Consider the following 60948-nt stretch of genomic DNA (forward strand, 5'->3'; position numbering starts at 1 on the left):
TTTTCTCAATGTAGTATTTTATATTGCTTTAATATATCTTTTTCCCTACTTTTTATTTATTATATTTGTGTTTTAATTTTACACATCAGCCATGGGTTCTCCTGTCCTCCCCACTCCCGCCCCCGCCCCCACCTTCTTCCCAGCCCCTCCCCTCCATTCCCATCTCCTCCAGGGCCAAGACTCCCCTGAGGATTCATTTAAACCTGGTGGATTCAGTACAGGCAGGTCCAGTCCCCTCCTTCCAGGCTGAGCTAAGTGTCCCTTTGTAAGCCCAAGTTTCCAAATAGCCAGCTCATGCACTAAAGACAGGTCCCAGTCCCACAGCCTGGGTGCTTCTCAAACAGTTCAAGCTATTCAATTTTCTCACTTATCTAGAGGGCCTACTCTAGCTGGGGGCTCCACAGCCTTTGGTTCATAATTCTTGTGCTTCCATTCTTTTGGCTATTTGTCATGGTGCTTTTCCAATCTTGGTCTCAACAATTCACACTCTTACAGTCCCTCCTCTTTCTCGACAATTGAACTCCTGGATCTCCACCTGGGGCCTGGCCGAGCATCTCTGCATCCACTTCCTTCAGTTATTGGATGAGAGTTCAAGCATGACTGTTAGGGTGTTTGGCCATCTGATCACCAGACTAAGTCAGATCAGGCTTTCTCTCGACCATTGTCAGCAGTCTACAGAGGATGAATCATTGTGGATTTCTGGGGACCTCTCCATCACTCTGCCTATTCCTGTTCTCATGTGGTCTTCATTTATCATGGTCTGTTATTCCTTGTTCTCCCTTTCTGTTCCTGATCCAGCTGGGATCTCCTGCTCCACTAAGCTTTCGTTCCCTCAAACCTTGCCCTTCATTACTCCCACTGTCATCCAGGTTGTTCATGTACATCTCATCCATTTCTCTGTCATTGGAGATCCCTGTGTCTTTCCTAGGGTCCCGTTTTCTAGGTAGCCTCCCTGGAGTTGTCCAATAAATGATGAAAGTGGATGCAGAGATCCTTAGCCAGGCCCCAGGTAGAGCTCCAGGAGTCCAATTGTCGAGAAAGAAGAGGGACTATAAGAATGTGAATTGTTGAGATTGAGATTGGAAAAGCACAGGGACTAATAGCCAAAAGAATGGAAGCACATGAATTATGAACCAAAGGCTGTGGAGCCCCCAGCTTGAGCAGGTCCTTTGGATAAGTGAGAAAATTGAATAGCTTGAACTGTTTGAGAAGCACCCAGGCAGTGGGACCCGGACCTGTCCTTAGTGCATGAGCTGGCTGTTTGGGAACTTGGGCTTACACAGCAGACACTTTGCTCAGCCTGGAAGGAGGGCACTGGACCTGGCTGTACTGAATCCACCTAGTTTAAATGTATCCCCAGGGGAGTCTTGGCCCTGGAGGAGATGGGAATGGAGGGGAGGGGCTGAGGGGAAGTTGGGGACAGGGGCGGGAGGACAAGGGAATCCATGGCTGATGTGTAAAATTAAAACACAAATATAATAAGTTAAAAAAGGAAAAAAAATCCGTGCTGGTTGTTATACTTATAATTTGTTTTTTGTTTGTTTATTTATTTCAAGACAGAGTTTCTCTGTGTAGTTTTGGTGCCTGTCCTGGATCTCAAAATGTGAACCAGGCTGGGCTCAACTCACAGAGATCCACCTTGCTCTGCCTCTGGAGGGCTGGGATTAAAGGCGTGCACCACCACTACCCAGCATACTTATAATTTCTTAAAAGTTGATTTATCAGTAAAATTCCAATGCTGAAAAGGGCTTCTACTACTCTAAATATGGCAAAGAGCCCAGTGTGTATGGCAGTACACAAGGATCACTGTCCTTTAGGACAAAGTGGCCTGGCTTTATGAGTCAGGAGAAAGAACGGGAAAACAAAGCCATGCCAGTGTAAGATCCTCAACTGCCAGAGCTGTAAATAGTGCACCTCTTTCTCTAAAGGAAAACTAAGCAACTGGTATTAACTGATATTTCACTTTGAGAGAAACTACCCAAGAAGGATGAGTCATCTACACCAGCAAGAGTGACACCAAAGATGGATCCATTCAGAAAGCATGGCTCTGAAATAGAACAGGAATAATTACCATCTGAGTGTATACCAGAAATTAAATCCACACATGAGCCAAGGTGATCCCAAGGGGCACTGCATATATTTCTATTTCAGGAGTACTGAATATCCAGCTCTTACCTTTTGCTGGTAGAGTGATTTCCTTGGTAGGCTTTGACAGGCTAAAAGCCACCTCTATTTTCAAAAGCAATTTGATGGAGCTCAGTCAAGGTAATGTATAATTATGCTGCTAGCGTGTATTATTTAGGATATTTCTCAACTTGAAAATCAAGTCAATCAAGCAAAAATCATGAAATTCTGGGAATGTCATCTAAATATAAGCTAATTACTTATTACAACTACTGAATCTATTCACTTTCTTAACTATTAAATGAAATAATACGTATTTCAAATAATATTAATGACAATAATAGTGCTATTAATGTATTTGAAATTATCTTAAAACTAGTACTAATAAATGTGAGAAAATATGGAGATATTTGTCCGTTGAAATTTATTTACTGGTATACTAATTCAAAGTAGAAACTAATGTACTCAATGATGTATACATGAAGTAGTTTCTAAAAAAAAAAGGAAAATATGGATGAAATTCTCAGAATTTCAGAGAAAACCATAGAGAAAAATTTCACATGAAGAATAGTAGAAAAGCATAGCCTGATTAAGAACTTATATTTGTTATCTTCAAGCTAATTTTATAACATATATCAGGTTTGTTTTTCATATGCATGTCAACTGAACCTAACTACTCCTTTGACCAGGAAAGTGCTATAACTCTGAGCTGAATATCTGCCTGAATTAGTATTTTTCATACAATGAATCAGAGCTGTTAGTTAAAACGTTTACTGAGAAGATTGCTGAGATTAAGGTTTTCATACCTGGCATACTTGAGAGGAAAAGGATAAAGAAAGATTCATAATAACCCGTCTTTTCATCAGAAAATATTAGCTTCAAAATATTAACTCTAATTAAAATATTAAAATGAAGACAAATCATTTTGAGTGAGTGGTGACAACTTTCAAGGCAAAAAGCTTTGTTAAGAAAATGATGGAATATAAATAAAAATATTATAAACTGGGACAAAATGTTAAAAATTAAGGTAACATAATTATCTCTCAGTGGTAAAATGATGTTTGTCCATAATATACAGTAGTAAATTATGTGCATATCATAATACATACATCAATAAGATACATCAGCAACATATTCAGTTTTGATATGTCAACTGTCAGAATTAGAGTAAGGTGAATGGGGATTTAATGTATCATATGGCATGTATGCTTATGAATCAGTTATGACATTAATGCAGTTCAAATTACAATGGAATTAACTATTTCAGTTTTGCCATCTCTGCAGATGAAGATCAATTTAAAACAGAAAAATCAAATGTCTCTACACTGATAGAATTTATTCTTCTGGGGTTTTCTGATGTTCCTAGTCTGCAGTGGATGTTGTTTCTAATATTTTTGTTCATGTATCTGATTATTCTGATGTGCAACAGCATTATAATACTATTAGCCAAAACTGACTCTGCTCTCCAGACCCCTATGTATTTTTTCCTTAGTAACTTTTCCTTTTTGGAAGTATGTTACGTAACAGCTACTATCCCAAGAATGCTTATGGATCTTTACACCCTAAAAGGAAATATTTCTGTGCTTGCCTGTGCAACACAAATGTATTTTGTCCTTATGTTAGGAGGCACAGAGTGCCTCTTGCTGGCAGTGATGGCCTGTGACCGCTATGTGGCCATATGCAAACCTCTTCAATATTCTTTACTCATGAAGGATAAAGTGTGTTTGCAGCTGATAGTTGCCTCCTGGATCATTGGGATTCCAGTAGAAATTGGGCAGACCTACCAGATATTCTCTTTGCACTTTTGTGGTTCTAACAAAATCGATCACTTCTTCTGTGACATTCCCCCACTACTCAAGCTTGCTTGTGGTGACACTTTTGTAAATACAGTAGCAGTCTATATTGTTGCAGTGGTATTTGTCATGGTTCCATTTCTTCTGATCATTGGCTCCTATGTCAAGATTATCTGCAACATTATGAAACTTTCCTCAGCCAAAGGGAGGGCCAAGGCCTTTTCCACCTGCTCTTCTCACTTGATAGTTGTAGTCTTGTTCTTTGGAACTGGCAGCATCACTTACTTACAACCCAAATCAAATCAGTCAGAAGGAATGGGGAAGCTGCTTTCTCTTTTCTACACCATTTTGATCCCAGCTTTGAATCCTCTCATCTACACTCTGAGGAACAAGGACATCATGATGGCCATGAGAAAACTGCAAAATAAGATACTAACAAGGTGGGAAAGCTTAAAATAGAAAAATACAGATGCATACAAATGAAAACTCAAGCTTGGTATTGCAAACTTTAATGCTGAAGATCAGTTTTGTGATTAACAAATTACAATGTTTTAAGAGACACTTGTTTCCTGGAAATTATGGTGTTGAGTGTAATCAGTATAAATGAACTAACTCACTGTGAAAATGTCATGTTCTTGTTTGTTTTTCAGAGACAGGGTTTCTCTGTGTAATAGCCCCAGCTGTCCTCGAACTTACTCTGTAGACCAGGCTGGCCTCAAACTCGGAAAACATCATTATTAGGATCCATCAGTGCTCTCAGTGTTAACGGTTGTGTTTTCAGGCAATTTGTGCAGCTCAGTGTAAGACAGCTAAGGGACCACCAAATTGTGGGGTCATTTGCTAAGAGGAGCTTTGTCTAACAGTCTTAGTCCTCCTTGGATTTTCTGTCTCCTGTTCTTAAATTTGGATGTGTCATGGCTGTTCACATCCTTCAATTTTTTTGGCATTATTGCCTTCCTTCATTTGTGGCTAAGTGTCGCTGACCTCGGATTCATCTTGATACCATGCTCCCTGTGTCTGTTTTCTAAACTTTTACAGCTGTGTTGTGTGACAATTTGGGTTGATTTGGTACCCATAATGACTGATATTGATCATATTTTAAATGTAGTTTTTAGAAAAATTTGTTTGTGAAAATAGATGACCTATTTTTTGCCTTTAATCTGTCTTTTTCCATTTTTCTATACTTCCATAGTCCATATAATTTCCAACCTGTATATCTGTTCATGCTCTTACTGTTCTATATTTTATAATTCCCTTAGAACTTTTAACTGTCTGTTTTACTTTCAGGTCTTACCTTAGCAATCTGTTTAGAAGTGGAAATTGCTAAAGATTTCAGATTAAAATATCCAACTCAGGCATGTCACAGAAACAGAGACATAGACAGACAAACAGAAATAGAGAAAATGACAGAGACAGAGAAAAGTTTTGGTACATTATTCAGTGACCAGACAAGTCAGAAAACTGCACTGACTCATCACAGGATAGAACTTGGTGTTTGTTTATGTTTACTGCTGAAATATAAGCATTCTTCCAAGAGATATATTTTTCTTTCTTTTTCTATATCCTGTTATTTTTAATATTTAAATGAATGGTGTGGATACTGAGAAAGGAAGATATCATGAGGGTCTTAAAATTATTGTTGAAAATTTACTATATTAGCCGCATATTCATACCTATTTCATATTTTCTAGCATAACTGCTCTTTCATTTGATCAAAAGTTGTTGCGTTGCTTTCCTACTACAATGTGAACTAATTTTTCTCCTCATTCATGGTAATATTTTATATCAGAATTGAAAATAATAATAAATTCAACTGTATTCAGTCAAAAAGGCACTTCCCCCTAAGATAATATTTAAAGTGAAATTTTCAAACTGGAAGATGTTAAATATGTCACAAAAGAAGTTTTCCAAATGAAAACTACATAATAATCAAATTAATTTTCCCAAGAATATCATATGATTGATTCAAATACAGCCAAGATGAAACCCCTTGGAAGAGGGTCAGAAAGAGTGTAAGAGCCAGAGGACATGAGGACACCAAGTAGACAAGGTCCTCTAAAGGAACGTGATGGAAGCTCTAAGGAACTGGCAGAGACTGAGGCAAGCATGTATAGTCACCGCACAGGTTTGTGCCAGGTCCTCTTTGTATGCATTATAGCTTCCAGTTTAATGTTTTTGTAGGATTCTTGAGGGTTTGAATGAGTAGGTCTCTGATTCTTTTGCCATTTGTTGGGCTCATTCTTCTGTTTGTTTTGATCAAATCTGACATGTTAGTTTTTGTCTTATCTTATTATATTATATTTTACTATTATTCCTTCAAGGCCTTTTGTTTTGGACTGAGAGAAATAAATGGAATTGATCTGGATAGGATGGGAAATGGAGAGGATATTGAAACAGTAGGGAGTATGGAACGATTATCAGGACAGAGAATGTCAGAACAAAGAGAAAAACACTGAGGTAAAGCATGATTGAGACTACAATCAATTTGATCTCTGGCATCCACATTCACACACAGATACAAACACATTTACTACGCACAACAACCCCCACAAACATACACACATGCACAGAAACACACACACACACACACACACACACACACACACACACACATGAAGACACACATGCAAGAATATAGGAATAGGAAGACAAAAGTTTATAAGGCATTCAAGGTTGACACATGAATGTATATTTCAGGGGAAAGTCATTCTTTTACAAATAAGACAAAAATGTTTAAATGTACAGTGATAGTCCAATGGTAGGAAATAATGTATGTTTCACCACAAATTTTTAAATGAAAATCAATCCATAAATTATTTTATACTATAAAAAACACAAAATTATTATTCCACTAATAATTAGGAAGATGGAAATGAAACAAAATGAGACATGTACATAGCCATTAGGAGGATAAAAAATAAAAAGTAAGATACTGACAGTTTTATACTTATGTAAGAAGTTGAACAATAGAAGCACTAGCCAGTACTTGTGAAAGAATTATAGCCACACTTTAACCAATAGCCTGTCCCCATCTAAGTATTTACCTACTAATGATTTATAGGCATTCCTGTCTGTGTAGCATCAAGGAGGTTCATTTTATTTATAAAACGTATTCTTGTTCATTAAGAAGTTATAAGGCAGGTAGTGGTAGCACATGCTTTTAATCCCAGCACTAAGGAGACAAAGACAGGTAGACCTCTGAGTTCAAGGCCAGTATCTGGTCTACAAAGCAAGTTCCAGGATGACCAGGGCTCACAGAGAAACCCTGTCTCAAAACTCAAACAAGAAATAATTTATAAAATTCATGTGATGATTTTACAACTAACAACAACAACAAAGAATTACTAAATGAGAAAATATTAATACACAAAATGAAGAAAGTTTTGTTATTAAAACAAGTTACAATTAGATTATATAAATAGTCATATGATTTAGGTATATTTATAAGATTAAAAGTATGTGAAAATACCTAAGTTCTTATAGATTCACTATAGACATATAGATGATATAGATATCAATATTATATTTATGATGAAAGGGTAAATAATAAATATAATTACTTTTATGCACTTGTTATTATTGATGAGGCCAGTACATGCATATGAGTTGATTTGCTTCCCTGAAAGTAATAGTTAATGACTATACAAAATTATCTCCAGCTACTTTTCTTATTTTTGTTAGTATGTATACCAGAAAACACATATTATCTCCAATATTTATAAAAATAAATTATTTTTGTCCCCAGTTAAAAATACTGTACCAGAGAAAGCCAGAATTTCTGTGACAAGCATAGGGAAATATTGTTTATGGAAGGAATATGCCAAAAGGCAACTTTCACTCTCATCCAGAGACAGACAGATGGGTCAAGTCTTAGAGGAATCAAGACAGAGGTAAAACTTGGTCAAACATGATTGAAATGTAGTGCAAGAAAAACTGTTTTAAAAACATTATTAAAAAATACAGATAAATACAACATTTCCAAACCTATGGGATACTATAAAGGCAGTTCTAAGAGGCAAGTACATAGCATTAAATGCCAAAAAAAATGAATAAATGAAAGTTAAAAAGGAGATGTCTCATAATAACAACTTAATGGCACATCTGAAAGATATAGAACCAAAAGAATTATAACCACTTGAAGAAGTAAGTTCCTATAAATTGTCAACACAATAATATAGAAAACCACACACATACACACACACACACACGTGTGTGTGTGTGTGTGTGTGTGTGTGTGTGTGTGTGTATGTGAACTGTTCCTTTCATATATAGTAGTTAGTAATTGGTTCTTTTAAAAAATATCACTAAGATTGATAAATTCTTCGCCAGATAAATTAAAATATGCAGAGGATCCAAATTAATATAAAATAGATTAAAAAGGGACACATCACAAACAATACTGAGAAAAAACAGAGAAACATAAAAAACTTTAAAAATCAAAAGTCTGAGCAACAGGAAGCCTAAAAATTGTATACATTTCTTGTTACATATGGCCAAACAATATTAAATTAATATCAGATGAGCAATCTAATCAGACTCATAACCCCTAGTGAAACAGGAGCACTGACTACTCCCACCCACCCCAACAAAAAATTACAAGGTAGGTTAAGCATAATTATCTGGTGTGCATATCTGGTTTTTTTTTTTTTGTCAAAAACCAAGTGTCCGTTTTTGTGTAGACTTATGTCTAGGTCTCCATAAGGAAGATTAAATAATATTTCCTAGTAAAATAGAAGCATTAACTACCCCACCTATGCCCACAAACACACAAAAAATGACAAGATGGGTTAAGCATCAAATGATATGTTTTTTTCCAGTGTGCATACCTGGGTTATGTGTCAAAAATTCGGTGTCCATTTTTTTTTTTTTTGTTTGTGTGTGTGTGTGTGTGTGTGTGTGTGTGTGTGAGTGTGTAGACTTATGTCTAGGTCTTCATAAGGAAGAATAAAGGTCAATACTTCTCAAAATAGGCTGCAATCATAAACAAAAGGATCATTGCCTAATTCTTTTATCAAGCTCACAATTATCCTGACACTAAGTCACACAAAGATCTAATAGAGAGCATTTCAGTCTAATTTCCCTTATGAAAATAGAAGGAAAAATTATCAGTAACATACTTACTAACTGAATCCAACAACCTAAGTCCAAGTGGATCAAAGACCTCAACATAAATCCAGGTACTCTGAATCTGACAGAAGAGAAAGTAGGAAGTACTCTTTAATGCATTGACACCAGAGATCACTTTCTAAATATAACACCAGTAGCACAGACACTGAGAGAAACAATCAATCAATGGGAACTGTTGAAACTTAGAAGCTTTTGTAGAGAAAAGGACACAGTCAACAAAACAAAGCAACAGCCTACAGAATGGGAGAAGGTCTTCACCAACCCCACATCTGACAGAGGGCTGATATCCAGCATATATAAAGAACTCAAGAAATTAGACAATAAAATGCCCAACAGTCCAATTAAGAAATGGGCTATAGAACTAAACAGAGAATTCTCCACAGAAGAAGTTCAAATGGCTGAAAGACATTTAAGGAATTGCTCAACATCCCTAATTATCCAGGAAATGCAAATCAAAACAACTTTGAGATACCACCTTACACCTGTCAGAATAGCTCAGATCAAAAACACAGAAGACAACTTATGCTGGAGAGGATGTAGAGCAAGGGGAACTCTCCTCCACTGCTGGTGGGAATGCAAGCTTGTACAGCCACTTTGGAAATCAATATGGCACTTCCTGAGAAAGATGGGAATCAATCTCCCCCAAGATTCAGCTGTAGCACTCTTGGGCATATACCCAAGGAATGCTTGCTTAATCATACCACAAGGGCATTTGCTCAGCTATGTTCATATCAGCATTGTTTGTAATAGCCAGAACCTGGAAACAACCTAGATGCCCTTCAACTGAAGAATGGGTAAAGAAAATATGGTACATATACACACTGGAGTACTACTCAGCAGAGAAAAACAATGACATCATGAGGTTTGCAGGTAAATGGATGGATCTAGAAAAAATCCTCCTGAGTGAGGTAACTCAAACTCAGAAGGACAAACATGGTATGTACTCACTCATAGGAGGATACTAGATGTAAAACAAAGATGACTAGACTGCTACACAACTCCAGGGAGGCTACCTAGAAAACAGGACCCTAGGAAAGACACAGGGATCACCCAATGACAGAGAAATGGATTAGATCTACATGAACGACCTGGACAAGAGTGGGAGAAATGAAGGGCAAGGTTTGAGGGAAGGGAGGCTTGGGGGAGCAGGGGATCCCAGCTGGATCAGAAACAGAAAGGGAGAACAAGGAATGGTAGACCATGATGGATGAGGACCACATGAGAACAGGAGTGGGCAGAGTCCTGGAGAGGTCCCCTGAGGTCCACAGTGATGCATCTTCTGTAGGCTTCTGGCAGTGGTCGAGAGAAAGCCTGATCTGACCTAGTCTGGTGATCAGATGGCCAAACACCCTGACAGTCGGGGCTGGAACTCTCATCCAGTGACTGATGGAAGTGGATGCAGAGATCCTCAGCCAGGCCTCAGGTGGAGCTCCGTGTGTCCAGTTGTTGAGAAGGAGGAGGGACTGTGTGGATTGGAAAAAGCATGGGGAAGAAAGGCCAGACAAATGGAAGCACATGAACTGTGAACCAAAGGCTGTGGAGCCCCCAGCTGTATCAGGCCCTCTGGATAAGTGAGACAGTTGAGTGGCTTGGACTGTTTGGGAGGCATCCAGGCTGTGGGACCTGGACCTGTCCTTAGTGCATGAGCTGGCTGTTTGGAACCTTGGGCTTACACAGGGACACTTTGCTCAGCCTGGAAGGAGGGCACTGGACCTGGCTGTACTGAATCCACCTGGTTTAAATGTATCCCCAGGGGAGTCTTGGCCCTGGAGGAGATGGGAATGGAGGGGAGGGAATGGCGGGAAGGTGTGGGTGGGGGTGGAAGGGGGAAGACAGTGGAACCCATGGCTGATGTGTAAAATTAAAACACAAATATAATAAAAAAATGGAAAATAAAAACAAAACAAAACAACAACAACAAAAGAAGTTAAGACATTGAAGCAAGAATCTGAGGAAGATATCAAAAGTTGGAAAATTTCTCATGCTCAAGGGTCAGTGGAATTAATATAGTGAAGATAGCTATTCTACCAGAAGCAATCTACAGACTCAATTCAATCTCCATCCAAATTCCAACATAATTTTTCACAGAACTTGAAAGGAGAATTTTCAGCTTCATATGGAAGCACAAAAACTCAGAATAGTTCAAACAATTCTAATGGTAAAAGAATTGCTGGAGTTATCACCATCCCTAATCTAGAGTTGTACTTAAAAGCTATAATAATAAAAACAGCATGGCTTGGAATAAAAATAGACACAATTAATGGTAGAATCAAACTAAAGATCTAGACATAGGTACACACACCTCTCAATACCTATCAATAACTGTTATTTTTGTTGTTGTTTTACAAAGAACTCAGAAATATACACTGGAGAAAAGACACCATCTTCAAGAAATGGTGTTGTTCAAAATGGATGGCCATATGAAGAACAATCCAAATAGATCCAAACTAATCACCCTGTATAACTCCAAATGGATCAAAGATCTCAGCATAAGATCAAATACATGGAATTTCATAGGAGAGGAAGTAGAGAAAGTCACTGGCACAGTAAAAGACTTCTGAACACAGCACTGATTGCCCTGGCACTAAGAAAACAATTACCAAATGGGATCTTATGAAACTGAAAATCTATATGGAAAATTACACTGTCATTTAGACGAAGCAGAAGTCTACAGAATAGGAAAAGATCTTTATGAATTATATATCTGGTAGAGGACTTATACCTAAAAATATAAAGAACTAAAAAGTTCTGGACATCATGATAACAAAAACTCAATTATAAATAAAACCCCAAAATTAAACAGAATGTTTTCAAAAGCGGAAACGCAAATGTTTGAGTAACACTTAAGGAGATGTTCAGCATCTTTAATCATTATAGCTGAACTTTTCTCCAGTCCTGCCTGGCCCACAATCAGGATAAATCTCTCTCACCTGCCATTCCCACAGCTACTCACACCCAACCAAGCAAAAACAGAGACTTATATTGCTTACAAACTGTATGGCTGTGGCAGGCTTTTAGCTAGCTGTTCTCTCTCTCTCTCTCTCTCTCTCTCTCTCTCTCTCTCTCTCTCTCTCTCTCGACAGGTTTTCTCTATGTAGCTTTGCACCTTTCCTGGAACTCGATTTGGAGACCAGGCTGGCCTCGAACTCACAGAGATCCACCTGCCTCTGCCTCCTGAGTGCTGGGGTTAAAGGCATGCTCCAACACTGGCCAGCTTGTTCTTATATCTTATTTAATAGCCACAAATGGTGCCCAACAGGTTAGCAAGAGTTTCCACCTAAAATCTAAGAAAAAAAAAAGATTCTAAAATGGAGCTAAAACAGCTTCCTAATTGTCTCTCTTAAGTTAGTGGCAGCCTGAAGGTTTCAGCTACTATGGTGGGTTCCAGGCATGTGTGCTTGACTGGCAGTATGAAGGAAATGAGGTATCTACAAGTGGCACATTACACTGCATGGTGAATTTAGCCTTTGCTAGTACAAAAAAAAAGTTTCTGGGATACACACTTTTTTGATAGAATTGCTTCTGATAGTTGATGGTACACATGGCTCTAGACCCAGAGCTGGCAGTAAACTGTACCACCACCATGTTGGGAAGCTGATGGGGGTGGAGCCCTCAGCCACAACTGCCTTTCAGTCTAATCATGCTACAGTTTAAAGCAATAGGTTCACAATAAGACATATTCAGATGGAATAGTTTACAATGTGTTTAAAATATATGTGGCTTGAAAGAGAGAAAAAGGAATATATGCAGTTATATAAACAAATAGATAGTTTTTAAAAATAAAGTCTTTAAAGAGACAGTAAAGGTAGTATAAAAATAAGCCACATAAAGATGGATATCACACAGAGAATCTGCAATGTATTGTCTTTGGGATCCTTAATTGCAAAAAACATTTGATTATAAAAGCTATTGTGTTAAGCCTACATGTATATTTTAATAATACCTTGACTTCAAAATTTTGATCTAAGGATATGTTGCTTTGGAAAGGAGGCTCTGTTTTTGTTTCCACAGAAAGCCAGAGGCTATGGATTTGTTCCAGATTAAGATACATCAAGTTTGACCAGCCAAGACCCTCTGAAAGGTCTCCCATGACACCAAGGCCCAGATGATCCAACATCCAGAATGGTTTCAAGGCAACTGGCTCAGACAATATACCTTCACGGACTATTCCATAATCCTAAATTTTTCTTTGTGTCCCCAAAAGATACAGTGACCCCCCTCTAGCAGGAAGTAGTAAGAGAAGCTATGCCCAAATTCCCAAATATACCAAGTTGGCTTTGGAGATGGAATTGGCTCACTCCTTCTCAAAACCCAAGAATATTGCTAAAAGAAAATGTTGAGAGATTCTTATGTCCCATATCAGAAGAGCCCTCTGGTGTGGGACAGAGTAAAACCAATATTTTTATTTAAATCAGGTTGATTATAAATGTGATCTATTTTTAAAGAAGAAAAGGGGATAGTTTAGATATGATAGGATGAAAGGATAGAATAATGAACCTACTTTTAAAGAGTAACAACTTGTTTAGAAATGTCTTACATTGCTATGGATTTTAGTTTATTGATACTTGTTTAAACTTAATTTTGTTATACTGTATATATATTTATATTTCTACTCTTTTTTGATGTATTATGTTTATATTGTAATGGATAATTAAGAAATAAAGAATAATAATTAGTCTTCTATGATAGTCAAAATTATAGTCATGTTAGTTAAGTTTTTTAGGTATACATAGATATATTTCAGATAGATAGGTAATCTTCAAATACTTCAAAGACCTACAGAATATGGCATTTAAAACGTTTTAAAAATTTAGACTTTCTGGACAGTGAGACATATCTGCTCCTGGCAGCACCAATCTACTTCAGACAAGGATGATGAGCATCAAAGACAATCTATATGGAATTTATCTTCTTCTTGGCAAATATAGCCATTTGGGCAAGAAACTGTTCTTGCCTGGACTGCTTGATTGACTGGACATGCAGGACCCATAGGAAGGTGACCACTTGATGAAATGGTCCTTCAGGTTCTTGCTTTGCAGAGGAAACTGCCAGACATTCTACAGGACACAGAGAGAAGTGACCGAGAGACTCTAGACCTGTGGGCTGAAGACAGATGCCCCAACTTTACAAAGGAACAGTAGGTGACTGTCCAGGCTGCCAGCTGTCTCTGTCTACCCTGCAAGACTCCCAAAAGTTGCTTGCATCCTTCTCCCCATTCTCAGGTAATATTATATCCTTCTGGGGTCTTTGATGTAGTTGAAGACTAAATAGTTATAATTTCCTTAGTTATGATAAGAGATAAGTTAGATATGAAATCTTAGACTCACAAATATAAGATATATAGGATATCTTCTTTAACTCTGCCAAATACAAATAGACTAGATATTATAAATAGACTAAATATTGTAACTGTAATTCTTGCTTTATAATTGTTTTGTTATATGTAATTTTACTATGTGAAAGTTAAAACTTTCCTTTTTGAAAAAAAAAAAAAGAAAAGGGGAAGTACTGTGGAATGCTCTATTTGTTAAATGTGTTGCTCTGATTGGTTAATAAATAAAATGCTGATTGGCTAGTAGTCATGCAGGAAGTATAGGCAGGACAAGGGGAGGGGAGAATTCTGGGAAGTAGAAGGCTGAGGCAGAGAGCCGCTGTCAGCCGCTACCATGAGTACCAACATGTAAGATACTGGTAAGCCACAAACCATGTGGCAAGGTATATATTTATAGAAATGTGTTAATTTAAGATGTGAGAACTAAATAGCTAGAAACCTGAGCCATTAGGCCAAACAGTTTAAGTAATGTAAGCGTCTGTGTGTTTATTTTTTAAGTGGGCTGTGGGACTGTGGGAGGCTTGGCAGAACATGGAGGGAAGCTCTCTAGCTACAAATCATCAAAAAAAGGAACCCAAAAGTGCTTTGAAATTTCATATAATACCAGTCAGAATGGCCAAGATCAATATATCAAATGAGAGTTCATGATTGAGGATGTATGATAATGAGAACCCTCAACAATTGCTGTTGAGAGTGCCAACAATTACAGCCACTATGAAATTTCATGTGACAGCTATGTAGGAACATGGGACCAGAGATCTACTTCAAGATCTGCCTATGACACTCTTGGATAACTATCTAAAGGGCTCTACATCATGTTATGGAGACACTTTCTCATTGTTGCTCTCTTCATAATATCCAGAAACTTAAAACAGCTTAGAGATCTATCCACAGATGAATTGATCAAGAAAATGTGGTAAATTTGAACAATGTAATATTATTCAGCTGTTATAAAATAAAAATCATGAAATTTGCAGGTTGCCTATAGGAATAAAAAATAGTCCTACCATGTGTCACTATTATGTATTTCCGTCTTTGCATCCTTGTTAAATGATCCATTTCTTCATTATATGAATTATTCTTTGCTTGCTTATTATGCTTATTATGATTCTCACATATTATAGGAAGTTTTTCAACTAGTATTGAGCAGTTTAAGCAATAGATGTCTCAGAATCACCTATGAAAAAGGTACAAAAAGAATCTCACCTTTTAATTTTCTGGGAACCCTGATGGATTTAAGCACAGTATCCATAAATCCTATTCAGTTTCAAATTCCTAATCAAATCATGCATGTGCTCTTCAACAGCTTTTGGGAGACAGTAATGGGATCCCAAATGGTCCATTTCTACAGGTCACTACTGGTGATTCTCTTTCCTTCTTTCAGGTTCAAGTGCCCAGTTGCCATCATTGTTGGATATTCCCTGACAAGACAGAAATGCCCATGGTTTGGTAAAGGGTGAATAGTGAACAACATCTGCTTTATTTCATGTTAACAACCACTTACATAGTGCAATCCTATCCACCATGACTGGTGAGCACATTACCTCATATTGGGTAGCACTCATACCATCGGGGTCTCTACTGCAACACATTAAAGGAGATGTGGGGAGTGCAGATTTATATGCCAGACAGCTACTGGCCAGCTGTTGGCTACTCATGCTGCTTTGAAATTGAGTGTTCTAACTTCAGAAGCATGTTTTGCCATGCTTCCTATTCACAAGCTCAGTGTGTTAAGGAGGCTGGCCCCCTGGTCATGCCTGTATTTTTCTCCTACACAGAGGGAATGTAGGACACCAAGAAAACAAAGCCTGCTACAGCAGCAAAACTCAGAAACTCACAGAGACCAAAGCATCATATACAGTGGCTCTATGGTTCTGTACCAGGTCGTCTCTGCTTTAGTGAGGTTTTCTTTTTTCTTTTTTTTTTTTTTTTTTTGGTTTTCCACACAGAATTTCTCTGTGTAGTTTTGGTGCTTGTCCTGGAGCTGTCTCTCTAGACAAAGCTGGCTTCAAACTCAGAGATCTGCCTGTCTCTGCCACCCCAATCCCAGGATTAAAGGCATGTGCCACCACCATCCAGCCTGCTTTAGTGTGTTTTTTGTTTGTTGGTTTGTTTGTTTCATTTTGTTTTTTATAATTATAATTTAATTTATATCATATTTAACATATAAGCCATGGATTCCCCTGTACTCCCTCCTCCCACCCCGACTCTTCCCCCAGCCCACCCCCTATTCCCATCTCCTCCAGGGCAAGGACTCCTGTGGGGATTCAGCTCAGCCTGGTAGATTCAGTCTAGGCAGGTCCAGTCCCCTCCTCCCTTCACCCAGGCCGAGCAAAGAGTTCCTGCATAGGCCCCAGGTTCCAAAGAGCCAGCTCATGCACTAAGGACAAGTCCCAGTCCCACAGCCTGGGGGCCTCCCAAACAGTTCAAGCTAATCAACTGTCTCACTTATCCAGAGGGCCTGATCCAGTTGGGGGCTCCTCAGCTATTGGTTCATAGTTCATGTGTTTTTATTAGTTTGGCTATTTGTCCCTGGGCTTTTTCCAATCATGGTTTCAACAATTCTCACTCATACATTCCCTCTTCTTTCTTGACTACTGGACTCCTGGAGCTCTGGGGCCTGTCCATGTATCCCTGCATTTACTTCCATCAGTCATTAGATGAGAGTTCTAGCATGACAGTTAGGGTGTTTGGATATCCAATCACCAGAGTAGGTCAGTTTTATTGTGGAGGTATCTTTGTGGACTTCTGGGGACCTCTCCAGCACTTTCCTTCTTCCTATTCCCATGGGTTTTTCATTTATCATGGTCTCTTTTTCCTTGTTCTCCCTCTCTGTTCTTGATCCAGCTGGGATCTCCTACTCCCCTAAGCTCCCTTTCACTTGACCCTTTCCCTTCATTACCAGCCCCCTCACATCCAGTTTGCTCATGTAGATCTCATCCATTTCTCTGTCATTTGGTGATCCCTGTGTCTTCTTAGGGTCCTCTTTTCTAGGTAGCCTCCCTGGAGTTATGAGTAGCAGTCTAGTCATCCTTTGTTCTTCATCTAGTATCCACCTATGAATGATTACATAGCCAACACTGTACAATGGAAAAAAGAAAGCATCTTCAACAAACTGTGCTGGCATAACAGGATGTCAACATGTACAAGCTACAAATAGATCCATATCTGTCACTGTGCACAAAACTTAAGACCAAGTGGATCAAAGACCTCAACATAAATCCAGTTACTCTGAATCTGATAGAAGAGAAAGTAGGAATTAGTTTTGAATGTATTGTCACAGGAGATCACTTCCTAAATATAACAGCAGTAGCAGAGACACTAAGAGAAACAATCAATCAATGGGACCTGTTAAAACTGAGAAGCTTTTGTAGAGCAAAGGACATGGTTAGCAAGACAAAGCAACAGACTACAGAATGGGAAAAGATCTTCACCAACCCCACATCTGACAGAAGGCTGATAGCCAGAATATATAAAGAACTCAAGAAATTAGACATCAAAATGCCCAATAGTCCAATTGAGAAATGGGCTATAGAACTAAACAGAGAATTCTCAACAGAGGAATCTCAAATGGCTGAAAGACATTTAAGGAATTGCTTAACATCAAGGAAATGCAAATCAAAATGACTCTGAGATACTACCTTAAACCTGTCAGAATGGCTAAGATCAAAAACACTGAAGATAGCTTATGCTGGAGAGTATGTGGAGCAAGGGGAGCTCTCCTCCACTGCTGATAGGAATGCAAGCTTGTACAGCCACTTTTGAAATCAATATGGTGCTTTCTTAGAAAATTGGGAATCAATTTCCCCTCAAGACCCAGCTGTAACACTCTTGGGCATATTACCAAGGAATGCTCAATCATACCACAAGGACACATGCTCATCTATGTTCATATAAGCCTTGTTTGTAATAGCCAGAACTACTTGAAAATAACCTAGATGCCCTTCAAGTGAAGAATGGATAAAGAAAATGTGGTACATATACACAATGGAGTACTACTCAGCAGAGAACAACAATGACATCATGAGTTTTTCAGGCAAATGGATGGATCTAGAAAAAAATCATCCTGAGTGAGATAACCCAGTCTCAGAAAGATAAACATGGTATGCTTTAGTGTTTTAATGGGATTTACTTCAGTGTTTTAATGGAATTCCTGAGTATGAATGAGTAGGTACCTTCTCTTATTTTTTTAATCTTCGTTTTGGTATTTCTTGTCCAATTTTAATGTGATAGTTTTTGTTTTAACTAATTATATTTTATTTGCTGTATTATAAATGAATGGATGAAAACTTCAAAATTGTGGGAAATGTTAACAATTGATCTATAACTGATTACCTGCTGGGAGAAGGAAAATCTATTTCTCCAATGCAGTGGCACTGGGCATATCAACCACTCATGTTCCTGAGTAATTGACCAACATAGAAAAGATTCCACAGGTTTTTGTTTTGTGTACATGCTTTTATTTGGTTATACTTTGGTCTATTTTAAGGGGAGAGGAAGAATATGGTTAACATATATTTAAATATAAAATTGGTTTACAATTACAAAAATATAGCATAAAACTAAAAATTAAAAAATTTCAAATTGAAATAATTGAAATAGTTATTTTATTTTACTTTATTTATTTTATTTCATTTATTTTTTACTTTCAGGCCAATGTTTATTGAAGCATCATTTGTAGCTTGTGATTGCATCTAGTAAAGATAAACTTTCCTTACACTCCTTAGGTCTTACTTTTCTATTTCTTTTCTAGAATTACTTTAGCTAAAAGTAACTTTCTTAAGCACTATATCATCTTCACTTTTGCTGTTATTATCACTGATAATGTTCACTTATTGTTTTCATTTTAGATATTTCTTCATGGTTATATTTCAAAGGAAAGTCTCAAGAAACTCAACAGACCATATACTCTATCACCATGTTATGCCGTACTGTATCCAATATCTTGAAAACATTCCACTTCTTCCTAAAGAGCATTCAACCTTTAACTCACTAAGTACAATACAGCACTAAACAGAGAGTGTATATGTAACCATCTTGTTAAATAAGAAACACAGCTCCAATTGCAGAGTTAAAAGCCACGAGGTCTGAGCAAGAGCTGAAAACCTTACGCTTCACTGCTTCTGCTATCTTTCCTCTCTGCAAAAGACCTACTTCTGTGTGTGTTTTCTTTTTATAGACTTTCTGTTCTGCTTTCTCATTGGTTGTAAACCCAGCCACATGACCCCCTCATCACTGCCTGTCTGTACAGAACTCCAAGTCTTCTATGGTTTGTACTGAGATTAAAGGCGTGTGTCTCCATGCTGGCTGTATCCTTGAACACACAGAGATCTGCCTGGCTCTGCCTCCCAAGTGCTGGGATTAAAGGCGTGCACCACCACTGCCCAGCTTCTGCTCTGGCTTGCTCTGACCCCAAGGCAACTTTATTAACATACAAATAAAATCACATTTCAATACAAATAAAATATCACTATATTTCCCCTTTTCTATTTTAATAAAAAGAAAAAAAGGAAAAAATTATATTTAATTAATAAGAAAAACTATATACAAAAGTACAATAACAATACACCATATATACAAGCAATGAATACCTAAACAATGTCTAGTCCATTTGCATTTGACAAATTCAGAGAAAATAATTCCATTACCTATCCTATTTTGGTAAATCCAAAATGTACCTGATTCACTTTCTATCCTAACTTAATTACTAACAGAACTGTCTTATAACGTCTTTTAAATTTATGCACTTACAGCTCTTAGTGAGTTTTTTTGAAATCCTTAACAAAGAAAATTATAACTATAACTAACTGATCTTCAACTACCTCAGAGATCCAAGAAGGAAATAATACTACTTAATAAAAAATAAAAACACAAACTGCATGCAAGCAGCTTCCAAAAAAAAAAAAAATGTGAGTTGACAGAAACAGCCAGCTGCCTAGACAGTCACCTGAGGTGTCTCCACAGTGTTGGTGCATCATCTTCAGCCAATAGGCTTAGTGTATCTGACAGACTCATTTGTGAACTAGGATGCATCCAAGGTCAACAGTTTGATCTCACATTTGGTGAGAGAAGTCCATGTACCAGAAACACCTGAATTCCATTAGTGTGATGTCATGATTCAGGATTTATTTTAAATTCTGGAAATTGATGATTTTTTATTTTTTATTTCAGCTGTCCATTTTTCTTGGCTGTGTATATGTGGTTTCATCTCGGCATCCTGTTCTTCTCCACATCCCTCTATTAAATGCCAGTCTACTATTGAGAGGGGTGAACTTAGTTATTCTTCAAGAATAACTGTTTCATCTGCTGTTTCATTGCACATCAGAAGCCATTGGCCCACTCCCTGTTCAGCTGCCTTTGAAGACAACGGCATGGTACCTTTTCCAGACTGCAAAGGCCACTCACTTCAGAGATGGTGCCATTTTGTCCCTGCTTCAGAAGATGCCTTTTGTTAAAGCCATAACCACACTTGTTTTGGCAAGAATCGGTAGTCCTTTGTTTCATTTCCTGTTTGTTCTGTTTGTCAGCAATTGATTCAAGGATAATTTGTTGTCCAGTGGCTAACTATTGCCACAATGAAAGTTAACTCCATATGCAGTTTCTTCAATGCCCATATTAATTATCTCTGAAGTAGATTGGTACTGCCAGAAGGCGACATGTCTCATAGTCATAGCAAAAAAGAAAAATTCCTAAGTTATTAAAACATTTTAAATGCCATATTCTGTAGATCTCTGAAAGGTATGAAGATGACCTGTCCATCTAAAATGTATCTGTTTGATCTTGAAAACACACCTAATATGACTACAAGTTCAATTGTAATTGTTGGGGTTTTTTTTGCATTTTTTATTATTATATTTGTGTTTTAATTTTACACATCAGCCATGGGTTCCCCTGTCCTCCCCCTCCGTCCCCACCCCCAACTTCATTTTGATTTGCATTTCCCAGATAATTAGGGATGTTGAGCAATTCCTTAACTGTTTTTAGCCATTTGAACTTCCTCTGTGGAGAATTCTCTGTTTAGTTCTATAGCCCATTTCTTAACTGGACTGTGGGGCATTTTGATGTCTAATTTCTTGAGTTCCTTATATATTCTGGATATCAGCCCTCTGTCAGATATGGGGTTGGTGAAGACCTTTTCCCATTCTGTAGGCTGTCTCTTTGTCTTGTAGACCATGTCCTTTGCTCTACAAAAGCTTCTCAGTTTTAACAGGTCCCATTGATTGATTGTTTCTCTTAGTGTCTGTGCTACTGCTATTATATTTAGAAAGTGCTCTCCAGTGCCAATGCGTTCAAGAGTACTTCCTACTTTCTCTTCTATCAGGTTCATAGTAACTGGATTTATATTGAGGTCTTTGATCTACTTGGACTTAAGTTTTGTGCACAGTGACAGCTATAGATCTATTTGCAGCCTTCTACATATTAACATCCAGTTATGCCAGCACAATTTGTTGAAGATATTTTTTTCCATTGTACATATTTGGATTCTTTGTCAAAAATTATATGTTCATAGGTGTGGAGGTTAATGTCAGGGTCTTCAATTCGATTCCATTGGTCCACATGTCAGTTTTTATGCAAGTACCAAGTTGTTTTTATTACTGTAGCTCTATAGTAGAGCTTGAGGTCGGGGATTGTGATGCCTCCAGAGGTTGTTTTATTGTACAAGATTCTTTTGGCTATCCTGGATTTTTTATTTTTCCATATGAAGTTGAGTATTATTCTGTGAATAATTGTGTTGGTAATATGATGGAAATTGCGTTGAATCTGTAGATTGCTTTTGGTAAGATCACCATTTTTATTATGTTAATCCTGCCTATCCATGAGCATGGGAGATCTTTCCATTTTCTGACATCTTCTTCAATTTCTTTTTTCAGAGACTTAAAGTTCTTGTCATATAGGTCCTTCACACGCTTAGTTAGCATACCCCAAGGTATTTTATATCATTTGTGGCTATTGTAAAGTGAGATGTATATCTGATTCCCTTCTCAGCCTGTTTGTCTACTGTATATAGAAGGGCTATTGATTTTTTTGAGTTGATCTTGTACCCTGCACTGTTGCTGAAGGTTTTTTTTTTTTTGCTGTATCAGTTCTTTGGTTGAATTTTTGGGGTCACTCATGTATACTAACATGTCATCTGCAAATAGGGAGAGCTTGACTCTTCCTTTCCAATTTGTATCCCCTTAATCTCTTTATGTTGTCTTATAGCTCTGGCTAGAGCTGCAAGTACTATATTGAATAAGTAGGGGGAGATGGGACAGCCTTGCCTTGTTCCTGATTTTAGTGGTATTGCTTTGAGTTTCTCTCCATTTTATTTGATGTTGGCTGTTGGCTTGCTGTAGATTGTCTTTATTATGTTTAGGTATGTTCCCTGTATTCCTGATTGCTCCAAGACCTTTATCATGAAGGGGTGTTGGATTTTGTTAAATGCCTTTTCTGCATCTAGTGAGATGATCATGTGGTTTTTTTCTTTGAGTTTGTTTATATGGTGTATTACATTGATGGACTTTCGTATGTTGAACCAGCCATGCATCCCTGGGATGAAGCCTACTTGATCATGGTGGATAATTGTTTTGATGTGTTCTTGGAGTCTGTTTGCCAGAATTTTATTGAGTATGTTTGCATCAATGTTCATGAGGGAGATCGGTCTGCAGTACTCTTTCTTTGTTGCATCATTGTTTGGTTTAGTAATCAAGGTAATTGTAGCCTCTTAGAAGGAGTTTGGTAATAGTCCTTCTGCTTCTATTGTGTGGAACAATTTAAAGAGTATTGGTGTTAAGTCGTCTTTGAAGATCTGGTAGATTTCTGCAGTGAAACCATCTGGTCCTGGGCTTTTTTTGGTTGGGAGATTTTAATGACTGATTCTATTTCCTTAGGGGTTATTGGACTATTTAAATGGTTTATCTGGTCTTGATTTAACATAGGTATGTGGTACCTATCCAGAAAATTTCTTTTAGATTTTCCAGTTTTGTGGAGTAGAGGTTTTTGAAATATGACCTGATGATTCTCTGGATTTCCTCATTGTCTGTTGTTATGTTCCCCTTTTCATTACTTATTTTGTTAAATTGGATGCTCTCTCTCTGTCTTTTGGTTAGTTTGGATAAGGGCTTGTCTATCTTGTTGATCTTCTCAAAGAACCAAATTTTTGTTTCATTAATCCTTTGTATTGTTCTCTTTATTTCTATTTTATTGATTTTAGCTCTCAATTTGATAATTTCCTGGCATCTCTTCCTCCTGGGAGACTTTGCTTCTTCTTGTTCAAGAGTTTTCATGTGTGCTGTCAAGTCACTAGCATGAGATTTTTCCAACTTCTTTATGTGGGCATTTAGTGCTATGAATTTCCCTCTTAGGACTGCTTTCATAGAGTCCCATAAGTTTGGGTATTTGGTGTGTTCAATTTCATTGATCTCTAGGAAGTCTTTAATTTCTTTCTTTCTTTCTTCCTTAACCCATTGGTGATTCAGTTGAGCATTATTCAGTTTCCATGAGATTGTAGAATTTCTGTAGTTTTTCTTTTGTTGTTGTTTTTGTTGTTGAAATCTAACTTTAAACCATGGTGGTCTGATAGAACACAGGAGGTTATTCCAATTGTTTTGTATTGTTGAGATTTGCTTTGTGGCCAAGTATGAGGTCAATTTTAGAGAAGGTTCCATGGGGTGCTGAGAAGAAGGTATATTCTTTTATGTTTGGGTGGAATGTTCTGTAGATATTGATTAAGTCCATTTGAGCCATAACATCAGTTAAGACCATTATGTCTCTATTAAGTTTTAATTTCGCTGATCTGTCCAGAGGTGAAATTGGGGTGTTGAAGTCTCCCACTATTAATGTGTGGGGTTTTATATGTGGTTTAAGCTTTAGTAATGTTTCTTTTACATATGTGGGTGCCCTTGTGTTTGGGAAAGAAATGTTCAGAATTGAGACTTCATCTTGGTGGATCTTTCCTGAGATGAGTATGTAATGTCCTTCATCATCTCTTTTGATTGATTTTAGTTTGAAGTCTATTTTGCTGGATATTAGGATGGCTACACCAGCTTGATTCTTAAGACCATTTGATTGGAAAGTCTTTTCCCAGCCTTTTTTTCTTAGGAGGTGTCTCTTTGATTTTGAGGTGTGTTTCTTGTATGCAGCAGAAAGTTGGGTCCTATTTTCATATCCATTCTGTTAGTCTGTGTCTTTTTATAGGTGAATTAAATCCATTGATATTAAGGGATGTTAATGACCAGTGATTGCATGTTCCTATTATTATTTTTATTTTTTGGTGGTATTGTGTGTGTACTTCTATTCTTTGGGTTTTACTGGTGTGGTGTTATCTATTGCCTGTGTTTTCATGGGTGTATCTGCCTCCCTTAGGTTGGAATTTTCCTTCTAGTGCTTTCTGTAGGGCTGGTTTTGTGGATAAGAATTGTTTAAATCTTGTTTTGTCTTGGAAGGTCTTGTTCACTCCATCTATGATGATTGAAAGTTTTGCTGGGTATATTAGTCTAGGCTGGCATCCATGGTCTCTTAGTGTCTGCATTCTATCTGTCCAGGTCCTTCTGGCTTTCAAAGTCTCCATTGAGAAATCGGGTGTTATTCTGATGGGTTTGCCTTTATAAGTGACTTAGCCTTTTTCTTTTGATGCCCTTAATATTCTTTCTTTATTCTGTACATTTAGTTGTTTAATTTTTATGTGGTGAGGGGACTTTTTTGGGGGGTCTATTCTGTTTGGTGTTCCACAGGCTTCTTGTATCTTCTTAGGTATTTCCGTCTTTAAGTTGGGAAAGTTTTCTTCTATGATCTTTTTAAATATATTTTCTCTGCCTTTGAGTTGGTATTCTTCTCCTTCCTCTATCTCTATTATTCTTGGGTTTGGTCTTTTCATGGTGTCCCAAATTTCTTGGACATTTTGGGTCATGACTTTGTTGGTTTTAGTGTTTTCTTTGACTGATGAATCTATTTCTTCTAACATATCTTCAACACCAGAGATCCTCTCTTCCATCTCTTGCATTCTCTTAGTTATACTTACATCTGAAGTTCCTGTTTGTTTACTCAGATTTTCTATTTCCAGCATTTCTTCTGCTAGTGTCTTCTTCATTTTTTCTATTTCCCTCTTCAGGTCTTGGACTGTTTCCCTAATCTGTTTTGTTGCTTTTTTATGATTTTTTTTTCAGGGACTTATTGTTTTCTTCTGCCTTATTTGTCCTTTCCTCTAGTTTTTTATAGTGTTCTTCCCATTTTTTGTTTGTCTGTTCCTCCACTTCATTTTTGATTTCTTCTATATTAGGCTCTAGCGTCTTCATGATGTTACTTATAAGGTTGTTTTCTTCTGCTTCTTCCATTCTGTGATGTTCAGGTCTAGCTGTTGGAGAAGGGCTAGGTTCTGGTGATGCTGTATTGCTCTTTATTTTGTTGTATGTACTTCTGCCTTGATGTCTGCCCATCTCCTTGTGGGTTCGTTCTTGGCCTTATCAGTGTACTTGGTCCAGAGAAAGTTGACAGATTTAGGGAGCCTCTCTCTGGTCCAGATGGAAGTTCTGGGCCAAATGGGAGCTCTGGTCCATATGAGAGTGCTGGCTGGATAGTTGCTGGGGGGCTGGACTCTCAGTCTCTGGAAGTCCCTGGAATCTCCTTATCTTGTCCAGATGGGAGCTCCTCTTGTCCAGATGGGAGTTCTGGGGCAGGATGCAAGCTCTGGTCCAAATATGTGTTCCAGGGTGGATGGTAGCTGTGGGTTCTCTGGTCCAAATGGGAGTTCTAGGGCAGGATGGAATGCTGGAGGCTGGTTTCTAAGTCACTGGAAGTGGCTGGGGTCTCCAGCAGATGAGTGTGGGGTCAAGGCGTTGATGTTGCAGTGTCCACTGGAGGGTCTCTGTGGTCCAGATGGGGGTTCTGGGGCTGATGGCAGCTGGGGGCTGGTCTCTGAGTCTCAGGAATTGGCTGAGGTCTAGGGCAAATGGGTGTCGGGGCAGGGTGTGGAGATTTTAGGGTCTGCCTGTAGTCTTGGAAAAGGGGAGCCTTCTTGCAGGGCCCGCCAATTGGCCAGAGCCTGGGGCCAAGTTGGGCAGGTCCTCCTGGCATGGCTGATGCCCAGAGGTGGGACCCAGAGGCGGTTGCCTCTCTGACTATAACCCCAGGCACTCACTTCTGGTCCAGGTGGGAGTTCCAGAATAGGATGGAAGCTGGGGGTTGGTCTCTTAGTCTCAGGAAGTGGCTGGGTTCTCAGGCTAATGGGTGTGGGGGAAGGGTGTGGAGACTGCAGGGTTTGCCTGCAGTTTTGGAAAAGTAAATATATGGTTTTAAGGAGCTAAAGGATTGGGAAATTAGATCAGTGGTAACATTCTTTCTTCATACATAACTGTCAGTAGGATTTATACAAAATACTTAAAAAAGAGAATAAAAACTCAAATTATTGTAATGAACACGTTATTATGTTTTCTGCTGTCAGAACTTGCATTTCTTAATAACTGCACACAAAACAGAAATACTAAGGGTATATAGTAATGATAGCCCAAGGGATGTTTGCCTCATTTATTCTTTTTTTTATTATTTTAAGTCCTTGAGTAGCAAGAAAAATTTTGTTTTGTTCAATTAAAAAGTAACATAGGAAAGGAATTTATCCCTAGAGTAGTGAAGATTTGCCACTGAGATTGCAGTGTGTCTTTTACCAATTGATTATATATTAGAAGATGACCATTGAGGTTGCAGTGTGTCTTCCATCAATAGAATGTTTATGAGAAGATGACCACTGAGGTTGCAGTGTGTCTTCCATCAATTGAATGTTTATTAAGAGATGACCACTGAGGTTGCAGTGCATCTTACATCAATAGAATATGTATTAGAAGATGACCAATCTCTGATAAAAACAGAATTCTTAAGCATAGTTAAACTAATTTCTTCATCAGTTTCTGAACTTTATCAATCAATAAAGGTAAGAATGCTATATTTTAAGTCTAAACTGATACTCTTGAGCTTCTTTTGGCAAATATTAAATTTACTGGTAACTATACTATTTTTTAATATTATCATTAGAGTGGAATCACACAAAATAATGAAAGGGAGTTCATAGATTGCTGGGTTTTATAACTCAAATGATATTTCAGATTGATTTTATTTACTGTTCCAATATTTGACATTTATTAGATAAAATGAAAACCAAATGCAAACTTTTAAAATAAATGGCAGTTCATTAAAATTATTGTCATTAATATTGTTATCTTTTATTTTATTTTGATTTTTCAAGACAGGGTTTCTCTGTGTATCTTTGCATCTTTCCAGGAACTCACTCTATAGACCAGGCTGGCCTAGATCTCACAGAGATCCACCTGGCTCTTCCTCCCGATGTCATTAATATTGCTATCTTCTGTGAAAATATGTATCAGCTCATTTTCTTTTTTGACTAGGAATGTATTTAAATGTATCTATTAAATCTGGAGTTCCAACTGTATAGCAGATAATCAAAATATTGATGAACATGATTGAAATATCTTGCTAATCTCTTGTTATCCAAATTGTTTCTGACTATTAAGAATTAATATTAATAATAAATTAATCTTGAAAATAACGTATTTCCTTTGGGCTTTAAAGAAATGAATTTTTTATTCCCCATCTTCAATTTTACTCATATGCTCATTTAGATAAATAAAACCATTGGGCATATTCTGATGGATGTTAAATGTTCTTGTTAATAACACAGCAATATCTACAGTAACAGAAATCAGTATCTCATAAAGGATGACAGTTAAATAGAGGTAAGGTGCATGAATTCAATATGCCTAGCTTTACCTGAAATGCCTACTGGTTTTCCTTTTTTTACTGTAATTATTCTGTTCTAAAGGTTTCCAAAAACATAAAAACAGACATGTTAAAACATGTGAAGGAATTTGTGCAAAGACTTTACCAAGCAAACAGGTCAAGGTAGAGTTTTAGGCATCCATAAATCCCTGCATTAGAGCAGAACCACAAACAAACAAAAAGGAGAATGTAAGAACTCTTTAATCATACAATTGCATAGTCTCTTCTTTTCCATGTAGTTTTAAATGTCAAAACTCATAAGTGTGAGTAAAATTATTTGTTCTTTTAACAATGTAAAAGTGAGACTCCCTCACCTAAAACCAAGCAAAACTTCAGAGAAGTTTAATAAATAAATAGAAAACAATTCTAGAGATGTAGAGGAAGTGAATCTGTTAATGATGCTTTTTCTCTTTCTAATATCTTATAAACCTAGTTTAGTTCAATGTAGAGATGCATTCTATGACCTAAACAGTAAGAAATGATGAACACATGCAATGTAAAGAAAAATGAGACGGTGTTTTCTGTGTGTGTCTTCTTGACGGAGGCAGTTTTGAGGGAAATATTTGGCTGAACAAACTCAGAAAACAACACTTTCTAGTTTTAATGAAATGAATAAAGTTTTTTTTTTAAATCACTGTCTCTAAAATTTGAATTAATAGTTGGATAAATGTTTATATGAATTTTAACATGTAGTGTAGAAAAATGAAAACTTTTGTGTTGTAAATTTGTGAGTGTAAATTGATACTTTCATAAGGTAAACTCTTATCTACTAGTTTTTGTTCTTTAAATTTTTAGTGAATTCATTTTCTCATTTTAATAATTGCTTTTAGTTTATTAATACTCAATATGAAAAAAATTGAAAATGGAAGATACATTATAACTTTCCTTATCTATCATCAGAAAATTCTCAGGTTCTTTTTTGATACTTAATACAAGCTTGCAATACTAAACACACATAAGTCTCTGAATATGACTGGTAGTCTGACTCCTATTTGCTGTGCATCTCATGTTTCTCTTCAAATTAATAATGATTAATCTAGAAATTACTCAACAAATATTGAAAAATAAATATTATGAGCTTTTTCTGCAAGAGTAGATGAAATTAATGTTCTTTCCATGTATTCATCTACTGAACACATGACCAAACACATAATATAGAAAATGTATATATGATACCAGCTGAAATTACAATACAGGTCTAGAGACAAAATGAGAATAATTATTATAAATAAGACCTTAATAAGAAATGCATGGATGAACCCTCCCAAGCAAATACAAAGCAGTAGCCAGAACAGAACAAATGAGACCAAAAGGTAAGGACGATCAAGGGAAGATATCATTGATTTGAGAACAGCTCAAAAATATCTGCAGTTGATCCCATTCCTACAACAGATCTACATTCTGAGTAGAGAAAAGCACACCTTCCTTAGATCTTCTTTTGACCATCAATGCCAGTGATAATTTTCTGCCTCTTGAGTTAGTCCATACAGGAATAAAACCCTAAAAATTATTTTCTGCATCCTAAATGACACACAATCCTTGAAATCTGAATAAAAGTTATGAATATTATTTTTTATGGACTTTGCAATGAAACATAAGCATGGGTTTACATAATAATAGCACCTCATTATACATGGTAGGTAGTTAATGATTATTTGACAATAAAAGACTCTATGTAGGAACAAAGAAGTTAAGAAAGTTTGAGAAAATCGCTTTCTGATAATAAATATATCCTTGCCTAAATTATTTCACAAACATTTAAAGAACATTTCCTCATGTAAATGAGCATGGGTTCACACCAGACAAAATCCTAGCACTTAGAAGCAGAAGAGAATATAACCTAACCAAAAAGCTATTTGCAATTGATATCTGCTGGGAAATGGAAAGTTTGTGTTCTCTAATGGATGAGTTGCAAGACACAACATAGACTCCATATTTTGTTTTATTTCTGGTGGTCAATTTTGTTGTTGTTGTTTGAATATTGTTTTATTCTTTTTTGTTTGGTTTGATTTTCATTTTTTGGAGAGAAAGAACATAAAGTGAATAGTAAGGAGGTGGGAAGGATCTGGAAGGATGTGGGCAAAAGAAAAAACATGATAAAACATATTGCATGAACAAATAATTTAAAATAACAAAATAAATCTTTATTAAACTGAAAAAGCATTTAGTGTGATAATTACACAAAAAATAAAATATTAGGTAAGAAGTAAAAAACATAAGCTGAAAGAAGAGAATCATTGCATAAATGAGAATTAATTTGGAGTTCTGCCTCTGAGTAGATGAGCATTAAAAGTAGCATGCCTTATTATTATTAACTAGAACACACATTAACATCTAGTCACAAAACAAAAGCAAAATGAAAATAAAATTGCTCATGGATCTTTTTAGTACCCAATAATATAGTTTTCCATATTGTAATAGTTTCCTGTACGGGATGCAGGCATTGAATATATGCTATTTTCTGTTTACAGACCAAATTATAGACAATGTTAAGGAAGTAACTGCACTTCCAGTTGAATTGTCTGCACAGATGGAATACACAGAGAACAAGCCAGAGGACAATGCTACTACAGTGACACAGTTTCTCTTTCTTGGGTTCTCTGACCTTCCCAATCTACAAGGATTTCTATTTGGAATGTTCTCCATGATGTATGTGATTATCTTAATAGGAAATAGCTTCATAATTGTCATAGCTAGAATTGACCCTGCACTGCAAAAGCCCATGTATTTTTTCCTGGCCAATTTTTCATTTCTGGAAATCTGTTATGTTTCAGTTACTCTTCCTAGAATTCTGTACAATCTTTGGACTCAAGATAGAAGGATTTCCCTTTTGGCCTGTGCTATTCAAATGTTTTTCTTCCTAATTCTGGCAGCTACTGAGTGTTTCCTACCGGCTGTGATGTCTTATGATCGCTATGTGGCCATCTGCAACCCCCTGCACTATCCTCTGGTCATGAATCCAACAAAGTGCACACAGCTGGCAGTTGGCTCTTGGTTTGGTGGCATCCCAGTCCAGATAGGACAAACTTGTAGAATATTCTCTCTACATTTCTGCCATTCTAAGAGAATAGACCACTTTTTCTGTGATGTTCCACCGATTCTCAAGCTAGCCTGTGGGGATACTTCAATGCATGAGCTGTCTGTCTTCTTAGTGGCTATGCTGTTTGTTGCCTCCCCTTTCATGTTGATACTTGCATCTTATAGCAAAATCATTGCCACCATTCTGAAGTTGCCAACAGCCACAGGACGGGCAAAAGCCTTCTCCACATGCTCTTCCCATCTGTTGGTAGTAGTTTTATTTTTTGGATCAGCTACCATTAACTACTTGAGGCCAAAATCCATTCATTCTGCAGGAACTGATGAGCTACTCTCTCTATTCTACACGATTGTGACCCCCATGTTCAACCCGCTGATATACAGTCTTAGGAACAAGGACGTGATTGCTGCACTGAGAAGAGTTTTACTTAAAGTGTAGAGCCATAGGCTTGCAAGTGAAAGAACACCTTCTTCCACATTTAGCAGAAATATTTCAACTGTGTAGATTCCTTTTTACATGGTAACTGTGTCTATGCTATCATGTGCATTTATTTTTTAAATTTAATATATTATAATTAAAATATATATACATCATTTCCCCTTTCCATTTCCTCCTTCTAAATTCTCCCATGTCCCTTCCTCCAGTGACTTCCAGGTTATCTACACCATCTCCCTCTCAAAATGATGGCCTTTTTCTTTGATTATTATTGGTATGTGATTATATAGATGATGATAGCTAGATACGTATATACATAAATAATGAATGATAAGTAGATAGGTGAAATATAGAGAGATGTATAATTTATAAATGATAGATTATAGATACATACATACATAAATGATAGATGATAGGTAGATACACAGATACATAAATGATAGATGATAGGTAGATACACAGATACATAAATGATAGATAGATGGATAGATAGATAGATAGATAGATAGATAGATAGATAGATATAGATAGATAGATAGTTAGATGAGAGATTGTCTGAGTCATTTTGTGTTAACTGTGTGTATATGACTTCAGGGCAGATACCTTCATAAGCTTTTATTTATAGCCAATGAAAATTAGTAAAGAAAATCAAAACAGGACCTAAGGCAGACAACAATGGATTGTGAAGAGTCCAGCATCAAGTTATATACTCTGAACTCAATCCCTGAATCTAAGACTCAGGGAAGATGACAAAAGAATGGAGGGGGATTGTAAGAGTCAGAAGATCAGGATTCCTGCTGTGATACTAGAAATGGCTGCCTAAGCAAGACTTGACAATTTCAATATCAATAGACGTACTTAAAAGTAACTTTGAACTATCTCAAAATATTTTCTGACATAAAATATATTTTATAAATTAGTCTATCTGCATGCATAAATTTTTATCATACTTAAATTGCTGTATACATCAGATTTCTGTAAGTATATGAATTTAAAGGACTTGCAGTTTTTTTTAACCAAGATTATGGTAATATAATGTTTAAAATTGCTCAGTGGTAGTGTGCTAGCTTTACATATGAAGTCCTGTTTTTTATTGTTATTGTTTTTATTTTTTAATATAGCATTGAAACCATCAACCAAAACAAAAGCATGTACATACTGCCTAAATAGATTTGTTAACCATAGTGCCTTTTAATATATGTTTTTCATAAATATGAAAACATGTTTATTCATTTACAGCATTTCTATTATGATGGAAGGAAGAAGAGGTATTTTAGTACTTTACTATTTAATATGGAATTTTATGTATAGAAAATGAATTTTTTAATATTCTTAGTATCATAATAAAATCCTGAGGATCCCCAATTATATCTCAACTTGCTATTCCCAATTTCCCTCTACGTATTAAGCTTGGAAATTTGAATACTAACCACATCTAGCCTTTAAGACATATATGGAAGCTGACTTCTTATTTGCATTCAATATGCATCATTGTCTTTAAAGGTGAAATCCTGAATATGAAAATGACTGTAGATAAAATTGATTTGAAAACATTTCTATGACATGATGACTTCAATTGGTTTGCATAAATAGTAGTTTAGCTGGGTCATATGACAGATCTAATTTTAGTTTTGGAAAATCTTTCACACTGAGGTTTGCACACCTACCAACAATGTCTCAGGTCTCCCCCTTGTCCTTACCTATACTAGAATTTCATTCTCATTTGTGTTCATTTTAAAAATATAATTGAAATGGGATTGCATCCATTTCTGCCTTCCACTTTCTCCTCCCATCTTTACCATAATACTATCCCTTGACTCTCCCCCATGCACCCCACTCACATTGATAGGCTCAGTGTCTTTTTTCTTTTCTTCATATTTTTTAATTTATTTTTGTGTTTTAATTTTACACATCAGCCATGGGTTCCCCTGTCCTCCTCCTCCCACCCCCCTCCCCACATTCTCCCTATCCCCTCCCCTCCATTCGCACCTCCTACAGGGCCAAGACTCCCTTGGGGATTCATTTAAACCTGGTGGATTCAGTGCAGGCAGGTCCAGTCCCCTTTTCCAAGCTGAGCAAAGTGTCACTTTGTAAGCCCAAGTTTCCAAACAGCCAGCTCATGCACTAAGGACAGGTCACAGTCCCACAGCTTGGATGCCTCCAAAGCAGTTCAAGGCATTCAATTGTCTCACTTATCCAGAAGGCCTGATCCAGCTGGGGGCTCCACAGCCTTTGATTCATAATTCATGTGCTTCCATTCATTTGGCTATTTGTCCCTGTGCTTTTTCCAATCTTGGTCTGAACAATTTATGCTCTTACAGTCCCTCATATTTCTCAACAATTTGACACCTGGAGCTCCACCTGGGGCCTGGCTGAGGATCTCTGCATCCACTTCCATCAGTTATTGGATGAGAGTTCCAGCATGACTGTTAGGGTGTTTGGCCATCTGATCACCAGACTAGGTCAGTTTGGGCTTTCTGTCAACCATTGCCAGCAGTCTACAGAGGATGTATCATTGTGGATTTCTGGGGACCTCTCCAGCACTCTGCCTATTGCTGTTCTCATGTGGTCTTCATTTTTCATGGTCTGTTATTCCTTGTTATCCCTTTCTGTTCTTGACTCAGCTGGGATCTCCTGCTCCCCTAAGCTTTCTTTCCCTCAAATCTTGCCCTTCATTACTCTCACTGTTGTCCAGGTTGTTCATGTAGATCCCATCCATTTCTCTGTCATTGGGCGGTCCCTATGTCTTTCCTAGGGTCCCATTTTCTAGGTAGCCTCCCTGGAGGTGTGTCGCAGTCTAGTCATCTTTGTTTTACATCTAGTATCCTCCTATTAGTGAGTACAAACCATGTTTGCCCTTCTGAGTCTAGGTTACCTCACTCAGGATGATTTTATTCTAGATCCATCCATTTACCTGCAAACTTCATGATGTCATTGTTTTTGTCTGCTGTGTAGTACTCCATTGTGTATATGTACCATATTTTCTTTATCCATTCTTCAGTTGAAGGGCATCTAGGTTGTTTTCAGGTTCTGGCTATTACAAATAATACTGATATGAACATAGCTGAGCATGGGCCCTTGTGGTATGATTGAGTATTCCTTGGGTCTATGCCCAAGAGTGGTATAACTTGGATTTGGGGATTCCCAATTTTTTCAGGAAGTGCCACATTGATTTCCAAATGAGCTGTACAAGTTGGCATTCCCACCAGCAGTGGAGGAGAGTTCCCTTGCTCCACATCATCTGCAGCATAAGCTGTCTTCTGTGTATTTGATCTTAGCTATTCTGACAGATGTAAGGTGGTATCTCAGAGTCATTTTGATTTGCATTTCCCGGATAAATAGGGATGTTGAGCAAATCCTTAAATGTCTTTCAGCCATTTGAACTTCCCCTGTTGAGAATTCTCTGTTTAGTTCTATAACCCATTTCTTAATTGGACTGTTGAGCATTTTGATGTCTAATTTCTTGAGTTCTTTATATATTCTGGATATCAGCCCTCTGTCAGATGTGGGGTTGGTGAAGACCTTTTCCATTCTGTAGGCTGTTGCTTTGTCTTGTTGACCATGTCCTTTGCTCTACAAAAGCTCCTCAGTTTCATCAGGTCCCATTGATTGATTGTTTCTCTTAGTGTCTGTGCTACTGCTGTTATATTTAGGAAGTGATCTCCGGTGCCAATGCATTCAAGAGTACTTCCTACTTTCTCTTCTATCAGGTTCAGAGTAACTGGATTTATGTAGAGGTCTTTGATCCACTTGGACTTAAGTTTTGTGCATGGTGACAGATATGGATCTATTTACAGCCTTCTACACATTGACATCCAGTTATTCCAGCACCATTTGTTGAAGATGCTTTTTTTTCCCATTGTACATTTTTGGCTTCTTTGTCAAAAATTATATGTTCATAGGTGTGGGGGTTAATGTCAGTGTCTGGAATTCGATTCCATTGGTCCACATGTCAGTTTTTATGTCAGTACTAAGCTGTTTTTATTATGGTAGCTCTATAGTAGAGCTTGAGGTTGGGGACTGTGATCCCTCCAGAGGTTGTTTTATTGTACAGGATTCTTTTGGCTATCCTGGGTTTTTTGTTTTTCCATATGAAGTTGAGTATTATTCTTTGCAGATCTGTGAAGAATTGTGTTGGTAATTTGATGGGGATTGCATTGAATCTGTAGATTGCTTTTGGTAAGATCGCCGTTTTTATTATGTTAATCCTACCTATCCAGGAGCATGGGAGATCTTTCCATTTTCTGACATCTTTTTCAATTTCATTTTTCAGGGACTTAAAGTTCTGGTCATGTAGGTCCTCTACAAGCTTAGTTAGAGTAACCCCAAGGTATTTTATATTATGTGTGGCTATTGTAAAGGGTAGTGTATCTCTGATTTCCTTCTCAGCCTTTTTGTCTATTGTATATAGGAGGGCTACTGATATTTTTGAGTTGATCTTGTATCCTTCTATGTTGCTGAAGGTGTTTATTAGCTGTATCAGTTCCATGGTTGAATTTTTGGAGTCACTCATGTATACTATCATGTCATCTGCAAATAGGGAGAGCTTGACTTCTTCCTTTTCAATTTATATCCCATTAATCTCCTTATGTTGTCTTATAGCTCTTGCTAGAACTTCAAGTACTATATTGAATAAGTATGGGGAGAGGGGACAGCCTTGCCTTGTTCCTGATTTTAGTGGTATTGCTTTGAATTTCTGTCCATTTAATGTGATGTTGACTGTTGGCTTGCTGTAGATTGCCTTTATTAAGTTTAGGTATGTTCTCTGTATTCCTGATTGCTCCAAGACCTTTATCATGAATGCGTTTTGGATTTTGTCAAATGCCTTTTCTGCATCTAGTGAGATGATCATGTAGTTTTTTTCTTTGAATTTGTTTATATGGTGCATTGACAGACTTTCATATGTTGAACCACCCTTGCATCCCTGGGCTGAAGCCTACTTGATCATGGTGGATAATTGTTTGGATGTGTTCTTAGAGGTTCATTGTCTTTTATTATTATTGTTTTTCACATACAAATATACACACATAAATGCACATATTCACTCACAATTATATATAAATACAACATGCTTTATCTATTTTTGTTATTTGTATATAAGTGTTATCGAGGCTGTCCACACTGCATTGGACAACTATGAATGGGGTTAATCACTAGGAAAGGCTAATTTTCCTTCTCCCAGGAGTCATTATTTTCCTGTAGTTTGTTGTCTAAGTCTAGAACCCCAGGTAATTTTCCCTCTTCCATATTAACATATCCCTTGTTGTTGACCTTATGATGGTCATGTTTATGCATCATTTTCTAGAAGAGACTGTCTTACAGCAACCTCCTTGGTATTCTAGTTCTAACAATCCCTTTGCCTCCTTTTCCATGATGTTCTTTGAGCTTTGGATGCATGGTTTTGATATGGATGTGTCTCATCTTGGGTTTGAGATCTCCATTATTTTTTATCTCTGCATTGTGTTCATTTGTGCTTTTATGTGGATTCCATTTGCTACAAAGAGAGGCTGCTTTGATGAAGACTGGTAGCTACATTTCCCAGTGGGTGGAAAGTTAAGCTTTTGAATGTACTAAGCAATTATGCTGCTGAAGAGTTGCAGAAGTAGATTCTTTTCTAAGGATCCAGAAAGCCGACTAGGTTTTCTGTAGTAGAGAGAGTTTCCAAAACAATCTTTCTCCACCATTTTGCCTATAAAGAAATTTAATTTATAAATTAAAATGTAATATAAATAGCATATTCCATTGAAAATAAAAGCAGATTTTGTTGTTGTTGTTGTTTTAGAGAGTGGTTTCTCTGTGTTGTTTTGGTGCCTGTTTTGGATTTCACTCTGTTAAACAGGCTGGCCTTGAACTCACAGAGATCCACTTGGCTCTGCCTCCCAAGTGTTGGGATTAAAGGAGTGCGCCACCACCGCCCTGCAGAATTTAATCTATTCATGTTTGAGGAATTTATACCTGTAAAATCTGTTACTATAATAATATTCCAAATCATCACAAAAACATTTACTCTGCATTATTTTGCACTGTGTACTCTAAAGTGTGGTTATCAAAGATTGATTGAATGAGAGGCTAAATAAGTGAATGCGTCAATGAATATTTCTGTATCCTACTTCAGAATTTTGTGAAATTCTGTGGAATACCTAACAATGAAGCAGGAAAGCAGCATTTAACTTTCTATATATCATGGCCAATTTATTGAACTCAAGTACTGAAGGATTATCTTGCAGATATACCTTCCATTGATATTCTTTCTTTCACAGAACAAACAGATGATATGTTCATTTAATTTAATATTTACACCAATAATTTTTGTAAATACCACAGAATTAGAATTCTAAATGACCTATCTATACTATGCAACTTGGCCTAGAATGCAGTATATTTCTGTCCCTGGGTCTATTCCTTATATATTGTAATGGTGCCCTTTCATCCAATATAAAATGCACTTTGAGTAAATTTCTCACAAATATCACCTTCCTCTTTTTTTCCCCTCTGTCTTGTCCCTTTGGTCACCTTTATTTTTATATCACACATACATGTACTTTAATTTAGGAATTTCAATAAAACATCTCAAGCCAAAATTAGAGAAAACATTTGGTATTCACCTTTCTGAGACCGAATGAATATATTTAATTTGATTTTCTACAACTGCATCCAGTTTTTGACAAATTTCATGTATTTGCTTTTCCTTATAGTTGGAAATACAGTCCATTGTGTATATAAGATTCATTTTTAATTTTTTTTATTTTTTATTTATTTTTTTTACAATAAAACCTCAAATTTTATTATCAGTGCCTGATATTTTGACATCTGATTTTTTATGTTCTTGAATGTATTTATTTCCATAAGTAATTTACCATTATTTATTTACATAAACAGTGCCGTCATATACATCTATCTGATCTGTGCAGTGGAAACGCTATACTGAGGTATATTACTGTACATCTTTCCCCAACTCATGTTGAGTACTCTGTATCAGACATTGATATGATGAAGATATTTAAATCACCATAGGAAGCGGCAAATAAGATTCATTTTTAAATACACATTTCTGTTAATTGGCGCCTGGGTTAGTTGTGTAACTACCATCGTGTGAACACTGCATTCAGAATTGGTGTATTTGTAACCCCATTTTTCAATGCTGTCAGTGTGATTGGTAGGGCTAAGTTATTTGGCTGATTGACTTTCACTTCAGAAGAACCACCAAAGTGATTTCAGTAGAGGCTCGGCTGGTTTTCATTTCAATCAGCAGGGTACAAGAGTTCTGTTAGTACCTATAGTCACCAGCACGTGTTATTTGCTCCTTCATGACTATATGCAAGACTATAATGAGTATTTTAATAAAGTAATTATAGCAATTGGTGATTGGAATATGATCAAATGAAGAACAAATAATTAGTTATGCATCCTCATTGGAATATCAAAACATACACATCAAGTGTTTACAGACATCACCAAATCATCTTTATTGTACTGGTAAATATTACAACAATATGTGAAATGGGATTCCAGATGTGAATAGAAAAAAAAGTATATGGAAGCATAATTTCCAGGCAACAAAATGATTACATGGTAAGAAAAGAAGAAGAAACATGTATATGCTAGACTTACATGACGAGTTGGGGGAAGAAAAGGGGAGCATCTGCAAGCCTTGGTTATAAACCAAGAGATAATCTCAATATACCACCTTTGCAACTAGTGAACCCTTAAAAATCAGTGACCTCATCTCCTATATTATAACACAAATGTTAAAATGGTCTTTTAATAATAATAAAAAAAAAAAACTGGTACCAGATATTGGGGGAAAAGCTGAAAGTTGAGAGAAGCAGAGCAAGCCACAGCCCCCATGCTTATCTTACCAACTCTTCAGCCTGAAAAGGCTTTCTAACAAAAAGGCCTCTAGCCAAAAGGAGTTCCTCAGTGGAAAAGGACTTTAGTTCTTGTTTCCTCATGCCTTATATACCTTTCTTCACCAAACCATCACTTCCTGCGATTAAAGGTATGTGTGTTCTCCAATCAAAGGCATGAGATCTCAAGTGCTGGGATTAAAGGCGTGTGATTCCCAAGTACTGAAATTAAAGATATGTGCCACCACTGCCTGGCTTTGTTTCTCTCCTAAACTGAATCAATCTCATGTGGTCCAGGATGGCTTTGAGCTAAAAAAGATCCAGACAGATCTCTGACTCCCAAGTGCCAGGATTAAAGGTCTGTGCCACCAATGCCCGGACTTTATGTTTAATCTAGTGGCTTGTTCTGTACTCTGATCTTCAGGAAAATTTTATTAGGGTACCCAATATATCACCACATAACATCAAGGTGACAAAATGATTGTGTGAATGCATTCTATAGGATAACCTCAAGAAGATAGTGTTACTCTGCTGACAAGCAAAATGATGTCTTATAGGTAGACATAAGTCACCTATATAGTTGTGACATACATTTGAATTTTGAATTAGCAACTAACTTACAGTGACAATGGGTGGCAGTATCAAACACCACAGATTATCAGGAAATACCAAACTATGAGTTCATAGTACTATCACTTGTGTTAGTATAACTATTGTTAATTATTATAGTTAGCAAGTATGCATTTGAACTAAGAAGAAAAATAATTCTTACATATTTTAAAAGAAATGCAAGCTAATATATGCTTTATAGAAATAGTATGGCAGCTCCTCAAGAATTTAAAACAGAATACCAAATGATGTAATAAGGCAATGCTGAGTATATGCCCAAAGGAAATGTGGCTATAGTATTGAAAAATCATAAGTAAAGAAGTTCCAGTTATATAGTTTCTGGGCAAGAAAATCATAACAAACATGAATGTGTGCATTCTCTTCAATTTTGAAGTTGTTAATAAAATACACGAATACCTATTATTATTTTAGTATTTCTGACAAAAATAACAAATACATAGTGTGCATATTAGAAAATACATTCATCATTGTAGACATAGACCAATACTTAAATTCAGTGATGCTCAATATATATTCACAAAATAATTCAACTGCAATTACAATGTTTGTTACTTACTAGTAGTAAATGAAGGAATCAAGGAAAATTTGGAGCTTGAGAGTCATAAGACATGACCTTGACCATATAAGTGGCTCCTGTTGCTTTGTCAGATACCGGTAGGAAATATCAAGTGATAAACTGACACATTCATTATATTTATTCCTGTATTTATTTATTTGTGCTATGAAAGTTATCATGACCTTGTGCTATATTATGTCACATTACTACATCCTCAAACCAATTTGAGTTTCTATTTTATATTAGTGATGATTTTCAAAGATAAAGAAAGTGAACTGAAGTATACAAACTTTAAATAACACTATATTGCATTGTCCTTCCTTGGATAATCGCTCTTCTCTTTTGGGAACTTACTAAGTACCTAACCTCCCGAGTCATTTGCTCTGTAGCAACATATAAAAAGACTAGAAACTTGCATCCATGTAAGAGAGAAAACAAGTGATGTTTGTCCTTTACGCATCTAGTTGCCTCATTCAGGATGATTGTTTCTTGCTCGACCATTTGACTTCAAATTTGATGATTTCACTTTTCTTAACCGTTGGATAATATTCTATTGTATAAACGTACCAAATTTACATTATCTTTTCAATGGTTAGTGATTTTTAGGTTGCTTCCAATTTATGGCTGTTACGAATAGAAGTAGAGTTGGTCACCACAAAAAAATTAATCCATGTTTTATTATGTATTTGCTTTTGTTTTATTTTGTTATTTTTAAGGGGGAAGATGAAATTGAAGAAGTAGGAAAGTGGCAAGGATTTGAGAGGAGTTGGAAGAGAAGAAATATTATAAAAGTGTATTATATGAAAAATTTGTTTTTTTTTTTTTGGTTTTCTGTTTTTTATTACATTTGTGTTTTAATTTTACACATCAGCCATGGGTTCCCCTGTCCTCCCCCCTCCCGCTCCCACCCACATCGTCCCCCCATTCACTCCCCTCCATTCCCATCTCCTTCAGGGCCAAGACTCCCCTGGGGATTCATTTAAACTTGGTGGATTCAGTACAGGCAGGTCCAGTCCCCTCCTTCCAGGAAGAGCAAAGTGTCCTTGTGTAAGCCCAAGGTTCCAAACAGGCAGCTCATGCACTAAGGACAGGTCACAGTCCCACAGCCTGGATACCTTCCAAACAGTTCAAGCTATTCAATTGTCTCACTTATCCAGAGGGCCTGATCCAGCTGGGGGCTCCACAGCCTTTGGTTCATAATTCATGTGCTTCCATTCGTTTGGCTTTTTGTCCCTGTGCTTTTTCCAATCTTGGTTTCAACAATTCACACTCTTACAGTCCCTCCTCTTTCTCAACAATTGGACACCTGCAGCTCCATCTGGGGCCTGGCTGAGGATCTCTGCATCCACTTCCATCAGTTATTGGATGAGAGTTCCAGCTCCACTGTTAGGGTGTTTGGCCATCTGATCACCAGACTAGGTAAGTTTGGGCTTTCTCTTGACCATTGCCAGCAGTCTACAGAGGATGTATCATTGTGGATTTCTGGGGACCTCTCCAGCACTCTGCCTATTGCTGTTCTCATGTGGTCTTCATTTATCATGGTCTGTTATTCCTTGTTCACCCTTTCTGTTCCTGATCCAGCTGGGATCTCCTGCTCCCCTAAGCTTTCTTTCCCTCAAATCTTGCCCTCATTACTCTCACTGTAGTCCAGGTTGTTCATGTAGATCTCTTCCATTTCTCTGTCATTGGGTGATCCCTGTGTCTTTCCTAGCGTCCCATTTTCTAGGTAACCTCCCTGGAGTTGTGTAGCAGTCTAGTCATCTTTGTTTTACATCTAGTATCCTCCTATGAGTGAGTACATACCATGTTTGTCCTTCTGAGTCTGGGTTACCTCACTCAAGATGATTTTATTCTGGATCCATCCATTTGCCTGCAAACCTCATGATTTCATTTTTTTCTCTGCTGAGTAGTACTCCATTGTGTATATGTACCATATTTTCTTTATCCATTCTTCAGTTGAAGGGCATCTAGGTTGTTTCCAGGTTCTGGCTATTACAAACAATGTGATATGAACATAGCTGAGCAAATACCCTTGTGGTATGATTGAGCATTCCTTGGGTATATGCCCAAGAGTGCTACAGCTGGATCTTGGGGGAGATTGATTCCCAATTTTCTAAGGAAGTGCCATATTGATTTCCAAAGTGGCTCTACAAGCTTGCACTCCCACCAGCACTGGAGGATAGTTCCCCTTGCTCCACATCCTCTCCAGCATAAGTTGTCTTCTGTGTTTTTGATCTTAGCTATTCTGACAGGTGTAAGGTGGTATCTCAGAGTGGTTTTGATTTGCATTTCCTGGATAATTAGGGATGTTGAGCAATTCCTTAAATGTCTTTCCGCCATTTGAACTTCCTCTGTTGAGAATTCTCTGTTTAGTTCTATAGCCCATTTCTTAATTGGACTGTTGGTCATTTTGATGTCTAATTTCTTGAGTTCTTTATATATTCTGGATATCAACTCTCTGTCAGATGTGGGGTTGGTGAAGACCTTTTCCCATTCTGTAGGCTGTTGTTTTGTCTTGTTGACCATGTCTTTGCTTACAAAAGCTTCTCAGTTTCAACAGGTCCCATTGATTGATTGTTTCTCTCAGTGTCTGTGCTACTAGTGTTACAAATTTTAAAAGAGAAACATTAAATGAAGCGAATACATTTCAAATTTACTTTACCTACAAAATAATTTCAAGGGAAAATGCTAAGAACATTCAGTGTTATATAACACTATATAAAGTTGATGCTGTGGAATATTATTTTAATGTATGTTACTTTTGTTTATGTTTCATTTGTTTAACTCTGAGAAGCTGTGTAAAACACTTGGTGTCTAATAAAGAGCTGAATGTTCAATAGTAAGGCAGGAGAAATAATTAGTGGGGCTGGCAGGCAGAAAGAGATAGAGAAGGATAAATCTAGGAAAAAGGAAGAAATAGACCAAGAAGAAGGAGGACTCCAGGGAACAGATATCCAGCTACATATCCAGCCATGGAGTAAGAGTAAGATTTATAGAATTAAAGCAATGGGAAAAGCCCAGAAGCAAAATGCAGACAGGACAATTTAAGCTTGATAGCTGGCTAGCAACAATAACAACAAGCCAAGATAAGGCTGGGCATTCATAATTAATAATAAGTCTCTCTGCACGTAATTTAATTGGGAGCTGGGTAGTGGGTCCCTAAAAGAGCGAAACAAACAACAACAAGTACCTTATCTTTTCTTTTCATAGAAAATTCACATCTTGTTTTATTTTATTTTTAGATTAGAATGATATCATATTCTCTACCCCTTTCCTTCCTCCAGTCCCTCTCATATACCCTTTCTCTTTTCTTTCAAATCTGTGGCCTCTTTTATCATTAATTTTACATACACATATGTATAGACATGTATATTACAAAACACAGCCTGAACAATCATATAATTTTAATTGTTTGTATGTTCTCAGAGCTGATCACATGGTATTGGATAACCAATTGGTTTGTTCTTATCTGGGAAATACAGAAGACTATTTACCCTGCTTTTAGCATTCTATAGTTGCCCTTAGTTGTTCTTTACAGGTACAGCTTCCTGGACTTTCCTTAGCTTGTTTATTGTTGTCCTGTTCAGCAAAATTTTAGTTAGTCAAATTGTTGAGATTTATATGTATGGTGGGTGAATGATATAAAATCTTGCAAATGACTTTTAATAATTGGAAGTGACTTTTCCTTAAAGTTTACTTTAAATAAAAAAAATGCACTGAGGACAGGTCCGGGTCCCACTGTCTGGGTGTCTCCCAAACAGTTCAAGCTGATCACTGGTCTCACTTATCCAGAGGGCCTGATTAAGTTGGGTGCTCCTAGGGCTTATACAGGGACATGTTGCTTAGCCTGGGAGGAGGGGACTGGACCTACCTGTACTGAATCTACCACGGTTGAGCTGAATCCCCAGTGTATTCTTTGCCCTGGAGGAGATGGGAATGGGGTTTGTGCTGTGGGGAAACCGGAGGTGGGGGCGGGAGGGGGAGGTCAGGGGAACCCATGGCTGATATGTAAAATTAAATTAAATTATAAAATTAAAAAAGAAATTAACATTTAAAATGAATTTCTATAGTCATTGTCTTAATTGCTGTTTATCTTTGTACAAAATACACAAATAAAATCAATGCTAACTAAGGTAATAAACAGAAAAACACATGTCTAAGACACTTAATACCAGTAGGTAGTGACATAAATGTAAGGGGAAAAAGTAACTTAGAGTTATACCAGTATGTTCATAACATCAAGGATTTAATCACATTAATGCAAATTGTATCATTCAAAATTGTCAAACTAATACATAGTCTTCCATTTTGGAAAAGGATGTCAACAGTAGGCTGGATGACAATTCATGGTTCTCTAATCATAATTTAAATATTTCTGTAAATTAATTATAGATTCTCACAGTCATCTAATATTTTCTTCTATTTATTTTGTGAATGTGAGTTCATGTGTGCTTATATGGGGTCTTTGCAGGTTTTATCAAATTGCCCTTATGAATCAGGAATCAAAAAGGGAAATCATGGATGGGGAACTCAATCAATGATTGGGTGGACCTGTTTGTGACATCTGAATATAAATGGTGTCAAAGTGAGAATACCAGCCCATCATTGGTAGTCTAGCTAGACAATAAATTTAAGAATCCTCCCAGTTGCTATAGATTTGTGATTTGTTTTTGATGAGTTATTGCTACTTGAAGTCTACATACCTTTCCTTGTTCTAATAGTTCATAAAGGAACATGGACAGCTGTATTTATTTATTTATTTATTTATTTATTTATTTATTTATTTAGTCAGTTGAGATAAAATCATCCTTGGTTAAAATAGTTCATAAAAGAACATGGACAGTTATATTTATTTATTTGTTTATTTATTTAGTCAGTTGAGATAAAATGTGCCCATCCTTGGCAATATATTTTTTAATGAAAGACATGTTTAAGATGTCAAAATGTTGTTGGATTTGTTGTGTCAAAAAAGTATATTTTAATTACTCTAAGACAGTACACACATTCAGATAAAGTAAAATGTCTTACAGTATAATAAATGCAGTTACACTTAGGATTTGTCAGAAACCACTGACTTCAGCACTACAAACACATAGGCAGGTTGATCACAGCAAGAATTTTCTTTTAGTGGTCCTTGACCTCAATAAATATCAGTGCTGAAAAACTGATTCAGTGGCCAAGTGTTTCTTTCCCATTAGGAAGCCTTAGTTTCAATCTTCATTACTGCAAATGTGTAGTTACCAATTTCAGATATTTTCAATTCTAATATTTCTTAATAATAGCAAAACAAATATTGACAGTATAATATACATATATATGTATATATGTTTATATATATGTTGTTAATTTAATCTGAGGTTCTTCTTATGCCAAATTCATGACTCTTAAGGAAAAAAGAGTTCTCTTCAATTAGAAATTAACACGGGAAGGGAGTTGTCCCAAGGGTAGAGAACATTCCTGGTTAAGTAGAACACTGTGTTATGACAAGAGAATATATTTTAGAAGGTGTTTGACCTCTGTTTCTAATAAGGAAAAATCCTTGAGCTTAGAAAATTTCTTTATCACTTTACTACTGTATGTCAATAAATCAAGGTAAGAACTATAATTTACAAAATTCCAAACAGCACAAACTATATTTGATTGACAAAAATTTGTGTTCCTGTATTTTTATATTTTCAAAATCAGCATTTGTATAAAATTACACAAAGTAATTAAAAATTGAATTTTTTATATTTGGTTAAGTTTTAAACATTACTTCAGCTTGGCTTTACCCTACTGTTCTGTTATTTGATGATAAACCATCTAGAGAAAACATCATATACAATCTTTTTTAATATGAAAGACTAATACATTAAGGATCACAGTCATCAACATCAACATAGTATGTGCTAAGGTATATTTCATTATTATTTTCTGTTAAGCATATGTTTAAATGTTTCAATGATATGACATCTTGGGAACATATAAAAATCCTTCTATGTACAATAGAGAATTAAAATGTTGACTGATGATCATTGACATGGGCTTGACACTTATAATGATCAATAAGGCTTCCTGTGGCAGAGTGTCAAGATCTATCAGAAGTAAACCTGAAAATGTTATAGAATTATTGCATATTGTCATTTGGTTCTACAGAATTTTTCATAGGAAACTCTTCCAAATTAAGGCAATTATACACCCCCAATATATATGTATATATACATACATATAATACACATATCCATTTGATTCAGTATTTAATTTTTTAGATTATAATATTATCACATAAATGAACTTAAAGACAAAAATTACATGCTCGTCTCAATAGATACAGAAGTCTGTATCTACTTTTATTTTTTATTAATTTTAATTTCTAAAAATCATAATGAAACACAATATAATGTATAATAAAGGTTTTCATTAATACCACAAGGTTTACATAAACAATTATTTTTTCAAAGATGATAACAGCTAATATTTGTAAAGTATTTAAATAAAAAAAATTAGTTACTTGAAATTTCTACTGAATTTCTTTCTTAGCATAAACATGAGTCTGAGGGTTTTCAGCTGTCACACCTGCACGCACATAGACATGAGAGACAGAGATAGAGAGACAGAGATAAGAATGTTAAATGATTTGAGGAAGTTTGTTTTACCATTTTGTGTACATAACTTGCCTATAGTAGTTGAGAAAATAGCTTGGAGGTAGACTCCTCACCTAGCTATGGTTTAGACTGTTGACACCAACAACAAATGCCACAGCCACTGTAGGCAAGTAATGTACACAAGTTGCTGAAACAAACTTCCTTAAATCACTTAACATTTCTCTCTCTGTCTCTCTGTTTCTCTGTCTTTCTCTCTCGTGACTGTGTGTGTGCAGGTGTGCCAGCTGAAAATCTTCAGACTCTCATTTATTATGCTGAGAAAGAAATTCAGTAGAAATTACAAGCAAGCATTTGTTCTTATTTAATTATGTTATAAACTGCATGTTAAGTACTATTTGTGAAAAAAGAAACTGTAATTAATACATCTTTTAGTGTGCATACAGTTTCAAATAATTTGATAGACATAAAAATATGAATTCTGATTGCATATATTTTACACCAAACTTCCAAAATTTTAAATGTGAAATAGAATCTCGTCAAATCTGTTGCTTAGTTTATCATGAATTTTGTAATAAATTGCATGTATACAGGACTATTGGGATAAAAGGGTTTAGAAAATCACAGTAAAACATTGAAGATATGTTTTAGTGGACAATTTTAAGTGCATAAAGAATGTTTAATTATAATAAAATTGAGTTGCGATGATCACAAGAAACAATTTTGGAAGAAAATTAAGCAGCCAAATGAAAATAAAATCATTAATTCATAATTTGTCACTTTGAATATTTAGATAATAATTCAAGAATATGTGTCATATATATTATGTACCCAGTAGAGAGGTGGAACACAGTAGCATTTATCTCAAAGGTATATGTAGTGAGTGACACAGTCTGAGTTCATCAAGGTATATATATATATATATATATACAGAACTGAAAACCATGCAAATACGATAACATTTCAGAATGATACAGTAAAACCGAGGATAAGGCAGTGTTCTTCTGGTTGAATCATTCCCACAGATGAAACACACAGACATCAAGGAAGAGGACAATACTTCTGCAGAGATACAGTTTCTCCTCCTCGGATTCTCTGAACTTCCCAACCTTCAGGGCTTTCTGTTTGGGATGTTCTCCATAATGTACTTAATTATCCTAATTGGAAATGGCTTCATAATTGTAATAACCAGGATTGATCCTGCACTACACAAACCCATGTATTTTTTCCTGTCAAATTTTTCTTTTCTGGAAATCTGCTATGTATCAGTCACTCTACCTAGGATTCTGTATAGCATTTGGACCCAGGACAGAAGCATTTCTCTTCTGGCCTGTGCCACACAAATGTGTTTCTTTCTAATGCTGGCAGCTACTGACAGTATTCTCCTGGCTGTGATGTCCTATGACCGCTATGTGGCCATCTGCAACCCTCTGCACTATCCTCTCGTCATGAACCCAATAAAGTGCACGCAGCTGGCAGTGGGCTCCTGGCTTGGTGGCATGCCATTCCAGCTAGGGCAAACCTGTCAGATATTCTCTCTACATTTCTGTAACTCTAACCAGATAGATCACTTCTTCTGTGACATACCCCCTGTACTTAAGCTGGCCTGTGGAGACACTTCTGTTAATGAAATGTATGTCTATGTAGTAGCTATCTTGCTTGCCGCAATCCCTTTTATACTGATACTAACATCATACAGCAAAATCATTGCCACCATCCTGAGGTTGCCAAATGCTGAAGGACGGGCAAAAGCCTTCTCTACATGTTCTTCCCATCTGGTGGTGGTGGTTTTGTTTTTTGGCTCTGCATCTATTACCTACTTAATGCCAAAGTCAACACATTCTGCAGTAAGTGACAAACTCCTCTCCCTTTTTTACACCATTCTAACCCCCATGTTCAATCCCCTGATATATAGCCTTAGGAACAAGGATGTGATTGTTGCTCTGAGAAGATTATTGCTTAGAACATAGTGCAATGGACTATGTACAGTGATTGTATTGCAACCACATTCTCACATAGAATGTTACACCTATATTTGCCCTTTTAGAGGTTAATTACTATTATGATCTCTCTGTTACTTTTGAAAGTCGGTAGAACATTATTTTGCATAGAAATACACTAACCAAAATGTTATATTGTAGATGTTGTATGCTTATGAAACATTTTAATTAATTTTGTTCTTTGACATTTTTCTACTTGTGTGTAATGTGTTCTCTATTCCTCTCAAAACTCAATTCTTCCATCCAAATCTTTCCCTACATGTACTTCTTTTTGTTGTCTTTCATGACCCATGGCTTAACTGAGGTTTGAAAGTATTATGTATAATCAAATGAATGCATGACCACTGCTCTCACTGAATTTGTTAGTAGGTAGGATTTCTGTAGGCAGAGTAAGTTTCCTCCTTATTTTCTTGTTATTTTTGATAGGCTAGTTTCATTCAGGCCCAGTGAAGGGAAGAGCAGCAGCCATGTGTTTGAAATCCATTGGCTTTGTCATGCCCAGGTGCTGGCGGTTTGTAACCATTCTCCCCATCCTGTCACACTTCCCTTACTTTGGTGTCACCTGTTTAATATCCTAGAACTTTAGATGGTTATACAGATGTCTGTTATAGGACTTAGTATTCAGTGATTACTTTTTGTCAACAGTTCAAGCAGCCATGTATATGTGCATTCACCATGAATAAAATGTAATATGTATCACAAAATCCATATGAAAACAATAAGCTGAATTCTGAAGAGTCTGTTTTCATGCGACATATTTATAAGTCTCTATTCCTTACTTTGATATTGTCCCTAATCTTCACGTTTTTATTTCCTGCTATATTTTTTGCTTAGCATCACATTATACCTAACAATTATAATATTGTTAATTAAGTTAATTGATAAAGCAATGGAACTTGCTTTTTTCAATCATGATTTTGGTAAACTTAGAGGTTATAAAGCAATGAACCTTGAAAGTAATATTGAGCCTACTATGTATCTCAGTAAGACTGATGAACTCACCTAACAATGTAAACTTATTTGAAGTTATTTTCAAAAAACCTCAGATGACTGATAATATATTCATTAATTTGACATTTATACCATAAATAATTGGAAATATAACAGAATTTGATTTATAAGTGTCCTGACCATCTGTAATTTAATACATTATGTTTCTTCCCATCCCTATACCATACAATGATATGTATTACTTGCATATGCTACCAATTTATAAAAGGTATTTTCATGCAAGTACATAATATACTTTGAGTAGACTTCCTCTTAATGTCCTACCTTTCCTATCTTCTTTGCCTCTCTTTCTTCATTGCACACACACACTCACTCACTAATATGAGTTGAAATATATATCAATATAAAAAATATAGAAACCACAAATGAGGAGCTTAACTGCTTGCTCAGAAGTTAAGAGCACTGGCTGTTCTTCCAGAGGTCCTGAGTTCAATTCCAAGCAAACACATAGTGGCTTGCAACCATCTGTTGACTGGAGAGATGGCTCAGATGTTAAAATCAATCTTACCTATTAAGAACAGAACTGCAATGAACATTGATATGCCAGTACCTCAGTGATATGTTGATATAGAAACATTTGAACATTACCCTTAAATGCTGCATCTTGGCTATATGATTGATTTACTTTTTTGTTTGTTTGTTTTTGTTTTTTTGAGAAAAGGTTTCTCTGTATAGTTTTAGTGCCTGTCCTAGATCTCTCTCTGTAGACAAGGCTGGCCTCAAACTCACAGATCCGCCTGGCTTGCCTCCTGAGTGCTGGGCTTAAAGGCATGCACCATCACTGCCCAGCTTTTTTTTTATTTACTTGTAGTTTGAAAAACAAAATAAAACAAACCCTTTAATGTTCCTTTCCATAAAGCCTAGACTGTTTGGCATACTACAAAATTATAAAATGGTTCTCATATTCACTTCAGTTTTAGGTGTTTCTTTCCTTCAGTTTGATTTTCTATTTATGTGTATTTGTGTATCCCTGTGTAAGTCCAACACAGGAAAATAGGGGCCACAGGAAGTCAGAAAAGGGTGTAAGATATTTTTGAACTTTAATTGTTCTAACTGCTAAGCTACTATTTCAGTTGTGTTACTTGTTTTCCTAATGATTAAAATTCACAGTGTTTCAAGATACAATCTCAGTGTAGCTTTGATCCAAGTTTCCTTGATGGCCAATGAGGTTGAACATTTTACTCTGTATGTAGTGGGCATCTGTATTTCATCTTTTGTAAACTGTTTGTTTCAATAGCCTGTTTATATTTTGGATAATTTATAATATTTTCTCTTTTAGGTTTTTAGTCTATATATTCTAGATATTAATTTTATGCCAGATATATTGCTAACAAAGATATATTATATTCTTTAAATGTCTCTTCAGCAGATTGTTTCATTTACTGTAGAGACACCTTTTCATTTAATGAAATAATTTTTTTTTTGTCATTTTTAGTATGGTCCTAGTGAGGAAGTTATATCACTTTCTTGGTCTGGTTTATCATATAAGTTTTTGGGCATCATTCCTAGGCCTGGTTTTTTTTTAAATAGGAGTTTAGCACCCCCATGGGCCATATAATCTCAGTTTACCCCAATAAACTGATAGGGTAGCACACATGGTATGCCCAAGACCAAGTCATTTAAAAATCTGTGCTGAATGTGTGGTTCCAGACAGATGATGTCATTTACATAAAGACCCAGGTATACAATCAACTTGCTTTCTAAATACAACCCAACCTGCCTTTAAAATGGAGTTCCTCAGGGCAAAGCAAATTCTGAGAAGCTACTATTTTTCACAAAATGAAGTAATAGTGTATGGGACAGAATGATATCAACAGTTTTATATTGCCGTCTTGTATTATTGATTGTGCTCAAAAACAATTAAAATTAAAATAAAATATAGTAAACTTATGTAAAGAAAACAAAGAAAATTTATCACAATCATGTGTAACCTACAAAGGTTAGGAACCAAAAAAAAAAAAAAATCTTATAGGAGCAGTAACACCATTACTGGGATGAAAATTTAGTTTTCCAGAGAAGGAATAAATCTTTGTGAAGGGCATTTTAAATATTGAAAATTAAATTTCATTTTAAATTTTCTTACAATGTAAGAGGATGTATTTTTTTTCCCAGTGCTGGACTATGTATGCTTTAATATTGCCAGGTAAGAAATTCCTAGTGCACAATAGCAGCATGTTCCTATGAGGATACCAATTGACTCCAAATTAAATGTCAAGCTTGCTTCACAGGAGAAAATTCTTGCCTGTTAGTATAAATCTAGTCAACCCCCCTGGCTAGTGAAGTTATAGGCCCTGGATAAGGATCTTCTTGATGCTAATTTTCTAAGTGACCATGTTGTTACCTGCTTTCCAAATGCTATGTCTGTGCTGCTCCCTAATTTGCTGAGAGTAACTTCTTTTATAGTTTGTGGTGATTAATGTAGAGAATTATCACTCATTAAAATACTAAGAATCAGTGACTAAATGTTCAATTTTAGATGGGACATCAAAAATCAACCTCCTTCACCCCTGTGTTCAGGGAGCATCTTGAAAGACTGAATATAAATATGTAAGCTATATTTATATGTAAGCCTAGTAGAACTATTAGGAGGTGTGGCTTTATTGGAGTAGGTATGGCCTTGTTGGAGGAAGTGTGTCACTTTGGGGAAAGGCTTTGAGGTTTCCTATGCTCAGGAAACCACCCAATGTGTCAGCAAAATTCCTGTTGCCTGCACCATGTGGGACTCTCAGGTACTCCTCCAGCACCACATCTGCCTGCATGCTGCCATGATCCCCTCAAGATGATAATGGACTGAACTTCTGAAAATGTAAACTGCAACCTCAAGACAGTATTGCTCAATGTGATTTGATGAACTATGGGGATCAAGAGGTTTCAGAGGAGAAGGATTATAGTAAGTAGACTGACATTATGATATTTTGGTGGAGAAAATTGCTGCTTTTTGCCCTTATCTGAATAGTCTGTCTGAAGCTAACTAAAGTTAAGAGTTTTGGACTAACTTTGTTAGTAGAGGAAATTTCAAAACAGTCTAGTATAAACTCTGCCATGTGGTTTTTAGTGGTAACTCTAATGAAGATTTCTAATGAAAGGTAGCAAGCTGGGCAGTGTATATTACAAAATGTAAATTTTGAGGAGGAAAAAGAGTACCAGGAAGTAGAAAGGAGCTAAGTCCTGTGTTTAAGGAGATAAGCAGATAAAGAAATGGAATATCTCTATAGGTTTCTCCATCATGATCTTGATGCCCCTTGCATAGAATCCCTCTTCTCTGTCTTCAACTGGACTCCTGGAGGTCTCCTGGTGCTTGGCTATAGATCTCTGCATCTGCTTCCATCAGTTAGTGGATGAAGGCTCTATGATGACAGTTAGGATACTCACTGGGGTAAGTCAGTTCAGACATCTACAGAGATAACCAAACAAAACTAGTGGAAACTCATGAACTTTAGACCAACCATGGGAATGGACTAGGCCCTCTGCATAATTGAGACAGTTGTGTATCTTGATCTGCTTATGGGGGTCCTTGGCAGTAGGATCAGGATCCTTCCCTGGTACATGAGCTGGCTTTTTGGAGCCCACTACCTGTGTTGGGACACCTTGCACAGCCTTGATGCAGGGAGAGGAGCTTGGACCAGCCTCTACTGAATATACCAGGCTCTGCAGGTTTCCCATGGGAGACCTTGCCTTGTTGGAAGAGGAAATTAGGGGTGGGTTCAGAAGGCAGGTGGTAAGGGCAGGAGGAAGGAAGAAAGGGGGGGTCTGTAATTGGTATGTAAAATGAATAAAAATTTCATTAATTAAAAAAAAAGAAATGGAATATAGGTAGTGGTGACCAGGGCAAGATCCTACCAGCTATGTTTCCAATTTGTGAAAAGGAAATAAAGAAAAGCTTAGAACTGACTGGCTGTAATGGGGAACATCTTTAATCCCAGCACTGAGAAGGCAGAAGGGGTAGGATCTCTAAGCTTGAGGCCAGCTTGGTCTGCAGAACAAGTTTCAGGACAGCCAAGCTTAGGCAGTGAAGGACAGAAATCTGGTAAAGATATAATTGGACAAGGAGACCATGTTCCAGCCCCAGTAAGCAGCAGAACTTGGCAGCTGGTTCTTGGCATCAGAACCTCAGTCATATGGTTCTGGCTTTAGAGTTAAAAATACAAGAAACGAGTTATGATATTTACTTCCATACCTAAAGAGAGCTGCTATAGCATGAATCTTAAAAGTTCTTATTAATAAAATCAAACTCGGAATCGGGTCTTGGGTTAAAGCTGGAAGATCAGAGAAGCAGAACAAGCCACAGCTTCTTCATCTTGTCAATTCCTCACTGATCCTGTTTCCTCAGACTGGAAACCTCTGAGTCCTCATGCAAATGGATCTCAGCTGAACTGCTGCTCAAAAGCCTAAAAGCTTAACCAGGATCTAGTTTCTCATCCTCACACCTTAAATACCTTTCTGCTTCCCACCATCACTTCCTGGGATTATAGGCTCACTTCCTGGGATTAGAGGTGTGAGTCACCATGTCTGGCTCCTTCAAATATGGCTTTAAACTGCTGAGGCCAGGCACCTGTCAGGGGTGGCCCTGAGTGGAGGCCTAGTGAAGAGGCCATTGTAAGAAGCTTTGAAGTTGAAGCCTGGATTGCCTTGGAGAACCCAAGATGTTAGAGATGCCAGAGTCTGCTAACAGAGACTGGAGCCAGCCCAAAAGAAAGTGTGTTGCAGTCAACAAAGCTGAATAGAGTTAGAGATCTAGAGAGTGGTTTAACATCTGACATAGAGATGCAGAGTTTGGAGTTTGCCCATCTGGTTTTTGGTCTTGCTTTGGTCCAGTGTTTCCTTGCTATGCTCCCTTCCCTGCATTTTGGAAGGGCAATGTATATCCTGTGACATTATATGTTGGAAATATGTGATCTGCTTTTGTATTTTGATTTTTATAGGAGATTGCAGTTAAGAGATTGATTGAATCTTGGGAGAAACTTCGAACTTTGAAACATTGTTCAGACTGTGATAGACTATGGGGAATTTTGAAGTTGGACTAAATGCATTTTTCATTACGATATTGATTCAAGCTAGGGGGCAGGGATTTGAATGTGACAGTCTGAATGTCATTGGCCCCCATAATTTCATAGGGTTTGGCACTATTGGGAGGTGTGGCTTTGTTGGACTGGGTATGGCTTTAGTGGAGGAAGTGTGTCATTGTGGGGAAGGCTTTGAGGTTTTCTATGCTCAGGATACTGCCCAATGCCTCAATCAACATTCTATTGCCTGTATAGGACTCTCAGCTATTCCTCATGCACCAGAACTGCCTGCATATCACAATGCTCCCTGCCTTGATGGACAGAACCTCTGAAATGTAAGCCACCACTTAATGTTTTCCTTTATAAGCATTGTTGTGGTTGCTTCATAGCAACAAAAACCCTAATTAAGACAAGAGGTGCTGAAGTGCAGTTTTTCCCCACATCACATTACTGTTGTATGTAGAAACTCACAGCAGCTATGGCTGTCTGCACAAGCTCAAGGTAGTGCAACTCTAGAACTGATTTGGGTTAGAACCATGAGGTCCCACTCCAGGTGAAGATCTATGGGCAGTCCACATTTGTTGCAGAAGAGATAATCATTCTTCTTTGGGGATATGGTAATGGTCACTGGTAGGCTGATCATACCTCAGTGGATATCTACAAATCACAGCAATAATTTGGCTCATTAAGTAATAGAAATTAAAAAAAAAAAAAAAAGTGACATGGAAGTTGAGACAAAGATGTGTAAGGGTTAGGAATTGTGGGATTGTGCAGCTGAAAGTTTTCCTGTTTTCTGGCTAACTGGCAGTTGAGAGTTGAGACAAATCTTTCCTCCTCACATCCCCCAAGCAAACACACAGAGGCTTATATTAATTATAACTGCTTGGCTGTTAGCTCAGGCTTATTACTGACTAGCTCTTGCACTTAAATTAACCCATAATTCTTATCTATGTTTAGCTACATGGCTTGGTACCTTTCCTCAGTTCTGCCTTGTCATCTTGCTTCCCCTGTGTCTGGCTGGTGACTCCTGACTCAGCCTTCCTCTTTCCAGAATTCTCCTCATCTGGTAACCCCAATTATTCTTCCTGCCTGGCTACTGGCCAATCAGCTTTTTATTTATTAACCAATCAGAACAACACATACTCATAGCATACAGATATGATATCCCACAACAGGATTGGGGTGAAGGTGGAGTATGATCAAGAACCATGGCATACATACATTAAAATTTCAAAGAACACATAAACAATTTTAATGACAAATACAATTTGAATCTTTACATAAATATCATAACAGTTATTTATCTTTGGTTTGATGATCTGTGTAAATCATATACTCATGTAGGATACATCTTGATGAAGGCAGTTGCGTATTGTAGCAAAGCGTCTCCTTTTTAGAGGAAGTCAGAAATGATGCACTCAAATGAAAATAAATTCTATCATGTTAATCATTATTAATTTGAAAGTCAAAACTATAGTGACTTTCCACCTCATACCAACTGGAATTTCTGTAATAAAATGAGAGAAACAAGTAGCAACAACATAACTGTATCCATATATTCTGGTGTATATGTTGTTAGAGAGAACATTTATAGAGAGTTCTTGAGAATAAAATGTGTTGTCATTATGGAACACAGTATGGAGGATCTTAATAAGGCTGAAAATAGAACTACCATAAACTCGACAATAATTCTTCTGTGTCTATGCCCAATTGTTCTAAATAAACATACCTTAGATATTCCCAAGCTCCCATAATTCATAACTGCCAAGTTATAGAATTAGCCTCAGTGCTCATCAACATACATCTGGGCAAAGAAAAAAAAATATAGCATAAAAATGATTTCATTCTCTGCTTTGTGGATTCTGAATTTTTATAGGTACACACACACACACACACACACATACACATAAAGAGATATGGTTCACACATCACATACCCACATGGAAGAAAAGATGAAGTGGAGTTTATAGAGGTAGATACGCTCAAAATACTCTATAGACATGAAGGAAATTAACTTATGAAACTCAACACTCTGTGCAAGGCATATAAACCAAAAGATATGTAAGGTGAATCTATGAAATAACTAATATTGAGATCACAGTTTTATTGTGATCAATGGATTATTCAGTTCCATTGATCCAAAGTAAAAAAAATGATCATGAATCACAGACAATGCATTTTTATATCTCACCATCTAGATTTTCAGTTACAAAGTTATGTAGCTTGATCTGCTTAAGGGACCCTCTGGCACTGGGATCAGGATCTATCCCTAGGGCATGAGTGGGCTTTTGGAGCCCACTACCTATGATGGGACACCTTACATAGCCTTGATCCAGGGGGAGGGGCATGGACCTGCTTCAACTGAATGTACCAGGCTCTGCTGACTTCCCCATGGGAGGCCTTGCCTTGGAGGAGGTGGGAATAGGGATTGGGATGGGGGGAAAGCTGGGGGCTGGGAGGAAGGAGAGGAGGCAATATGTGGTTGATATGTAAAATGAATCTAACATCACTCATGTAGAGTATAGTGATAATTTTGTTAATAGTGAGATATTATGTTTTTATGTAGTGATCTGGAAAATTTCACAAGAACACTCTGAAATACCCTCTTCTGTATGTGAGATCAAAAAATAGTTGTTCTTACTTATTTTACCAACCCTTCAATTAGAGATTCTAGTTTCTACATGTTTAAATAACAAAATGATGAACAATTAACAATAATTATAAATAATGTTAGGATTAGTAACATATAGAGAAAAAGAACTGAATCAAAAGTATTGGTTTCAAAACAATAATGAAAAAAAAAATCATGGTACTGTATATCTGGCTGCTTTCCTCTGGGGATAACATGATCATCACTCGAAGTCTTTGGCTAGAGAAAACAGCTTGCTCACTACTAGAACTAATGGAACAGAAAAACTAATATATAGTCAGGAATTTTGGCAGTAGTAATGGAACTAGTGACCCTTCTAGAAGGATGGATTAGAAGGTCATAAGAATCTCTTATGGGATTGCAACATTACTCCTTACTGTCTTCTTACATATTGCTAGAATGTATAGGAAATTCAAAGTTAACTGAAGGGGACTTTTTGATTAAGTCTCCATGATGAAGTGGTACTTCACAGTGGTACAGCTGTTTTGGGGTCATTCATACTCTTATGTCATTCCTTAATGGTGTACTGTAAGTAAAGCCAAAAAAAAGTCATTGTTTGGAAGATTACTAAAAGTTAGTGTGTGCAGGAGCATACATAAAATAAATAGTCAGAATACATCAGAAAAAAATTGTTTGTGTAATGCATGAAGATTGTTTGTGAGATCTAGAACCAGAGAGTAATACTGTAAAAACCATAGTAAATAACCAAAAAGTATCTAGATAATTTGATAATAGAAGAATACAAATTTGACTAATTTGAGTTTCTCAGAAACTCATTATACTCTCCCGAATTAAGTTGATGCACTAGAGAAATGTTCCCCAGGGTTTTGACTATCCTTGTTTAATAACAATTTAAATCTGAAACCAAAATAATTAGAGTAGAATCAGTGTGGCTGCCTGAGGGAAACAGGATCACATAAAACACAAAAGATAAAATTCTCATTTGGTTTCACAGATTTCAGGTGGATGTGTAGAGGTAAGTTGGAGTTCTTTTCTTACACCATTTATGAAGGATAGCTCTGACCTTCAGAGTCAAGATGCTCTTAAAACACCACAGAAAATTTCATGATCTTATTTTGAAAATGATCTACCCATTAAGAAGGTCTCACTTACCTCTGTTCTCCTTACTAAATGAAGTTAGATATTTGTCAAATTGAAGTAAGGATAGTATTGGCAAAATAATTGATTGGATATATACGGAATGTGAGCACAGAGAAAACTTAAAAACATAAGAGCATATGATTGTATTTATTTATGCACTATTTTAATTTTTCTTTTTTATCTTTTTTTATTATTATTATATTTGTGTTTTAATTTTACATATCAGTCATGGGTTCCCCTGTCATCCCCCTTCACACCCCCAACCCCACCTTCCCGCCATCCCCTCCCCTCCATTCCCATCTCCTCAAGGGCCAAGACTCCCCTGGGGATTCATTTAAACCTGGTGGATTCAGTACAGGCAAGTCCAGTCCCCTCCTTCATGGCTGAACAAAGTGTCCCTGTGTAAGCCCAAGGTTCCAAACATACAGCTCATGCACTAAGGACAGGTCCCAGGACCACAGCCTGGGTGCCTCCCAAACAGTTCAAGCTATTCAATTGTCTCACTTATCCAGAGGGCCTGATCCAGCTGGGGGCTCTACAGCCTTTGGTTCATAATTCATGTGCTTCCTTTCGCTTGGCTATTTGTCCCTATGCTTTTTCCAATCTTGTTCTCAACAATTCATGCTCTTATAGTCCCTCCTCCTTCTCGACAATTGGACACCTGAAGCTCAACCTGGGGCCTGGCTGAGGATCTCTGCATCCCCTTCCATCAGCTATTGGATGAGAGTTCCAGCTCCACTGTTAGGGTGTTTGGCCATCTGATCACCAGACTAGGTCTGATCAGGCTTTCTCTTGACCATTGCCAGTAGTCTACAGAGGATGTATCATTGTGGATTTCTTGGGACCTCTCCAGCACTCTGCCTATTCCTGTTCTCATGTGGTCTTCATTTATCATGGTCTGTTATTCCTCTTTCTCCCTTTCTATTCTTGATCCAGCTGGGATCTCCTGCTCCCCTTAGCTTTCCCTCAAACTTTGCCCTTCATTACTCCCACTGTCATCCAGGTTGTTCATGTAGATCTCATCCATTTCTCTGTCATTGGTGATCCCTGTGTCTTTCCTAGGGTCCCGTTTTCTAGGTAGCAACACTGGAGTTGTGTAGCATTCTAGTCATCTTTGTTTTACATCTAGTATCCTCCTATTAGTGAATACATACCATGTTTGTCCTTCTGAGTCTGGGTTACTTTACTCAGGATGATTTTTTTCTAGATCCATCCATTTGCCTGCAAACCTCATGATGTCATTGTTTTTCTCTGCTGAGTAGTACGCCATTGTGTATATGTACCATATTTTCTTTATCTATTCTTCAGTTGAAGGGCATCTAGGTTGCTTCCAGGTTCTGGCTATTACAAACAATGCTGATATGAACATAGCTGAGCAAATGCCCTTGTGGAATGATTGAGCATTGCTTGGGTATATGCCCAAGAGTGCTACAGCTGGGTCTTGGGGAAATTGATTCCCAATTTTCTAAGGAAGTGCCATATTGATTTCCAAAGTGGCTGTACAAGCTTGCAGTCCCACCAACAGTGGAGGAGAGTTCACCTTGCTCCACATCCTATCCAGCATAAGCTGTCTTCCGTGTTTTTGATCTTAGTCATTCTGACAGGTGTAAGGTGGTATCTCAGAGTCGTTTTGATTTGCATTTCCCAGATAATTAGGGATGTTGAGCAATTCCTTAAATGTCTTTCAGCCATTTGAACTTCCTCTGTTGAGAATTCTCTGTTTAGTTCTATAGTCCATTTCTTAATTGGACTGTTGGGCATTTTATTGTCTAATTTCTTGAGTTCTTTATATAGTCTGGATATCAGCACTCTGTCAGATGTGGGGTTGTTGAATACCTTTTCCCATTATGTAGGCTGTCACTTTGTTTTGTTGATTGTGTCCTTTTCTCTACAAAAGCTCCTAAGTTTCAGCAGGTCCCATTGATTGATTGTTTCTCTCAGTGTCTGTGCTACTGGT

At 36.9% G+C, this 60948-nt stretch overlaps 3 protein-coding genes across 3 annotated transcripts; all 3 read left to right on the plus strand.

The window, feature by feature from the left end:
- The first annotated feature begins 1836 nt into the window (after positions 1-1836).
- LOC118581793 (olfactory receptor 10AG1-like) lies at positions 1837-4415 on the plus strand. The gene is made up of 2 exons (XM_036184236.1): positions 1837-1877; positions 3392-4415. Exons 1-2 carry the CDS (start codon positions 1837-1839, stop codon positions 4374-4376), a joined length of 1026 nt encoding a protein of 341 aa, XP_036040129.1. The 3' UTR covers positions 4377-4415.
- A 26255-nt stretch (positions 4416-30670) lies between these two features.
- LOC118582850 (olfactory receptor 10AG1-like) lies at positions 30671-31615 on the plus strand. The gene has a single exon (XM_036185976.1). The coding sequence runs from the start codon at positions 30671-30673 to the stop codon at positions 31613-31615; it is 945 nt and encodes a 314-aa protein (XP_036041869.1).
- Positions 31616-48242: 16627 nt separating this feature from the next.
- Positions 48243-49196, plus strand: LOC118582853 (olfactory receptor 10AG1-like). The gene has a single exon (XM_036185980.1). The coding sequence runs from the start codon at positions 48252-48254 to the stop codon at positions 49194-49196; it is 945 nt and encodes a 314-aa protein (XP_036041873.1). The 5' UTR covers positions 48243-48251.
- The last annotated feature ends 11752 nt before the right edge of the window (positions 49197-60948 follow it).

This window comes from Onychomys torridus, chromosome 4 (assembly GCF_903995425.1).
Source record: "Onychomys torridus chromosome 4, mOncTor1.1, whole genome shotgun sequence".
NCBI classification, from domain to species: domain Eukaryota; kingdom Metazoa; phylum Chordata; class Mammalia; order Rodentia; family Cricetidae; genus Onychomys; species Onychomys torridus.

Excerpts from the sequence above, each read along its gene's own strand:
- LOC118582853 (XM_036185980.1), top strand. The coding sequence starts at position 48,252 with ATGAAACACACAGACATCAAGGAAGAGGACAATACTTCTGCAGAGATA.
- LOC118582850 (XM_036185976.1), top strand. The coding sequence starts at position 30,671 with ATGGAATACACAGAGAACAAGCCAGAGGACAATGCTACTACAGTGACA.
- LOC118581793 (XM_036184236.1), top strand. The coding sequence starts at position 1,837 with ATGAGTCAGGAGAAAGAACGGGAAAACAAAGCCATGCCAGT. Across the intron at positions 1,878-3,391 it reads GAAAACAAAGCCATGCCAGT|TTTTGCCATCTCTGCAGATG; the intron begins GTAAGATCCTCA and ends TAACTATTTCAG.